Below are 64,013 nucleotides of genomic sequence, written 5' to 3' on the forward strand. Positions count from 1 at the left end.
TGTTAGTATTCCATTACATTCACATACCACAACCTGTTCAGCCATTCCCCAACTAATGGACATCCCCTTAATCTCCAGTTCTTTGCCACCAAAAAAGAGCGACTACAAATATTTTTGCACATGTGGGTTCTATTCCTATTTGTATGATCTCTTTGGGATACAGCCCTAGAAGTGGTATTGCTGGGTCAAAGAATATGCACATTTTTATAGCCCTTTGGGCATAGTTCCAAATTACTCTCCAGAATGGTTAGATCAGTTCACAACTCTACCAACAATGCATTAGTGTTTCTATTTTCCTACATCTTCTCCAGCATTTATAATTTTCCTGTTTGGTCATGTTAGCCAATCTGACAGGTGTGATGTAGTACCTTAGAGTTGTTCTGATTTGCGTTTCTCTAATCAATCGCGATTTAGAGCATTTTTTCATATGACTATAGATAGCTTTAATTTCTTCCTCTGAAAACTGCCTGTTCATATCCTTTGACCATTTATCAATTGTGGAATAACTTGTATTCTTATAAATTTGACTCAGTTCTCTATATATTTTAGAAATGAGACCTTGATCAGAGACACTGGTTGTGGGTTAACTACATCTTGACCCCAATTTAGTAACCCTGTAAAAAAAGGAAATTAATTATATTAGGTGGTTGTGGATTGTTTTTGATGAAATCATGTTGGTTCTTTGTAGTCTTTCCTTTCTTTTCTAGAGTTTCACTAACATCTCTGCTCTTCTGGGAATCAAGGTCAAGACTGATAGCACCACTCTACTTTCTTCCTTTTTTTGTGTGTATAAATTGTGATGTTTTTTATTTTCTACTCTTGTAGCTCTGTTCCTTCTGCTAAATTTCTTAGAGATCTTTGACAATGGCTTAGTAATCATGTCTAATAGGTGTTTTTTTTAGTAATCTGAAATGCAATTCATGACCTCTTCAAGGACAATGAGCTGGTCTCTTCTTATCTCTCTACTTATCTTGAGTTCAACTGTCTATTAGCTATTTTTGTTCTCTTCTTTCCACCAAAGGTCATTTTTCTTGCCAGAAGAGCAAAATTAGATTGAAGAATTCTCTTTTTGTCATCTGCTATCACAGTCTCATCTACCCTGAACAGCAGTTCTATAAATTCTTTGATTTTTTTTTTTCATTTGTTGTTCTTAGCCTTTCTTCCCAGGCTTAGCTCTTACATCATGCTGTTTTTTTTTTCTCTTCTCTTTCTTTGATTCCATCTTTTGGATATTTCTTTTAAAAATACGTGTTGGTCGATGAGTTCCCTGTGTATTCACATTGGTGATAGTTTCCTATTTTCTTCTTAGTAGGAATAATGTTTGTATATGTCTCTAGAATTTCAAATTTAATAGCTTCCCAGTCCTCAAGAGCTGACTTTTCTTTTTTTTTATTAATTTTTATTTTTAGTTTACAACATTTGGTTCTACATAATTTTGAGTTCCAGATTTTCTTCCCTCTCTCCCCCCCTCCCTCCCCAAGACGGCATGGAATCCCATATAGCTTCCATGTATAACTTCGCATTGAATTAATTTACACACTAGTCAAGTTATGGAGAAGAACTGTGATCAATGAAATGAATCATGTGAGAGAAAAAACAGGACCAAAAAACCCCCCCAAAACAAAAAAAAAACCAACCCAAAAACAAAAACAAAGGAGAGAAAAGGAAAAAAAAAGTGGGTGGGGGAAAGGCTAGCATGAAGTGTGCCTCAATCTGCATTCATACTTCATAGCTCTTTCTCTGGATGTAGATAGCATTCTCCATCGTGACTCCTTTGGAGTTGTCTTTGTATCTTGTGTTGCTGAGAAGAGTGAAGTCTGTCAGGGTTGATCTTCACAGAATCCATATATCTGTGGTTGTGTATAATGTTCTCCTGGAAGAGCTGACTTTTCTTAAAGGATTTTAAGCTGTAATATTCTACCAGCATTTCCTCTAAACCATTTGGAATCAGCCTCACAAATCTAGAGTGCAAGTCAGATTGTGCCTGGCTTTCTTCTCTTTGTAAGAAGCAATCCTGAGGTAAAGCCTCAAAAAATATGTTGTTCTGTGCTTCCTGTATCTTGTGTATTTAATGTATACAAGATATATTTTTTTGTGGCTTCTTTAAAAAAATTTTAAAACAGTACCAATTAGTTTGTATGATTATTGCTTTGCAATATAATTTGAAATCTGGTTCTATGAGCCTCTTTTTTGCTGTATCTCTTGCTCTGCTTTAAAAAAAAAATTTCCCTTGAAATTCTTAACCTTTTGTTTCTTATTTTTTTCTAGTTCTATGACTATTAGGTAGTATGATTAATACGTCTATGAATCTGTAAATTAATTTAATAGTATTATTGCTTCTATTATACTATGCATACGTATATGTATACATATATATATGTATATATCAAATGCTATCTTCTCACCTGAGCTCCAGTTTCCCATCACCAATTTTCTCTTGTACATCTGAATGTCCCATAGGCAACTTGTTGTTACACCCAAATTTGAAGCCCACCATTATGCTCCTTTACATTTTGTCCTTGTCTTTGTCCTATACTCTGTAATGGCTTGAAACAGCTTAATGCGTAGTTCTGGGTAGATTGCCCAATGCTTGTTCCCTGACCCCTGTTTTCTCCTTATCAGCATTCTGTATATTCTTCTTTACATCAGCATTATGTACAAGGATCAGTCCCAGGATCAAGGTACAAGTTCATCTTAAGGAGAGACCACCCTGTTACCAAATAGGGTCCCCACACCCTGAGTTATGGTGCAACTGTTCTGCTGACCAAGCTAGGTGCTTCCACCCAGAACATAGCTGACCAAGCAGGGGGGTTATAGAGGTCCCCCACCCTTCACCCAGAACGTGACCTCGGCCTGTTCTGGGGAATTCCATTGCCCTTTGCCTCATGTCCCTCCACCCTGTGCCCTCCACTCTGTTTTAGGAAGCTGATCACAACCTAGGAGGGACCCCCTTGTCACAAGAAGGTTGCACCCCTGTACCCTTGCACCATATTCCCAAATTAGCCCTGAGCTATGGATCAATAAATCCACACCTAAATTTACTTTGAACCCAGGTCTCCTCTCACTGTTATTTTCTGCACAATAATGTCCAAAACAGAAGTCATTATCTTTCCCTCCAAACCCTATCCTCTTTTGAACTTTCTATTACTAATTTTTAATTTAATTAATTTTTAAATTGACAATCTATTTTCTATCCCTTCCATGTCCCTCCCATGTTAGAAAACAAAACAAAAGAAAAAAACCTAAAATTATTTTAACAAATATGCATAGGAGAGAAAAATGTAATTTCTGTATTGCCCACGTCCAAAAAATATATGTCTCAATCTTCACCCTGAGTCCATCTCTTCTGTGTCAGGAAGTGGGTAGTATGCTTTATCAAGCATCTTTTAGAATCCTGACTGGTCACTACAATGCGGGAGAAAGCACAAAAGACATCCAGGATATTGAGTAACATTCCAGTGGAAAACATTGGTGTTGTAAGTGAGAAAACAAAGGTCTGAGCTTCTGAGCATATTGATTTATTAAGCAATACATGCCAATTGCATAACAAATCAGAATCAGACCTCCTCAGCTTTGGCACTGGACTCTGAATATAGGGGGAGATAGGTTTTTACGAATTAAAAACAAAAATCAAATAAGACCAATTAATTAAAAGAAAACAATTAATGAGGAAACAAAATTAAGCAATCTGATTTCTAATTAGAGGAAAGATTGGGGACTTTCCAAGTTGTTAGAGAGAGAGTGGATGGGGCAATTCTCTGAAATCAGAAAAAGAGGTGTTCCCCCCTCAAAATAACTGTATTCAATCAAAAGAAAATGGAAACAATAACTGACTGATCAGAAAGGGGACAGTTTTCAGATAAGACATATGGGTTGCTTGAGATGTATAATTGTGAGAAAACTCCTTGCATCAATACAAGGATATGGCCAGATTTCTGGTGAGCATAACCTAAGTCCTTAGCTAAGGGTCTCTAAGCAACAGGCAGAAGTGGTCCAACTTCCCAGCCATACAGGTCTAGGTTCAAACAATGTAAATAAAATCCTCTCACAATCCCCTCAAATAAAATTTTCTCACAAGACAGAAATTGGACTAGACCCATAATTGAGTAGTAAGGGAACTGAGGTAGCTCCAGAATTAAGTCACAAGATGGAGTCAGTGTGGTTCACTCAATTCCCACTACCATTTGCTGCTCTAATTCCCTCATTGGGGAGAACATGGAAAAGTCACCTAAGATGTCCAGATGAGCTATGCTCTGCATCATTGTTCAGAACTCCCAAATTAATGAAACCAAAAATTCATTTGAGGGTGTATAATAGAAATTTTATTTTGCTGTCCATTGACAAGTATAAGTATTCAAATATACTGATTCAAATATATATCAATATATTCAAATATATTGATTCAAATATAAGGGAAAAAACAGGAAAAAATAAGCATCTAAGTGGAAACTAACTCACTAAGACTTCCTATGGCTTTATAAATGATTGTACACATATCTTTTTTTAAGTCTTTATTTATGTCTTTTATTTTTTATATCATCATAGTTTTACCCAGTATCTTTCTTCCTCTCTTTCCCAGAGAGCTATCCCACATAACAAATTGAATTTTTTAAGATGACAAAAAAAGAGCAAAAAAATCAGTGATTAATACATTGACAGAGTCGAAACGTGTGCTATGTGCAACAGCTTTGGACCTTCTACCTTTATGAAGACATAGGCTGGGGGTGTTCTCTCATAGATCTTTTGAACCATGATTGTTCTTTACGATTTTGCAATATTGACTTCTGATATTTTTGCGTATGGTTGTTCTTTCCATTTATATTATAGAAGTCATTGTGTGTGTTGTTTTCTTGGCTCTGTGTTGGTTCACGTAGATTTGTCTATGCTTCTCTGTATTGCTCACATTCATTATATCTTATAGCACAGTAATATTCCATTACATTCATTTTCTACAATTTGTTTAGTCATTCCCCAATTGATGGGCATCTACTTTGTTTCTATTCTTTGTTATCAGAAAAAGTGCTGCTATAAATGTTTTGGTGTATATGGGGACTTTCTTCTTATCGATAGCTTACTTGTGGTATAAGTCCAGTAATGGAGTCTCTGGTTCAAAGGATATGAACAATTTCGTCACGTAATTTGAATTTTGTCTGTGTGTGTGCGATGATAGGAGCTAAGTGACTTGAGTCACATAGCCAGTACTTATCAGATGTCTGAGACTGGATTTGAACTCAGGTCCTCTAGATTCGAGGGCTAGTACTCTATCCACTATGCCACCTAGTTACCCCACACATAATTTGAATTTGTATAATTCCAACTTGTTTTCCAAAATGGTTGAAGAGATTCACAACTCCACCACAAAGCATTAATGTGCTTATCTTCCCACAATCCCTGCACATTAACTATTGCCATTTTTGGGTTATCTTTGCCAATTTGCAGGGTGTGAAGTGAAATCTCAGGATTGTTTTGATTGGCAATTCTTTTTTTGAGAACTGCTTGTTCATATCTTTTGACTACTTGTCTATTGGGGCATGGTTATTGGATATATGTTATTAGTTGTTTATATATCTTGGATACCAAACCCTTTTCAGAGAAATTTGATAAAAAAGACTTTTCCTCATTTAACCACTGCTTTTCTTGTTATAGGTGCATTAATTTGCCTGTGAAGAAATTTTTCAATTGCTATAATCAAAGTTATTTATTTTATCTTTTTGTAATTGCCTTTATCTCTCACTTGGTTGAGTGCATCTCCTACCCTTAGCTATGAGAGGTATGATGTGTTTCTCTTCTAACTTTTTAGGTAGGATGATCTTTAAGAATAAGGTCACAAATCCATTTTGAATGTATTATAAAGCATGGTGTAAGGTGTTGGTCTAAGCCTAATTTCTGCCAGACTTCTTTCCAGTTTTCCCAGCAGTTTTTATCAAATAGGGAGTTTTTTCCTAGGTAATTTATATTTCTATTGAACACTGGATTATTGGATTCCATTGTGATTTTCCTTTGTCTAATCTGGTCCCCCAATCTACCTCTCTCTCTTTTTTTAACCAGTACCAGATGGCTTTTTTTTGTTTTTGTTTTTATAAATTTATTTATCTTATTTTTAGTTTACAACATTCAGTTCCACAGGTTTTTGGGTTCTAAATTTTCTCTCCCTTCCTCTCCTCCTCCCTCCCCCCAAGACGGTATGTAATCCTGTACAATTAAGGTTCGGATTCGCATGGACAAAACACTCCGCACTCCAAGAAGCCCGAAAGGGTTTTTTTTTCTTTTATTATTAAAATACAGGCGAGAAAGACGGAAATTGAAAGTAGCAGAGAGGGAGGCTTAAGAATAATGATAGCAAGGCAATTACTAGATTAGAGGAATGGCTCAAGAGACAGGGCTCCAACCACCTCATCACCATCCCACAGGCAAGTACTAAAATGAACATATTTAGTCATCACCTATGCCGGGACGCACCAACACCTGACCACGCAAGCTGGGGAATCCCGGGGTACAGCCGTGGGGGTCCCGCTCACGGAAGTCTCAGGCCAGACGTCTCTGCCATGGGTGAGATTCCAATTTGGAGTCTGAATCTTATGGCATAAATAGTACTGGGAACAAAGAAGGCATCAGGCCAGGTTTTTTTTGGCAAATACTGCGTCTTACAGAAGGCCCTGAAGGGAGGCCAATCCCTTCAAGGTCTCCAAGTGCAGCGCGTCCTTGGAGCGGCTAGTTCCCAGGACACTGGTCCGTCTCAAGGTCTTGGCCAGGACCCAGGGAGGAACCTCCTTCTTGTGTTCCCAGGGCTTTCTACTTTAGGAGATAAGACTTGTGCCAGATTTACAATTGAGTCAAATTAAGAGGGGCTAACTTTGCAACTGAATCAAGGCCTCGGTTTGTATAATCTTAGGTAGCTAAGAGGGGTTAAATTTTACCCCTTAATTCGGCTTTAAGATTAGATAAAGCATAGGCTGTTGGTGCCATAGGGGTCATAGAGTGATACATTCTTTGTACCTTGAGATATATATACATTACATATGAGTAATAGGACCAATAATATGCTAAATAATAATATAGGATGTACTAATATAGGAAAATACTTTTGTGCAGAGGAAGATCTGAATAAGAAATCATACCAAGGATGGTTAGTATCAGAAGTAACTGAGGCCTCTGTTAATTTTCCAGCAACTATATGTGTTTGTATCCGATGTTCACTGAGCGCTCCTTGATTTTTGTCAAGTAGTTGTTGCAGCTGCTTAGATTTTAAAATAGCAATTAAAGGTTCCAAAGACAAACAAACATGGGATGGGGGTAGAGGTTTGGGTACCCATTCTAATGTAACTTTATCTACCATGTCAGGGGAAAAATAGAAATCATCACCCTGCCAGTGAAGATAGACAATGTCAGGTAAACATCCAGAAAAAGGGGCACGTTGCCTTATGGAGAACAAATCAGTTTGATTATTAGAGGTTACACACACACACACACACACACACACACATATGCATACAGTCACTTAATACACGAGTAGCATTGCCAAAATCTATATATTGACCATTAATGTGGGGCAAAGCAAAATAGTTATACAACACAAAGGGAATGACACGAAAGCTACACATGACAATAGCTGAAGATACCCTAAAATGAGTTATAGTCCCAGTACATGAAGTGCCTCAACAGTGAGAATTTAGCACGGCCTTTGACACCCAATGATTTTCTGGGATATGGTTTTGGAAAACATATGCCCATAATTGGGAATCTCCTTCTTTGTATTATCATATACATATTCTCTAATGAACATTGGGTCCAATTAAACAACAGTGAAATATTAACAAATGATGTAGAGCAGTGAGAGTGGAAGCCTTAAACACATTTAAAAATTGTTCTCAATCGTCTAGACTAGGTTGGTGAGGCAGAATCATTGTGGGCAACCATTGTGCATTTATAGTTAAAGCCTGAGATACATCCTTCCCAGCACTGCACAGTCTGCTGGAAAGGTTCTCAAGATCTACTGAAGTTACTATACCCAAACCAATTTCTGCTCCACCAAGCAAAGTATCATACCAGGCTCGCCTCTGTCTTTGGCATTGCTTCATTGGAGGGAAAGTTATATTATAATGCAATACATATTTATGGTAATTCTGGGTTATATTAACACAGCTATTAGGGACTCTGACTACTGAAGAGGGGTATCTTAGTGGTTGGGCAGGTGTTATAGAACAGAGAGAATCTGCCCTCCAGACATGATTAATAATGTCAGTGGTGCTAAAACACAATAATGCACCAGGATAGCAAACTAGTACAGTATTATTTTCACTTTCAGCAATAATTTTGGTGGCCCTTGGTCTATCTGCAGGCTTACTTTTTACCCAATTATGCTCATTCTGGAGGAAAGGGACACTTCAGGAATTAAACCTTATAAGCTCAAACACCAATTTCAACTCCTGCTTAGGCCACAAAATGACTATAATTTCAGATCAAAACAGCAAGATATATAAACTCATTACAACAATTTAGAATAGGCCTTTTAAAAATCACAAAAAGACTTTTTTAAACATATCTTCTAAAACATATCTTCCCCTTTTAAAACAATTTTAAAGTTTATCCTGATGTTAAGAAATAATCATTAAACTTTTCTGAGATTCATTATAAAATATCCTTAAGTAACATAAATTCCCAAAGTACTATAACAAACAAAATTCCTAGTTATTACAGAATTCCCAGATATCACTAAGTTTCTTAGTCAAAAGGTCTTGCAGTGACATCTCACATTGGTAACAGTGGGAGACTTATCATAGGAAAAATACTGCTGCTTTTAGAATTTGTTTAAACAAAGGGAACATCTTAAGGTCAGTTTTAATCAATTTGAATAAATTTCTGCACATGCTCTAGTTATAGATAAAATAATATCAGATTGCCCAGTAAGATAACACAAAAGAGTTCATATCTTTTACTGACTACTTGCTCTGATCACAGAAACTTGCTATAGAAGGAAAAAAGCAGGGACAGGTGACATACCAAATATGACAGGATAAAACATCCTTGGCTTTGTATATAAATTCGGATATAGTTAACAGTTCTTCAATATCTGTTCCACCTCATTGCTAAACTCAGGAATAGTCAAGTGGGAACATTCCTTTCCAACAGAACACAGGGGGAAACTGAGGCCAGGAGGATCCCATCCTAGACTGAGACTAAGATTGTCCCCTCAGCATGGATCACATACCCTCTCAGTAGCTTGTGGCATTACTGATTTAATGTAGATAGCTATACCCAAATTCATACTCAAAACAAAATTAGTTATGGTCCCAAGTGCCTTTTAGCCTTAAACAGCAAGTCCCACCAATCACAGCTTAGAGTCAGATACAGAGCTGCAATAAGCAATAAAGATTTACCAGGACTCACATACATAAGGGATTTAATTAAACATCTTTCATTCTCCACTTTAAACTTGTCCTGGTGTAAAAGCCAAATATTAGAATCCTTTCTATCTATTGTACGTAAACTTTCAATTTCTCAGCAAGCTAAGTTCATTGTTTAGGACCTACATAACTCAAACAAGTTCTTTTTCTGGGGCTGATGACCTTGCCCATGCAGATAGTTTCCAGGGGCCTTGGCAATTTTACAAAATAAGGAGAAATAACATGGTCCCCAGGAAGGAGTTAAATAGAAAAACCTTGGATCTGTTTGCTATCTTTTACTGTTTCTCCGAGCACACTTATTCAAGGTCAAGGCTTTCTAAAAATCATGCAAAGGATTTTACAAAACTTTTCTTCATAAAAAAAAATCTCTTTTTCTCAGAAACAGCTTATAATTTATCCTGATATTATTATTAATTCTTAAGTGCTAAACAATTCTTAAATTTGATCACAAAACCTCTTTCACATAGTTGAATTTTAAAAATACAGCAAAACCATAAACAATTACGATCTATTTAAACTTCAGAATCAAAATAAACTATCATTCCGCTGACTTTACCTCAGTTAGATGTGCTCCCAGATTGCCTTTCACTGAGAATTATTCATCTCATCCCCACTGACATAAATCTTATATTGAAGAAAATTCACATAAAGTAAATAAGTATGAAGAAATTATATTTAACTTAAAACAGTTTACATTCAAATAACATTTATTTTATGCCAAGCATTGTACCAAGTATTTTCACAATCATGTGACTCCCATAATATCCCTGAGAATGAATTCCACCAACATCCCCTTACTAAACAATAAACTAAAATACATAAAAATTTCTCCTACTGTTTCTTCTCTCTGGCTATGCATCCTGCCATAGGCTGAGCATAGCAACACCCAGCCTTTACTCTGCACATGTAAGGGTTCCCCTGCTTCAAGCCGGCCACCCCAGTCTTCCCACAGACCGGTCCGCGTACTCCCTGGCCACAGAGCAGCAAGGGAACTCCTCCCATCTCGGAATATAAGAATCCTGACTTTCCATGGTGGGTTTCTTAAAGAACGGCATTCTGTCCCTCGAATCCTGTTCGTGACGCCAAATTGTACAGTTAAGGTTCGGATTCACACGGACAAAACACTCTGCACTCCAAGAAGCCCGAAAGGTTTTTTTTTTCGTTTATTATTAAAATACAGGCAAGAAAGACGGAAATTGAAAGTAGCAGAGAGGGAGGCTTAAGAATAATGATAGCAAGGCAATTACTAGATTAGAGGAATGACTCAAGAGACAGGGTTCCAACCACCTTGTCACCATGCCACAGGCAAATACCAAAATCAACATATTTACAGTCATCACCTCTGCCGGGAAGCACCAACACCCGACCACACAAGCTGGGGAATCCCGGGGTACAGCCGTGGGGGTCCCGCTCACGGAAGTCCCGGGCCAGACGTCTCTGCCATGGGTGAGATTTCAATTTGGGGTCCGAATCTTGTGGCATAAATAGTGCTGGGAACAAAGAAGGCATCAGGCCAGGTGTTTTGGCAAATGCTGCATCTTGCGCAAGGCCCTGAAGGGAGGCCAATCCCTTCAAGGTCTCCAAGTGCAGCGCGTCCTTGGAGTGGCTAGTTCCCAGGACACTAGTCCGTCTCAGGGTCTTGGCCAGGACCCAGGAAGGAACCTCTTTCTTGTGTTCCCAGGGCTTTCTACTTTAGGAAGTAAGACTTGTGCCAGATTTGCAATTGAGTCAAATTAAGAGGGGCTAACTTTGCAACTGAATCAAGGCCTCGGTTTGTATAATCTTATGTACCTAAGAGGGGTTAAATCTTACCCTTTCAAATCCAATGTAGGTTTTACATTTACCTTCACATTGAACTTATTTACATAATAGTCCAATTGTAAAGAAGGATTATAACCGATGAAATGAATCATGAGAAAGGAGAAACAAAATCAAAAAAGAAGGAAAAAAGAAGAGAGCAAAAAGTTTGCCTCAATCTGCATTCAGATTCCATAATTGTCTCTCTGGATGTGCGTAGCTTTTTCCATCATGAGTCTTTTGGAGCTGCCTTTGAACCTTGTATTGATGAGAGGAGTCAAGTCTATCAAAGTTAGTCCTTACAGATATCGAGTGTCTGGAATCATGTATAATGATCTCCTGGTTCTGCTTCCCTCACTCAGCATCAGGTCATAGAAGTCTTTCTAAGTTACCAGATGGTTTTGATGATTGCTACTTTATAATATAGCTCAAAGTCTAGAAGAGTTGTTCTTCTTTGTCCCTACCTCTTTTCATCATTTCCCTTCATATTCTAGATCTTTTATTTTTCCAAAAGAATTTTATTATTTTATTAAGTTTTTAAAAGTATCTCTTGATAATTTGATTGAAAGAGCATTAAAACTAACTTTGTTAGCATTTTCATTTTTATTATATAGGCATGCCTAGCCATAAGCTATGAATATTCTTCCAGCTATTTAGGTTGTTTTTATTTCTTTAAGGACAAGTCTTTTGTGTGTCTTGGTTGATTGATTCCCAGATACTTTATGAATTTTGTAATTATTTGGAATAGGATTTCCCATTCTACTGTTGCCCCTTGGATTTTGATATTATTATATAGAAATATAGTTGATTTTTTAGGGTTTATTTCGAGCCCTGTAACTTTGCTGAAGCTATTGCCTTGATTATCATCTTTGTTTATTCCCTAAGATGTTTCAGATATACTGTCGTATCATCAGCAAGTAGGGCTAGTTTTATCTTCTCTTTACCTATGCTATAACTATTGCTTTTGTTAGCTTTTTCTAGAACTATATCAAACAATAGTGGGGAAGATGGGCATCTCTGCTTTCCTCTCATATTTATTGTATGCATATGTGTCTTTAACTTTTATTTTTTCCAGTGATTAACAGTATCTCAAAAGCTGAGCACATTGATTAAAAAAAGTAATAGTACCCATGTTGTCCTTGTTTTGATGACCTTTTTTAAATTATTACATACTCCGCACAACATAAATTTATTTTCTATAATTGTTGTTTTTAACTTCACTGTTATTTCTTTTGATTTTGCTGTTTTTAAATTGTTGTTCTTGAATTAGCTATCTTTAATCTCTTCAGTAAAGTGCTTCCATGTTTGAGATCTTAATCTTCATTGTTTCTAATGCTACAATAACATTTCATTACATTCATATACCACGATCTGCTTAGCTTCTCCCTAAATGATGAACACCTAATTTGTTAGGTCCCAAGTTTTGGCTATTTATTTGAAACTGGAATTTTTTTTCCATGAATAAGCTCCATGGGCTTTAGTCCAGTAAGAACACCTTTGTCAAACTTTTATTGTTTAATTCTATACAGCTTTTCAAAAAAGCTAGACTAATTGACAACACCACCAACAATGTTAGAGTATATTTGTTTTGCCATAGCTATGCCAACATTGAATTTCATCCTCTTTTTTCTTTCTTTTTTTTAAATTATTTAGAATATTTTTCCCCAGCTACATCTAAAAACAATTTTTAACATTCATTTTTAAAACTTTGAATTCCAAATTCTCTCCCTTCCTCCCTGCCCCCCCCCCCATTTTGAGAAAGCAAGCAATTTGATATAGGTTATACATGTGTAGTCATGCAAAACGTATCCATAATAGTCGATTGAAAACATAGACAAGGAAAAAAACTCAAGAAAAATAAAGTAAAAAAAAATGCTTCAATCTGTATTGGGACACCATCAGTTCTTTCTCTGGGGATGGATAGCATTTTTCATCATAAGTCCTTCATATTTGTCTGGGATCATTGTATTGCTGAGAATAGCTAAATGATTCACAACTGATCATCTTATAATATTGTTATTACTTTGTACATAGTACATTTCATGTTGCATCAGCCCATGCAAATCTTTCCAGCTCTTTCTGAGGGCATCCTGCTCATCGTTTCTTATAGTACAATAGTATTCCATCATAATCACATACCACAACTTGTTCAGTTATTCCCCAATTGATGGGCATCCTCTCAACTTCTAATTCTTTACCCCCAGAAAAGAGCTGCTACAAGTATTTTTGTACATTTCCTTTTTGTTTGTTGTCTCTTTTGGGATATAGACCTAGTAGTGGTATTGCTAGATCAAAGGATATCCATGGTTTTATAGCCCTTTGGACATAGTTCCAAATTGCTCTACAGAAGAGTTGAATCAGTTCACAACTCCACCAACAATGCATTAAAGTCTCATTTTCCCCACATCCCCTCCAACATTTGTTATTTACCTTTTCTGTCCTATTAGCGAATCTAATAGGTATGTGGTAGTATCTTAGAATTGTTTTAATTTGCACTTCTCCAAACAATAGTGAGTTATATGGCTATAAATAGCTTTGATTACTTCATCTGAAAACTGATCATATCTTCTGATCACTTATCAGTTGGGGAATGGCTCTTATTTTTATAAATTTCATTCACTTCTCTATATCTTTGAGAAATGGGGCCTTTATCAAAGAAACTTGCTTCAAATTTTTTTGCACAGTTACTATTAATAATTGTATTTCCCTCCATCCCATTCCCCCATTTATTCTATTCTCTCTTTCCTTTCACTCTGGCCCTCTTCAAAAATGTTTTTCTTCTGATTACCTCCTCTTCCAATCTGCCCTCCCTTCTATCATGCCACTATCCCTTCTCTTATTCTCTTCCCCTCCCACTTTCCTGTAGGGTAAGTAAGATAGATTTCTATACTTGATTGAGTGTATATATTATTCTCTTTTTGAGCCAATTCTGGTGAGAGTAAGGTTCATTCACTCCCCTTCAGCTTTTCCCTCTTCCAATCTATTGTAAAATTTTTTTCTTTCCTCATTTATGTGAAATAATTTATGTCATTCTACCTCTCCCTTTCTTGTAGAGCAAAGAATACTTTGTTCCAAGCTTGAAGGGATGCGCCATTGATTTCAGAGGTATTTCTATATAGCCAGCTCTGCCACCCCAGCACTCCTCCTTCCTCAAGAACCACCAACCCAGACCTGATGCAAATCTTCAGCAGGCTCTGCACTCCTGCTCTGATCTGCCACTTAATTCCTCCAACCACATGGGCCTGGGGCTGGAAGTAACTGCAGCTGTAGTTCTGTAGCTGCATCTCCCCCGCAGTCCCTGGGGCGGTGGCCAAACCGTGAACTCTGTTCCCCATAGCTTTTCCCACTAACCTTCTCTGTTGTCTTTGGTATTTGTGGGTTGAGGAGTCTGGTACCTGCCACAGCTCACTGATTCAGGGTTCTAGGGCCTGTTCTGCCCGGCTCCTGGTCTGGCTGGTCCTGCTGCCTCCCACGCTGAGCTCCGCTCCCCTCCAGTCCGTGGGGGATAGACTTCATCCAGAGACCATCCAGGCTGTCCTGGGCAGGATCCCTGCTTCCCTCTGCTATTTTGTGGGTTCTGCAGTTGTAGAATTTGTTCAGAGCCATTTTTAATAGGTTTTTGGAGGGACGTGGTGGGGAGCTCACGCAAGTCCCTGCTTTCCAGCTGCCATCTACCTCTCCCTTTCTCTTTCTCCCACTACATTCCTCTCTCACCCCTTAATTTTATTTTTTTGATATCATCCCTTCATGTTCAACTCACACCTGTGCCCTCTGTCTATATATGCTCTTTCTAATTATCCTAATAAAGAGAAAGGTCTTATGAGTTACAAATATCATCTTCCCATGTAGGAATGTGATTGGGATGCTGAAATAGTGAAATTCCCCTCTTCCTGGTACTGATTCAGAGGGGGTAGCAAAAACAATTATCGATGTTTTCAAAAATTTTAGCCCATTTAATAATGTATTTTTGACTATTTTCCATACACTACCTTATATTCTTTATTTGGTCATGGTAATTTTTTGTCTACCTGGTGTCCTTAGTATAATGAATACTGTGTGTAAGCCACTTAAAATTACAGAATAAAAAGGGGGGAGATGTGGGGAGCCAGCTATATCCTGTTTAGGCCTCATTAGACCTCTGGGAAGCAGTCTCTTAGATCTTTGCATAGCTCCCCACAGGAATGTAAACAGTTTAACCTTATTAAGTCCCTTATGGTTTCCCTTTTCTGTTGACCTTTTTATGCTTCTCTTGAGTCTTGTTTTTGAAAGTCAAATTTTCTATTCAGCTCTGGTCTTTTCATCAAGAATGCTTGAAAGTCCTCTATCTCATTGAGTTTCCATTTTTTCCCCCTGAAGGATCATACTCAGTTTTGCTGGGTAGGTGATTTTTGGTTGTAAACCTACCTCCTTTGCCCTCCAGAATATCGTATTCCAAGCCCTATGATCCTTTAATGTAGAAGCTGCTAAATCTTGTGTTATACTGAGTGTGGTTCCACCATACTTGAATTATTTCTTTTTGGCTACTTACAAAATTTCCTTTTTGACTTGAGAACTCTGAAATTTGGCTATAATATTCCTGTGAATTTTCATTTTGGGATCTCTTTCAGGAGGTAATTGGTGGATTCTTTCATTTCTATTTTACCCTCCAGTTATAGAATATAAGGGCAGGTTCCCTTGATAATTTCTTGGAAGATGATGTCTAGGCTCTTTTTTCCCCTTTTTTATCATGGCTTTCAGATAGTCCAATAAGTTTTAAAGTATCTTTCCTGGATCTATTTTCCAAGTTGGTTGTTTTTCCAATGAGATATTTCACATTCTCTTCTGTTTTTTTTCCATTCTTTTGTTTTTGTTTTATTATTTCTTGATTTCTTCTAAAGTCATCAGCTTCCATTTACTCCATTCTAATTTTTAAGGAATTATTTTCTTCAGTGAGCTTTTGTACCTCTTTTTGTCCATTTGGCCAGTTCTGCTTTTTAAATCATTCTTCTCCTCATTGGCTTTTTGAACCTCTTTTACCATTTGGCCCAGTCTGTTTTTTAAGATGTTATTTTCTTCAGTATACTTTTGTGTCTCCTTTACTAAGCTCTCTCTCTTTATTAAGCTCTTACTCTCATTTCTTCTCCCAATTTTTTCTCTACCTCTCTTACTCATTTTTCTAAAATCTTTTTTGAGTTCTTCCATGGCTTGAGACCGATTCATGCTTTTCTTGGAGGCTTTGGATGTAGAAACTTTGACTTTGTTGTCTTCTTCTGAGTGTCTGTTTTGATCTTCTTTATCACCACAGTAACTTTCTGTTGTCAGAGGTTTTTTTGCTGTTGTTTGTTAATTTCCCTAGCCTATTAGTTGACATTCAACTCCTTGTTAAAGTAGGGCTCTGCTTCTAGGGTGGGGTGCACACTGCCCCAAGCTTCAGGGGTTTTGTGTAACTGTTTTCAGAGATACTTTTAGGTAACTGCAAGGTTTCAGCTTATTTCCAAGGTAGTATGATCTAAGGAAAGGTGTTTACTCTTCTCCTGGCCTGTGCTTAGGTCTCTGAGTGACCTCAAGCACTCTTTTTTGCCCTGGAACTGTGAGGTGGGTCACCCCTGTACTGCCGCTGCAAGCTGTGCTATGCTAGTGCTCCTCCTTGCCCTGGGACTGCCACCCTGGACTGCCACCTGGCAAAGCCACAGCATTCTCCCTCAGTGCTAGCAAAAAGACCCTTGTAATCTCCTTCTGACCAGTTTTTTGACTCCCTTATCATCTATGGACTGAGAGCTTCGGAAGCAGCTGCTATTGCTGCTGCTGCTGTTGCCTCTGCCACTGGTGTTTCAATGGCTCCCAAGGTTGGCTCCTGGTGTGCTGGGACCTGGGCTGTGCTGGCTCAGCCTGTGCTGGACTGTGCTCCACTCTTACCCAGGTACACCAGACCTTTACTGCTGTCTTTCTAAGTTGTCTTTGGCATCTGGGGCTAAAAGGTTTGGAAACTGGCACTTCTGCCACTTATTCAGTGGCCCGAGGCCTATTCTGGATTTTCTGGGATCTGTTCTACACTGGTGCAGCCTATGCTGGACTGTGCTCCTCTCTCACCCTCACAGACCTTTCCTGCAGAACTTCCAAGTTGTCTTGGCCTGGAAATTTGTTTCACTCTGTCTTTTTGTGGGTTCTACTGATCTAGAATTTGTTTCAAGACATTTTTTAAAAGGTATTCAGAGAGGTTTGGGGAAAAACTTGGGTGAGTCCTTGCCTTTACTCTGCCATCTTGGCTCTGCCTCCTCCCCAAACAAAAAATTCATCCTCTTTTGTTAATTTGATGGAGGGAGGGGACAGGTGGGATCTTAAAGTTGTTGTGATTGGCATTTCATTGATTACTACAGATTTTGAACATTTTTTCATGTGATTGTTCATATCCTTTTACCCTCATATCAAGAATTGCTTAATAATATGTTTTGATCATCTATCAATTCTTATTCTGATAAATTTGTATCAGTTCATTATAAGTTTTGATTGTAACACAAGTGATTAAAATAAGAAAACAGATCTGAAATTAAAAAAAAGATTTGGAATTACTTTCTTTGTCCAAAAGAAAAAAAAAAAAAGAAAAAAATATCTTTAGGAATATCAGGAGCTATATTTGAGGACTACTTAAAATTACTCAATATATTTTTAGAAGGTAGTTGAGTCATCACATATATTGATTATAGTAAAGTTCAAAGCACTTTGCTCATGATAAAATATTGAATATACTGACCAAAGATCAGGTTATACAAAGTCAGTTGTGAAACCATTGATTTTTCTCCCAATGCTCCTTTCATTTGGAAAATAAAGGATGACCAAAATAAATAAGAATTGAAATGAAGAAACTTCTTTCCTATGATATATATATTTATATACATACACACACACACATGCACCCACACACACATATTATGGTTCTATCCACAAGAATGAACAATGAAAGAAATTCCTCAGTAGTTCAAGAGCTATGTGGGGGAATAGCTGGGTGACTCAGTAGATAGAACACTGCCCCTGGAATCAGGAGAACCTGAGTTCAAATCTGGCCTCAGACGCTTGACACTAGCTGTGTGATCCTGGGCAAGTCACTTAACTGGGATTACCTTGCCAAAAACTCCCCCCAAAAAACAGCTAGATAGAGGATTCATAATTCTCCATGGATAGATTTTGGAGAGTCTATGAACATGGATGGGAAAACATTTATGCCTTTATTTTTCTCTACCCTCTGATTGAAATTTAGCATTTATGTCAGTTATGAATGTGGATCAGAGGTGTCAAACACATCACCAGCTGTCACCACTCTTGAGTGTGGCTGAACCAGGTTAAAATGTAATTGGGAAATATTTAATAAAATAAATAGAAATGCAACAGAACATAGATAATGCCAATGTATGACTTTCTAGTTAAATATGTGGTCCACAGGGATCCTTAGGTATAGTGAGGGGGCCCTGTTTATATTTGAGTTTGATACCACTGTTAGATAACCAATTACTCTGACAAGGGGGCCATAGGCTTCAGCAGACTACCAAAGGTGTCCATGACACAAAAAAGGTTAAGAATCCCTGAGCAAGATGATGACATGAAAAACCTTTATAGAATCACAGAATTTTTGAGCTGAGACTTAGAGGTCTATTTTCTCTTCCTTTTTTCTTTCTTTCTTTTTTCTTTCCTTCCTTCCTTCCTTCCTTTCTTCCTTTCTTTCTGATCAATTAAGACATTCTCCACAAGATGTCTTCAATTGGAAGTTGTTTGAAACAATGCTACCATTTTTTTTTCCAGCCAGAGATTCTCACATTCTACAAATTGTTCCACAAATTGCATAAGTTTTAAACTGGCCATTGAATCTGCCTGTGACCTTGTCACCCTCGGCCACATTCATCTGGTTGCATGTGTCATCCTTCGCCCTGATGATTCTGTTGCTCACAGAGCATATCCACAGCACCTACAGATCAACCAACTCACTGGTGTTGTTCTACATGTCTGAAGCTGAGGGAACAAATGCAAATGCCAAAGCAGTGTAAGAGAAAAAAGAGGTGGCACTTCTCCAAGCATGGTTTGAGACCTATTTTCAATCAAGTTCTATGTGACGTGAACAAAATCAATGAATAAGAAAAACTGTTAAAAGGGAGAAAAAAGTTTCATCAAAAATTCTGATAAAAGTTTGATATCTAAGAATTCTCTATCAAGAGGAGAAAAAAGAACACTCTTATTCAGCCACATAGAAGGGATTAATTCATAAATCTTTCCAGTAGGTGAGTAGTCAAAGCATACGATCAAATACTTTTCTGAAGAACTCCAAACTTTTGACAATGAAAAAATGCTCCAAATTACTGTATTGGTAATTAAGGCGGGACTTCTTTTTTTACTGTTCTCTCTTTTAGAAATGCTAAAGAAACCAAATGCCTTTGATTAAGTCTTACTAGGTGCAAAGCCCCAGGCCCACACCCTTTTGCTAACTAGGTGCTAAACCCCAGGCCCACACCCTTTTGCTGATTAGGTATGAATCCTTCGGGCCCTGACATGGGTATATAAGATCCAAGGTTGGCCTTTGACCTTTGGGGCTCTCACTCATGGAGGAGTGTTGATGTGGAGACTCTGGGCAGCTGTGGTTAAAGAGCCCCCTGGCTTGTAAACTCAAATGTTGATGCCTTCCTGGTAACTATGAATGGTGATTTGGTCTGTTTATATTGTGTATGTTTATAACTTGTTTGTATTTGTTCTGAAGTTCAGGTTGCTGGCTTTTCCTCCTGAACTAAGTGAGTTTGTATATGTATGTTTGATTAAAGTAGGATTGTTAACCCCTTAAGGTTACTTTCCTTAGTAAAGCAGATCAAGAACCGGTGTTGGTGGCCTTGTGCGTGCTGGTTGTTGTTGGTTTTACAGAGCCACAGTAGCTGCTAGCCAGATTGTTGCTACAATTACCAATAAGAAAAATACAAATTTTAAAAATGTTGAGTTTTCATCTCATGTCCATGAAATTGGTAAAGATGATAAAAGATGGAAATAAGTGTAAGAGGAGCTGATAGATTAATATGCTATTGGTGGAGCTTTGAGCTGCTCTTTCTGTTCTGAAAAACAATTTGATATCATGCAAGAAAAGTTACTAAACTTGTCTTATTATTTGACCAGTGATCCCACTGCTAAGCACATACCCCAAGAAGGCCAAAGACAGAAAGAAAGGTATATACTGAAATACTAATAGCAGTATTCCTATGATTGTAAAATCAAACAAACAAAAACAAAAACTGGAAGCAAAATGGTAGACCGTTGATTGGGAAAATGATTGAACAAATTGCGGTCTACAAATTAAATGGAATATTATTGCATCATAAGAAAGAATTAATATAGGGAATTCAAAGAAATGTAGGAAGACTTATATGGACTGATGCAGGGTGATGAAAGCAGAACCAGAATAACATATATTATAACTACAATAATGTCAAAGCACAAGTAGCAGTAAAGGATGGTTGGACTTGGATTAATTTCTATGACTGAACTTGGTTTTAGAGAACAGATGATAAAACACCTTTCTTATGATTTGGGAGAGAAGTATGGGTGGAGTTATGGAAGTGGAATGTCAATGTTATACATGGTTGTTTTGTCAATTGGTTCTACTTACTTGTTTTTCTTTGTTACAAGAAGGGGTTTAATGGGGACAAGGCAGTTGGCATATTTGAAAATGACTGTGCTGTAAAATGAAAGGTAATAATGTTTTTCTCTTTTTGTATGTGATTGGGTCTTCCTATTTTGCCTTGACTGGAAGTGCAGCAGCTACTCACCAGCCCAATCCTGCTACTGATCAGTATATAAATTTGATCTGCTCTGTTTTTGACTGGGGTGAATTCTTCTGTCATTGGGTAGCCTGATGGCACCCCATTCTCATGGCTTATATTATTAATGCCAAACTTAGTGTGGACCCCTTATTGATTTAGCTTGCTGTAGCCCAGAATTACCCAACTCAAGAGATCTGCCAGTCTCAAGTTTGTCCCATAGCATATATTACAAGTATGTTCTACCATGCCCAGCAACATTTTTTTAATAAGTAGAATGTAACTAGCACTGTAGTAGGCATTGTAGAGGAAACAGAAGAAGTATATTATGTCATACCGTGACAGTTGAAATCTGAAATAATTGAGGATATTGTTTTATTAAGCAAAGCACACCAATTGCATAACAAATCAGGATTAGGCCTCCTTAGCACTGGACCTCAAATACAGGGGGAGACACATTTTTGCACATTAAAAGAAAAGTGATAGGATATATACCAGGATACAAGATTAGGTAATCTGACTTCTAATTGGAGGAAAGAGTAAGGACTTTCTAAGTTGGGAAGGGGAGAGTGAACAGGTGCAATTCTCTGAAATCAGAAAAAAGAGGTGCCCCACTCCCCACCAAGTGTCTGTATTCTATTAAAGGAACATGGAAACAATAACTCATTAGCCAGTGCAGGGCCAGTTTTCAGATAAGACATATGGGTTGCTTGAGATGTATAATTGTGAGAAAACTCCTTGCATCAGTCTTCAGATCTGATCAGGTTTCTGCCTGGTCTTTACTTAAGGGTCTCTAAGCAGTAAGTAGAGGTGGTCCAGCTTTCCAGCCACTCAGACCTAGGTTCAAACAATGCAATAAAGTTTTCTCCCCATTCTCATAACTGAATAACATTTTTTCACAAGATAGAAATTGGACTAGATCCATAACTGAATAGAAAGAGAGCAGAGCTAGCTCCAGAATTGAGTCACAAGATGAAATCAGAGTGGTTCTCAACAGACCATCATCAATCAATGCTGAAGCCATTGACTGTTTACTTCAGGTTGAAGTTAATCCCTCTCTAGACAAATTTACACTAAAGAAGAGGTTTTGAATGCCATTAGGCTCCTCTTCTGTGACAAAGTATCTGTTTCTGATTCTATTCCAGCTGAGATTTACAAGGTGGGGGAGTCCATTTCTCCTACAAAAGCTGACTGAAATTTTCTGGATTATATGACAAGAGGAGGTTATCTATCCCCAAGAATTCAAGGATGTCTCCATTGTCCGTCTCTATAAAGGTAAAGAAAATAGATTGTCCTATAACAATCACAGGGGTCTCTCTCTTAGTCAATCCTGGCAATATTCTTACCAGAACCCTCCTTAATAGGCTTATCCTTCACCTGGAAGATAGTCATCTACCTGAGGCCTGATGTAGCTTCAGAAAAGGCCGAGGAATGGTCAATGATTTTTTCTGCTTGACAACTCCAGGAGAAATGCCAGGAGTAGAACAGAGGTCAGTACACAATGTAGTCAGTCACGAGGGCTTATGGAAAATTATGTCAAAATTTGATTTCCTGGAGAAGTTCATCAGCATGCCTGCTTGGGCTCTGGATAATGGACAATGCTCTCGTGTTTTCCTAGTCTCCAGTGGAGTGAAACAAGGCTGTGTGCTTGCTCCCATGCTTTTCAGCATTATGTTTTCAGCCATGTTGTCAAGCACCTTCAAAGAGGATGAACACAGCGTCAAAGTTGTCTACTGCATGTATTCAGCTTGAAAAGGCTACAAGCCAAGACAAAAGTGGAGGGAGTGTTGGGGCGTAATTTTTTGTTTGCAGATGATTGTGCACTCAGTGCAGCCTCTGAAGCTGAGATGCAGCAGATTCATTCTCTGCTGCTTGTACTAATTTTGGCCTAACAATTAACACCAAGAAAACACAGGTGCTCTACCAGCCAACGCCACACCATCCACATGTAGAACCATTGGTTACAGCAAATGGAGGAGTTGTGAATGCTATGGTTAAGTTCACTTACTTTGGTAGTATACTTTACAGGGATGTACACACTGATAATGAGATTGACGCATGCATTGCCAGAGTTAGCTCAGTATTTGGAAGGCTCTGAAGGAAACAGTGGGAGAGCAGAGGTACTAGGCTGACTACCAAACTGAAGGTCTACAGAGCTGTTGTGCTCACCTCTTTGTTATATGCCTGTGAATCCTGGACTGTATGCCAGTATCATGTCTGGAAACTGAATCACTTCCATTTGAATTGTCTTAGGAAGATTCTGAAGATAACTTGGCAGGTATCAAACACTGAGGTCCTTTCTTGAAATAAACTGCCAAGCATTCAAACTACTGCAGAGAACGCACCTCTGATGTGTTGGCCACATTGTTTGGATGCCAAATGTATGCTTGCCTAAAAGACTATTTTATGGAGAACTTACACAAGGAAAGTGCTCACATGGTGGTCAGAAGAAGCCATACAAGGACACTTTCAAGGTCTCTCTGAAGAATTTTGGAATTGATTGCGTTACATGAAAGACACTGGTGGAGGACTGCCCTGTATGGAGTGCTCGCATCAAAAAAAGGTGCTGTGCTCTGTGAGCAAAGCAGAATTGCAGTAGCTCAAAAGAAACCTGAGATGCACAAATTTAGAGAATCCACCCCAAATGTTCACATGGACTATTTCTGTCAGACCAGTGGTAGAGCCTTCTGAGATCATATTGGTCTGGTCAGCCACAGTTGGACACATTGTAACTTGGCTCTAACATACTGATGTCATTTTGGTCCGCTTTGAGAACAAAGGACAACGACCAACCAACTATACTACACTGTATTAAATACTCTATACATTAATATACTATACCTCACTATACTATATATATATATATATGTATATGTGTGTACATACACACATGTATACACATACATATGATATATATATGGAGAGAGAGAAATATATATAGAAATGGGGACCACTAAACTGTACACAAGGACTCCTGCAGGCCACATATTGACTTAGTAAGTCACATAGTAAAATCATTGTGTTCTGTTATGTTCTATTGCATTTCTAATTATTTGGTTAAATATTCCTCGTGTGCTGGTACAGTGGGAGAAGGCTTTGTGGAGGTGGAAGCATTGAACTGGACATTCTACTTACAACCTGCCTTTTCTATCCTTTATTCTACCTGCTTTCATGTGCTCTCCAATATATTCTAGTCACACTGGGCTACTTATTGCTGTTGCTGTTCAGTTCTGTCAGACTTTAATGAGCCCATGGACTTTTCTTGGCAAAGATACTGGAGTGGTTTGCCATTTGTTTCTCCAGTGTGTCCCCATTTTACAGATGGGGACCTGAGGCAAATAGGGGTTAAGTGACTTGCCCAGGGCCTCATATAACTAGTAAATGACTGAGGTTGGATTTGAACTCAGATCTTCCTGACTCTAAGCTGAGTGCTTTATTCACTGCGCCACCTAGCTGCCCTGGGCTACTTATTAGCTGTCCCCTAATCTTTTCTTTTTCTCTCCCATCTCTGTGCATTCGCATAGGTCATTCTCCTATGCTAGGAACAAATTCCTTTCTCAATTCCACTTTTTTTTTTTTCAAGATCCAGGTCATTATAGGCACCCCGTCCCTGAAGCTTTCCCTCATCCTACCCAATGGAAGAACTTTCCTTCCTAAAATTTTTTACAGTACTTTGTCTGGATCTCTCCTTTGTCCCTATCACATTTTTCGGGGTATCATACTTATTGGTGATGTATGTCTTGCATCTCATTTGATTATAAGATCCTTGAGGGTAAAATGTTATGATGTTGTTTTCATCTTTGTTTCCACAAAATCTAGTACAGTTCCTAAGTATTGTGTTGTTTCTTGGACTGAATTTATTTAAAGCATATATTGAGAAAAATGATTATTTCTCTCTTATCTTAATAACCATTTTTTGAATTAGGACTAAGGTTTTTCCCCTTTTCTATTTCCTCATTCAGAAATCAGCCCCTGTAGGTTATTCAGGAAGTCTTTGAAGTACAGAGCTGAAAAGGAGGTGATATCTTGGGCAAAACTTACCCAGCTAGAAAACTTAGATTTGATTAAAATGTAAAGAAATTCTAGTCTCGGGGAAATAGATTTCCCCTTTTGTCTAGATTGTGCTAAATGGTGGTAGTCTGATATAGATAAACCTCTTGCTCTAAGACTGAGTGATCAGTCACATTCTTCCAGACCCTTATTAGAATAAGCCCACCTCTCATTACAATATTTATTCTCTTATTACTTGTTAACCAATCAGAGTTTATTTCCACCCTCAGGCACACTCACTCTTCCAAGGGCATATAAGTGTTGAGTGGGTTCTATGAGGGGTCTTTGGTTTATGAGAGATGGCCAAATGACCATTTTTTATTTATTGCTCACTAGCAATAATTAATAAAATGATTAATCAGCCAGAAATTATGTCTCTCAAACTTTTTATACATCACAATATAGCTAGGACTTGGATAAGAAGAGGAGAAGAGTGAGGGTATTTCAGAAAAAGAAATACAGCCTGAGCAAAAGTAATGAGGTGGGAAGGACCAGGATAACTATGAGTTCAGTAGTCTGGATGGGTTGAGTAGGTGTTATGGAGTCATGGGAAATAGGGTTGGGGAGACATGTAGTGTCAGAGTAGAGCTAGGTTTGGATTTCATATAGTAGATGACAAGACTTCTGGGTTCTTGAGCAGTGGAGCGACATGATGAAAGCCATATTAACTTTTTTTTTTAAGTGACTGAACAACAACACACAGCTCTTTAATGTTTTCATTGAGATGCACATACACAGGCATGCATGCACACACAGAGACACACACAAAATCTTATTTGATGCTCAAAAAGACCTTGCATAATAGATGCTGTAATTTCCCTTTACAGATAAAGAAACTGAGGCTGAGAGGTTAAGTGACTTGTCCAAGATCACACAGTTTGTAAGTATTTGAGGCAGGACTAGAAAACTCAGCTCCAGTGTTCTATTTACTATGCCACTTAGATGACTTGAATATCCAGCTGGAATAGGGGCTATTTTGAGAAAGTTGATTCCTTGAGGACCCCGATTCAAGCTCTAATCAGTATTAGTCAGTTTATCATGATTCCATAGGAGCAGTGATTATAAATTCTGTATATTTTGCCCTAGAGCTATGAGCTGCAGATTGTAAGTTCACTTGCTGAATCCTAAGAAGTTAACCAAAGGCTCTCCACCCTTGTTTTTCCTTGTTGTGGTGATCAAGCCCAGTGTAGTGGAGGTGACTCAACTATACGGAAAGTTGCCCAATTTATTTCTGTACCTCCAGACCATTATCTCTTGTCCAACAGGAGCTGCTGTCCATCTTATAACCACCTAGTCAGTGCAGATATTCCTTGCTTTGCCCAACCTGTGACCCTGCTGATATATTGTTTGTTTATTTTAGCCTATGCATCATATGTCAACCAATGGAATTATTCTGTATTTAGTATAGCTGTTCTTGAATGTTTAGATAATCTAACCCTATAAAAATAGGGCCCTGGAAGGAGGGGGGTCATCTCAGATGGTGAGGAAGATCCGAGGTCCACTTCACTAGAGAGGACCAGGGACCCTTTAATAAAGTGCCGTTGGCTCAGAGCTCTTTTTCATTTCTCTTATTGTAGGTTGGATAATTTTTTATTACCACATTATTGGCGCCCTGAGATGGGGTAGCTATGCACCTCAACCTCTTTTGGCCAGCCCCTGCAAGGGACCCAAAAAAAGGGAAGTGCATTACCAGGTCGAATTTTTGATGGTGGCTCGCAGATACCGGCGCTGGGAGGTTAGACTCCCCTCACTGTCTGCACTCAAATTCTCTGAGCCTGAGGTGAATCTCTTCAAGACTGGTGAGTCTGCCTTGATTTAGCCTAAATTTATTTTCTTTAAGAAGGGTACCCTATTGGGCTAAGAGGGACTGTTTGAATTCGAGACTAATCTGTCTAAATTTATAAGCTCCGGGGGCACTCAAATTCTATTTTTTTTTATAAAAAGGCATATGGCCATAATTTAAACGTTTTTTTTATTTTGGTTGTGGTTTGTTTGGTTTTCCTCCGTTTTTCTTACTTTCATTTTGTTAAAATAGGGAGATTCAACAGTGGAAGCACTAGTTCCTCGTTTTCAGCCTGCTAGCTACCTAGCTAATTTAAAAACTTCCTGTCGGCAGGTTTAAAATATATATTTCTTGCCTTAAATTCTTTTAACAAGGTGTAATTAAATCATTCTTGTCATTAGTTGAGAAATCTCTTAAATTGGTTGAGGGGGAACTTTTAGGGCCTTAGGGGAGAGATTCCTGACCTCATCAGTAAGCCCTTAAGGCTGTGACCTTCCAAGGAGCAATCCCCCCCTCTTTTGACCTGAGAATATCTTGTTTTAGTTTTACAGATGTGAGGAAAGGAAAAGGTTATTTTTGCTTATATTTGCTTAGGACGAAGTTATTGACAATCAGAGCTAAATTTTCAAGAAGTTTTAAAGGAAAGTAGGTATAAATTTTGCTGAATGTTCCCTTATAAAGGACCCTTAGACCCTAGTTGACTGGTTTTAGGATCCTAAACCTTAAGCCCAGAAATTAAGAATTGGAAGTATTGGAGAATTTGCCAAAACAAATCCTTAAACATTTGTTGTAGGAAAGACACCCATGTAGGCGAGTCTCAGGCAGGTTGGAATTTATCTCCCTCGCTTTCTTTTGACAGAGTGGGAAAAGAATGGACTCTTTGTTCAGGGAGTGATAACTCGGGGAGGTAATCTGCAGTGCCTTTAGTCGAGGAGCTTCTCAATAAGGAAGAGCTAATAAGCGGGTCTTCGGGAATCTAGTCCTATTCTCTCAAGGGAAGTTTCTCCGAGAAAGTGCCACTCCTGGCTGGGGATGTCCGAAGGAGAGATGGGGTCAGGCATAAGAGGAGAAATGCATTCCCATAGGATCCCCATTGGGTAGGATTTTGTCAGCCTGGGAAAAGAGTGAACTCCCTGTGTGTGTTTGGGTGGTTATACTAAAGAAAGAGCTATTAAGCTGTGTAAAGTTTGGTTTGAAAATACACAGTTTGGGGAATTGTTATGGCCAAAGCACGGAACTTTTGATTACTTAGAAAGTTATGGAATTTTATTGAATAATCTTCCAAATTAGCTTACATTAAATGACCTATTGATATTGCTAAATCCTTCATCAGTCTCAGTTTTTTTCTGTGATTATATTTTGGCAAAAAGTCTAAAGAAATGGAATTCTAACCAGCTCTTCTATATGTTTAGGGACCTGTTCTAAATGTGAAGTGCATTTTAAATGGGTGAACACAATTGGAAAATTAGACTAAAGCAATTTATATTTTTACTAAATTACATGTTTTATTGATACGATTCTAAAAACATTAACATAATTAGGAAACAGAAGATTTACCTTAAGCTGACAGCAGGACTCCAGCTACAAGATGGTCATAAGTTCTTTTTTTTTTAACTGTAAACCAAAAAAGCAGTTATTTATTCCATCTCTGTAATTTCAAATGCTACAGAACATGATGGACAATTAAGGCAAATAAGGCAAAATATTCCCTTCATCCCAATTAACCATGTGCAAGTGTCATGGTATTCAAGAGGCCCTGTAAACAACCCTCTTCCTTCTACCCAGCCTGGATAGTCTATAGCTCAGCTGTGAGAGATGCCTTTTCCACCATAGCATTTTTTTGTTTGCTTTAATTTTTTATTTTTAGTTTACAACACTCAGTTCCACCAGTTTTTATGTTCCAAATTTTCTTCCCCTCCCTCCCCCTCCCCCCAAGACAGCATGGAATCCAATATATTTTCTACATATACCTTCATATCGAACTTATTACACAATAGTCAAGTTGTAAAGAAGAATTATGACCAATGAAATGAATCATGAGAAAGAAGAAACAAAACCAAAAACAGCATTTTTTTTCTAATAGTCACTTAATTACCATTCATGAAACAGCCTGAGAATCAGGAAAATCAGATACCTGCATATTTTAGTACCTTCATAGCTAAATTGACAAGATTTAGAGGAAACAAGGAATCATCTTAATTTGTGTGCTTAGTACCAAACTTACGGTTTCAAAATGGTTTCTTTGAAGCTTTCAAGGACTTCCTGTTTTTTATTCCATCTGAATCCTCTTCTTAAAAGCAGGCAACTGTCTCTTAAAGGCAGATCCCTTTTTGGCTAGCTCCACACCTTTAACCATTATTCAGTCTTTATCCAAACAAAATAGTTGCCATTTCAATACTGGAGTCACTCCCAGAGCATCAGAGGTGTGCTTCCAGAGGAAAGAATAACCAAAAACAAAACTTTATCTAAAATTTAGCAGTGTGGATTCAGCATTCAGGACAACTTAGCCATTCTGACTCCTGTACCAAAATTTGTATGCAAATCTTAGTATAAGTGCAGCAGACCAAGTAACATTCTGATCATCTGAAAATATTTTCTCTTATGACGTATTTGATATTGCAAGATGCCACACCAGCCGGGTGTCATCCATTACCTGAAAGCAAATAATAAAGGTCTATATGACCCTTTTGTAAATAAACGTAAGGGAACCTTCCTCTGAAAAGCTTGTAAATCAGTGGTAAGATAGTCATAAGTTCTATTCTTAACAGAAGAGACAGGTAAGATCTTGACTTCACAATATCTGGAGAAAAACTTGGAAGTTCAGAACTGATTTAATGTTGTGTCTTGTTAGATGTTCTCTGTGTGTCTGTTTGAAATTAAGTTTAGGAACAGTGGGTTCTTTATTTCAGATAGAAAGGGACCTTATACAATTAGAAAAATCTTTTTTTTTTGTTTTGGGCAGGGCAATTGGGGTTAAGTGACTTGCCCAAGGTCACACAGCTAGTACATGTGTCAAGTGTCTGAAGCTGGATTTGAACTCAGGTGCTCCTGACTCCAGGGCTGGTGCTCTACTCACTGCCCCACCTAGCTGCCCCCAATTAAGAAAATCTTTAAGAGAATGGGAAATATGTGTCTATTTTGTCTGTGCTATTAGTGCTTTGTGCTAACCCATAGATAACAGGTGTTTTACCTCTGCCTCTTCCTTTGGCATGATCAACCAAAAGAAATAGGCTATTAAAAATAAATAAACTTTCAAAAAAAGATTAAAAGAGGACAAATCTCCTTTTTTTCTCTGTTTCCAACACTGGCGATGTTGGAGGCTGATGTAATGAAAGACAGATATAGAAATTAATTGAAACCTAAGATACAAAAAATGCTCGGAAACCAAATTTGTAAAAAAAAAAAAAGGAATTAATAAATAAATTTCGTCCACTTCTAAATTATAATTTGGATGTCTTTATAAAGTATTTTGATGAGCTTATGGGGTACTGGCAAACTCTGTAGAGTTTAATGAAAAACAGCAACAGCAAGAACAACTCACTGATAAGTTATTTCTTAAAAGGGACCTTTAAAATGATGGGGTATTGATTTAAAGCTGAAGTTTGCGTTTTAACAACTGTCTTAATAGTCATGAAATATGTTCAGGACAATTCAGTGAAATAGGAATTCGGGTAAGTGTTAAACAAAGAAAAACTTAGAGAATAGTAAAGTAAAAATTAGATTTAAAATCTTGTGAGCTTAAATAATTTCGCAACTCAGAATTTAAAAAGGAAATACATTTGCTATGCTTGAAGAAGTTTCACTTAGTGGCTGGCCAATCTCTAAGTCTGAGATTTTGGGGTATCATTCTATGAAACTGGTTTTAATTTTAGTGTAGAATAAAGGCATACTTTAAAACTGTACTTACAGTTGGGATAAGTTTATTACAGGAAGGAATTTTTATTATTAGAAGACAGAATAAGGAAATTTTAGACCATCTTCAGAAAAGAGTAAAATTGGGTAGAATTGGAGTTCACTTACCTTTCTGTTGTTTACTGCTTTTAAGCAACCAACCTGAGGACACAAGCAAGTCCTGATTAAGAACCCCAGATTGAAAGTGATTCCCTAAGTACTCCCAGATAAAGAAAGTTTGCTATATCAGAAAGCAACTGAAGGTAAGTGAGGTTTAATGATACTACTGCAGTTTAAAGCAATTGTTTAGATAAATTAGAAAAACAGTAAAACTTGTGTTGAAATCAATTGGTTAATAAAAATAAGTTCAAATTGTATAATTAAGGCTATAATAAGTTAGAGAAAGAATCATTGAAGATAAGATTAAACAATAATATGTATTAAAAATAGATACAGGAATAAGTTAACTGCATGCATGCCTGATAGAGGGTGCCACCAACTAGGGCCTCCTTGGGGATCTCTTATTTTTTATGAGCCTGGGCGCCGAGTCTGTGACTAGATATCCAGAATTCTCTCATAAAAAAGCTGAAGGGGATTGAACCACATGACTCTTCAGGACAGGGAACCCCTATTTCCCAAATCCTAAAAATATAAGAAATAGTTTAGTGTGCATGAAAATGGAAAAAGGGAAAAGGCAATGCTGCTGGAAGCAGTGCCTGTGACTGGAGGAGCAGGGCACTGTGATTCCACTTGCAGAGAGAGAACGTGGCCAAGCCCAGTAATCCTTTAATAGGAGAGAGGGTCCTTAGCAGCTTTCATGGTATTAGGGCTAATTATAGCCACACCAAGGCCTTTTTGAGCAGCTCTCAGTGATCTCGGCTTTGCAAGTAACGGTGGCCAGTCTGAAAGCCATGAAAAGCCATAAATGATTGTAGTCATAAATGATCAAGGATGCTCAGATTAGATAAGATCAAATTAAAATGAGCGTATGGTTAATAAAAGTATACAATACTTAAGTTTTGAGAGGGAAAAGTAGAACTTGAGAATTATTTTAAAAAAATTAATGGACTTAATTTTGATGAATGAATGAATGAATGAATTTTTAGTTTTCAGCATTCATTTCCACAAGATTTTGAGTTCCAAATTTTCTCCCCATCTCCCTCCGCCCCCACCACAAATAATGTGCATTCTGATTACCCCTTCCTCAAGTCTGCCCTCTCTTCTATCACCACCGCCATCCGCTTCCCCCTTACTTACTTGTAGAGCAAGATAGATTTCTGTACCCCATTGACTGTATATCTTAAATGGACTTAATTTGGAATGATTTGAGAAGAAATAGAAAAAAAAATTATACCTTGAGCCCTTCAGAAAAGTGCAATCTCCATCAGGTAGTTATCCAGTAGTGCAATTCCTGTTACATTTGTGTGCCATAGTTGGGCTTTGGCCAATCCCCTTGGACATTGCCAAAAGACCAGGATGTATGCCTTTCCAGCATAAAAAAAGTTGACTTTGAGAAGGAGACAGATGATTTCTTCTCTGAAGTCATCTTGCTTGCTAAAATTCGTGACACCTGAAAATGAGGAACTAGTGTTGAGGGAGTTGTTTTTGAGTCTATTTGCTTCTCACTTACAAAAACTATGTGATTGTAACTAATTCTAATTGCCCAAAAGCTCTTAAAAAGATTGGGATTAACTGTGCATTTATAACCACTGAAGAATCAAAAATGGGTTTATTAAAGGAATTAAGCAAGTAGAAGAAAGAAAGAGTAGTATTGCATAAGGAAATTAGAAAAGTTAAGGATGAGTCGAAGGGAAAAGAAAGTTGGAGTCTGTATTGACAGTATAAATTCAGGGTTTGAAAGTAAAGGGTTTTGGAGTTTTGAAAAGGAGATTTCAGAGAGGGTCTTAATCTCACTGAAATAGAAAAGATGTAGGAATTTTTTTTTAAAGCAATGTCCCTTTGATAGTCACTAAATGTCTTTCTTCCCCAATCAATATGTCTATGAAATATGTTTCATAAAATATGTTAATTGATTGATAGAGAAATGATTATCTCTTTGCTCTGATTTAAATAGTCATGCTAAAGGATTAGTAATTTAGAAAATTTAAAGGAATTGATTTAGCTCTTTGAGTAACTCAAAGAAACAAAGAAGTGGTAATGGGAAGTTGGGAGTGTCACCATGAATGGAACTTTGTATAAAATGGAGTTTAGTTATTGCCACTAGTCATAATAAATCAAAATGATTGAGTTGAAAATATTGTAATGGTGGTAAATTAGAGAATCTAATCAGTCCTTATACATACAAAGAGAATAATAAATATTGACACCTATCTCCCAGGGTTGTTGGGAGAAACACATACTTGTAAAGTGCTTAACACAGTGCGTGGCTTGAGTAAAGGATGAACACTGTAGTGTTCAGACCTTGTAGGAATACAGTTGAACAAAAGGCTATCCCATTTATAGGTACTTTTTCTAATTGGCATGGAATATTAACAAAATTGGGAAATATAGACTAAACATTTAAAGTATTACTAAAGACAGGCCTAAGCAACTTTCAAGATATAGAAAAAACCTGGCATGTGTTGAGCACTACATAAATTACTATGATTAGTGTGAAAATGCCAGGGGTAATAGGATAAATTACTTCCTATGTATGAATTGATAAGTTTGAAAGGTATTAAACTAAATTATCACATGATAGATGCCATTTTAAGTACAAGAAGGCTAAGGGAAGCTGTTAAAGCAAGTTTCTTCCTCTTTTCAATCTTAAGACTACTACACTATAAATACATCTATTATATGATTATTAGAGTATATATTAGAGCAAATAATAACAGTTATAATAATAATAATAAATGACTTACTGTTGGGAGAGAAGCATAGTAAAATTCTCTTAGGAGATCTTTGTTCGGGAGGTTCCTTGGGATGAGCCCTCCTGACAAGAGCATTGTGAAACTCTGAAGCACTGTCCATTTGAGGAACTAGGGTCTCTCCCATTCAAACCAGAAAAAGGAAACTTTTTGAACAATAACTGGGTGTCATTTGGGATCATCTGGAAACTCATGTAATTTTATCTTTTAATGCTATTATTTTGAACCAACTATTCACTGTGTATGAACTTGTGAAGTAGAAACAGCAGTACAAAGCTAAACAGTCTTTTAGGCCTGAGTGACTGGGATAGGTAAGCCACTCCTTCTCAGAACTTCTGTCCTCATGTATATTTTTTTAGTTCAAGTCAGCGTGGCACGCAAGGGATAATAGATTTACCTAAGCAACAGTGGGCTACTCCAGATTCCATCCCAGTGGCAATTTGCATGACAGCCACTTGTCCAGCTTGCATGGCTTTTAATCAGCTTGCATTTCAAGTCATATCCACTGGTGGCCATTTGCTAGCTTGCACCCCTCTTTGAGCACTTAAAGAAAAAGATAATTATTGTGCCCAAGTCAGTCTTTGACCAAGGTTGAACTATTCCCTAGTTCTAAAGCCACAGCTCCCTCTGACACCATTAGCTTTCAGCAAGGAAATTGTGCCCAGATATGACCCACTTGTCTACATGGACTCTGCTGAGGGAATCTCATCTCATTCTCATCCCATTCTATTCTAGAAATGACCTGATGGCTTTATCTGTAGACCAAGTTGGTGGGGTGCGGAGAATGATAAGGGGAAATTGATGAAATTTGTGAATAGTAAAAAAAAATCTAGATGAAATTTTGAGGCTAATATATGAGAAAAATAACAATTACCTAGCCCTGAGCTGCAATTTAGTGAAATTTTGTTGTTTGAGGAAGAATATCTTGGGACTTCAATTTGCTGCTATTTTAAGTCTTGAATCCAAGTAGAAGTGTCTTATTGATACTGCATAAAGCTGCTGGTTCATCATTCAAGGGAAATGCCATGTGCCCTTGCAGTCTGAGGACTGCCATAGGTGAACGTCTGTCCCTGAGAAAGTCAACAGAATGACTTTGAGAAGGTGAAGGTAAATTCTCTTGACCTATCCCCATCTTGGTGAATAAGAAATTTTCTCAGCTGGTTAATTCTGAGGTTAACTATGACATCCTGTTGAACAATTGGTTGCCTGTGACTCATATCTGAAATCAAACAGAGCTAATGCTGCTTTTTTCTCACATAGCAGATTCCATTGATAAGGGCAAGTGTAAAAGAAGATGAACCCTATTGCTGATTTCTGATTAAGTAATATATGATAGTATGGGATCATTTTTGAATTAGAGCCAAACTTATAACATTATTTCATCATAATAATGTGATTAGTAGGAGATATGACAATTTTCAAAATTGGATTAAGAATTTTACATGTAAAAATTGTTTGAAACAGCTGTCTAATAATATTAAGAGAGACAAAGACTCATTTTCCAATTTAGGCCCTCATGATGCAACGATTAAAATTCTCTGAGGTTTCATAGATTAATACTGGAGATAAGATTTGAGTTATTTAACCTAAATTTTTTTCCTTTCCTAAAATTAACATGAGGATAATTGGGTATTGATGGAATAATTTATGGGACCAAATTATTGTTAAGCCTAAAACAGAAACATCTTCAGTTTTGACTTGAAGTAAAGAATGTTAGACTATCTTGTGTTATCTAAATGGGAAAAACCAATTTTATTTGGATTTTTATTAACACCTGGATGTTGAACACGTCTTTAAAGCCAAACATGTTTTATTATAAACAGCTTATTTCATCTGCACTGTCTTGAAATTGACCACTCAGTGCATTTGTACATCCTATCCCAGAATTTTTTCTTATGATCACAATTATTTGGAAAATTTTAAATGAATTCAGTTGTGTATCCAGGGGTCATCATCTTATTAAAAAAAGTGTTCTGTTAATAATTCCCTGCCAGAATCTCATCCTTCTAGGAGAGGGATAAGCAGCTAAAAGAAAATAACTAGAAAATAGCTAGAGTGATAATTTTTCATTTGGTTTTAATAAATTGTTGTAACAAGGTTAGGTAATTATATATGCCAAGTATGAAATTTAAGTTCAGAATATTTTTTAATTTTTCAATTCTTATTTGAATTTGCCAACCTAAAAATGTAAATTCTCTGGTCTAGTGATGTTCATATTAGTGCTAATAAGGTTTGAGCTGGCTCTTACTACCTGACCTGGTTATTGTCATAGCAAATTAGAATTGTGTTAAGATCTACATTGTCAGAGGTGTTTAAAAGAGAAGGGGATCTCTGCAACTGACCTGAACTGGAGAAGCAAATCCACTAGAAGCTACTCTTAAGCCCCACTCATTCTAGTATCCCTAAGACGAGAGATCTCCAGAGGACCATAGGATTGCATCAGAGGATGTTTCCAAAACTGGACAACCGTATGAGATGGGATTCTTCTTCTTCTTCTTCTTCTTCTTCTTCTTCTTCTTCTTCTTCTTCTTCTTCTTCTTCTTCTTCTTCTTCTTCTTCTCCCTTCTTCTTCCTCTTCTTCTTCTTCTCTCTTCCCCCCCTCCTCCTCCTCCTCCTCTTCTTCTTCTTCTCCTTCTTCTTCTTCTTCTTCTTCTTCTTCTTCTTCTTCTTCTTCTTCTTCTTCTTCTTCTATCATCATTATCATCATCATCACCTTTTCCACAAATGACTCCTAATCCACCTGTTCCTGAACCTGTAGTGACTGGAACTTCAAATCCTTCTTTTCAGTCTCCTACTTTGGCTTTTGCTCCACTGCTGACAGCAGTGACTGATAACACTGATAATTCCTTTGTTCATGGGACTCATCCTATTCCTTATTTTCCTCGACTCCCTGTGCTATAGCTATCTACATCTGTTTGTGTTGTGTGCAGGGATCTTGCCTCTCATCACCATAATGGGGTGGGTATTTGTCAAAATTGCTTGAATTGTTTTCATAAACTCAAAAGATTTCCAGAACCTGTATGCAGGGCAAACAATGCTTGTGTTGCTGTGCTTGAACAAATGCCCTATGGTCCCCCTTGCTTCTTGGTTAGTGAGAGAGTCACCTCAGGTATTTATTGTTACATTTAGTATAGTAAGAATTATTATTTAATCAAATGGAACATAATCAGTAGAAGTTGTGCCCATTTCCCTCTTCACTAATGTCACCTTTGCACCTCAGTGCAAAGCATTTTATTCACATTATCTCATTTGATCTTCACAGCAACCATCTGAGATAAGTGCCACCATTATACAGACTGAGGCTGAGAGAGGTTAAGTGACTTGCCCAGGGTCACACAGCTAGTAATTCTCTGAGGCAAGATCTGGACACTGGTTTTCTTGATTCCAAATCCAGGTTTCTATCCACTAAAATGCTTCACTGATGCTTCAGTAAGTCAGTAAAAATTTATTAGACACCTACTATGTACCAGGCTGAGCAATAGTGATGCAAAAAAGCCAAAAGACAGTCCCTGCTCTCAAGGAGCTCAGAGTCTAATGGGGGAGACCACATACAAACAATCATGTACAAACAAGCTAACTATAGGACAAAGCTATGTATAGGACCTTCCATAAAGCCTTCCCAGACTAATTAGAGAAGTGATGATTGCTTTTCAATTCCTTTCTCTGTAAACAAGAATATTCACTAAATTAATCAATTGATAAACATTTATTAAGTGCCTACCATGTGTCAGGGACTGTACTAAGCATTGGATGGGTACAAAAAGAGGCAAAAGACAGTCCTTGTCCTCAAGGAACTTACAAAAATTACATATAAAGCAAGTTGTATACAGGGTAATTTGGAAATAATTAAAAGGAGGAAAGCACTGGAATTAAGAGGTGTTAGAGGTTTCCTGTAGAAAATGAGATTTTACACTATTGATTAGAGAAATGCAAATCAAAACAACTTTTAGGTACCACATCTCTCCTGTTAGATTGGCTAATTATGACAGAACAGGAAAATCATAAATGCTGGAGAGGATGTGGGAAAATTGGAACACTGTTACATTGTTGATGGAGTTGTGAACTGATCCAGCCATTCTGGAGAGCAATTTGGAACTGTGCCCAAAGGGCTATAAAAATGTACATACCCTTTGACCCAGCAATACCACTTCTAGAGCTGTATCCCAAAGAGATCACATAAGTGGGAAATGGATCAGTATGTACAAAAATATTTATAGCATCTCTTTTTGTGGTGGCAAAGAATTGGAAATCAAGGGGATGCCCATCAATTGGGGAATGGCTAAACGAACTATGGTATATGAATGTAATGGAATATTATTGTGTTATAAGAAATGAGGAGCAGACGGACTTCATAATAACCTAGAAAGACTTACATGAAGTGGTGCTGAGTGAGGGGAGCAGAACCAGGAGAACATTATATTTGATTACAGACCCATGATATCTGTAAGGACTAACTTTGATAGACTTGGCTCTTCTCATCGATGTTCACAGACAGCTCCAAAAGATTCATGATGGAAAAAGCCATATCCAGAGAAAGAATTATGCAGATTGAAGCAAACTATTTGCTCTCCCTTTTTTCCCCTTCTTTTTTGGTTTTGTTTCTTCTTTCTCGTGATTCATTCCATTGGTTATAATTCTTCTTTACCACTTGACTATTATGTAAATAAGTTTAATGCAAAGGTATATGTAGAACCTATATTGGACTCCATGCCATCTTGGAGGAAGGGGCGAGGAGAGGAAGGGATGGAAAATTTGCAACTCAAAAACTTGGGGAACTCAGTGTTGTAAACTAAAAATAAAAAAAATTCTTGTTCAAAAAAAAAGAAAATGAGATTTTAGTTGGCACTTAAGGGAAGTCAGGGAGGTCAGTAGCTAGAGGGGGAAGGAGTTCTTCTATTTACTGCTCTACTACATGCCCTTACCTTCTTATGTATCTATCTATTTATTTATCCATCCATCCACTCACTCATTTATTTATTTATTTATTCATTTATCTATTCATTCATTCATTTATTTATCCATCCATCCATCTATCTATCTATCTATCTATCTATCTATCTATTCATTTATTTATTTATCTATCTATCTATTTATCTATCTATTTATTTATTTATTCATTTATTTATCCATTTATCCATCCATCATTCCATCCATCCATCCATCCATTTATTCATCCATTTATTCACTTATTCATTCATTCATCTATTTATTCATTTATTCATTCATCTATTTTTGTTGTTGTAGTTGCAGACCTGTGTTCCACCCCTGTAGGTATGGTATGTAAAAAGCCCACCACAAAGGAAGATAGGTAATTTTTCCATCAGAATTGCCTGAGAGCATAAAAAGGTTAAGCTACTAGTCACACAGCCAATTTGTGTCTTGAACTTACATTGCCTGGACTCCAAGGTTACCTCTATCTTTGGTTTAGATCTAAAAGGGATGTTTGCTATTTGTGTATTTGTTTAGTTATCACATCATCAACAATTATTAATAATTTGGTCCAGATCTGTAATTTTTTTTGGTAGGGAGCTTTGTCTTTGTATCCCAAGTACCAAATATAGTGCCTAGCACATAATAGGTGCTTGGTTGGTTTTTGTCCTTCGTTCTCAAAGAGGACCAGAATGACATCACTATGTTAGAGTCAAGTCCAAATGCATCCGACTGTGGCTGATCAGAACAATATGAGCTCAGAATGCTCTACTGCAGGTGGGGCACTAATACTCCATCTGGGATGGACTCTCTAAATTTGTGCATCTCGCATTTCTTTTGAGCTACTTCAGTTCTGCTTTGCAGTACATGCTTAATAAATGCTGGTTGTTAGATTGATTGAGGAAACTCCCTCAACCAAAGCAGATCCTACAATTTATAATCTTAGAGAGTTGCCTGGGGGTATTAAGACATTAAGTATATGAATGGAAAAAAATATTGTGTTTGTGTGCCAAGCACTATGCCAAATGCTGGGCATGCAAATACAAAAGCAAAGATAGTTCCTGTCATTGTGATGATATTTTTTTAATTTTCCATTTCCTTTTATTAATTTTAATTATACCATTCCTCCTGGAAGACTTTGGATTGACTGAGGCCTGTTTTCTGTTAATATTAACCTCACCTAGCTAAAATCTGACTCATGGAATGATAATAGTAAGCGAGGACTTTTTGACATTCCTCCAGTAAGAAACCAAAGGGGAGTTTTGAGCTTCTCAAGGTGATTTAATTATTTCTGAAGGGATTCTACTACAGCTGACTCTGTAGGCTCTAATTCAGCTCATTGTGAACCCTCTAAATGTAGTTTAATCTGTAACCTGATTTAGTTTGTATATAGAGTTTGTTTAACTAGGTTTGTTTCCTTAAGGGATGTATGAGATTATGATTCTGTTTAATTAAGTTTGTTGAACTTTTGCGACATTGTGGGATTATGAATCTTTTAAACTTTTATACCTAAAAGAATATATGAGATTGCAGTATGTAAAAGAATGTGTTTGTCTTTCTAGCATAATTCTCTCTATAAAAACTTGTCAGAAACTCCAGTCTGGGTTCAAAATGATTTTTCTGAATTCTTCAGCATCATAAACCCTAGGGTTTTATTTCTATAATTTCTGTGTTCTGATAGATTACATGGACTCAAAGAGGAGATATTTCTCCCCTAACACCCTCAAGGAGCTAACAGTCTAAGAAGGATAGATAAAATGTACAGAGAAGGGTGTTTTGGTTTAAAAAGTTACCAGAATGGTGAGCAGAGGCATATGGGAGCACACTGGCATGGGAGAAGACTGCTATAGCTTTTCCAGTAACCCAGGCAATATTGATTCAGTCATTTTCAGAAATACAAAACATTCTCTGGACGAGGTGCAGAGGATAAATACTCTAGATACAGTCTCTGGTCCGAGCAGCAAAATGACTGGTGAGTAGATGTGCAGGGAATAAAGTAAAACATGACTGGTACCCCCTAGATCTGGGAAGCTGGGTATTCACCAATCAGGACAGCTGGATCTAGGATGGGAGTTCTCCACACGAAAGGGTTAGTTTGTCTCAGGATCACAAAGCAAGTATGTGTCCGGGAAAGGGCTTGATTTAAGGACTTCCTCATTCCCAGGCAACTCTCTATACTACGCCTGTCTGCATAGTGTTATGATTATTATGTTTTATGGATTAACTTTGTTTTTCATACCAGACCTTCCAATATAAACACCACCTTCATGGCACCCTCCTTTATAACAAACAACAAAAAACACTGAAGCAAAACGATCCGATACAGTAAGCACGACTAACAGAGCATATACATTCTTTGTCCACAGTCTTCTGAGAGGAAGGAAATGAGTATTTGTTAAGCACCTACTATGTACCAATAGGCTCTCCTTGAAGGAATCTTCAGAGGTAAGTGCTATTCATCTCCCCATTTTACAACTGAGGATACTAAAGTAGACAGAAGTAAATGTTTGATGCCATTTCTGAACTCAAGGTCTCCTGTTTCTGGGCCCAGTGTCCATCCACTGGACCATCTAGAAGGATGGCCAACGTCAGTCATCTGGAGTCACTATTGGTCTCTGCATTCGACCTAAGTTCTATTACTTTTAGCATTGTCTTTATTTACATTACGAGTGTTGTTACGCAGGATGTTTTCCTTTCAATGTTTATTATTCTGTGACCTGTTATGTTTTCAAGGGATGTGATAGAAGCTTGCTGAAAGTCTCTAAAACAGCAGTTCTCAAAGTGTTGTTAGGGGATCTCTGAGGATCCTTAAGACCTTTCCAGGAGGTCTGGGAGGTAAGAACAATTTTAATAATAATACAAATGCATTTTCATTTCTAATATGGGAAATACTGATAGATATAACACACATGACAAAAGCTTTTTGGGAGGTCATAGATAATTTTTAAGAGTATAGAGTCCTGAGACCAAAAAGTTTGAGAATTGTTGCTCTAGTCTAAAGCAATAGTTCCCAAGATTTTGAATCTGTCTGTAAAACCAGATCAAATTATTTTAGAAATATTTTTTGAGGGGGTTATGCCTTAATAAATTATGCCTTATCAGCACTTTGGATAATACGTACAAAATTTGAAATTAATTTAAATATCCTAAGTAGCTCACTTACTTAAGACTACATAGAAATACTCCTTCACTAAAGTCCTATACGGCAACAATTTGGCTCAGTGGATACAATGTTGAGCCTGGACTCAGGAAGACTCCTCTTTGTGAGTTGAAATCTGGCTCAGACACCTACTAGCTGTGTGACCCTAAGGCAAGTCACTCAACCTTGTTTGCCTCAGTTCCTCATCTGTAAAATGAGCTGGAGAAGGAAATGGCAAACCACTCCAATGTCCTTGTCAAGAAAATCCCAAATGGGGTCATGAAAAGTTGAACACAGCTTAAAAATGGCTCACCCACCACCACCACCACAAGTCCTACGCCCATGGCATGTCATTGGAATAGACTTAAGTGAGCTACTTAGGATATTTAAATTAATTTCAAATTTTGTACATATTATCCAAAGTGCTGATAAGGCATAATTTATTAATTATTAATTTATTAAGGCATGGACTCTTAATGGACTTAATGGTCTTAATGGACTCTTGAAGGTGATGGCATGAGGTTTCAAAATCTGTCCTAACAAAATGGAAAGACTCTGAGTTTGGGTGTATCATCTGAGAACCAGCTTAGCTACATTTAGACAAACATCCTCCAGGCATTGGGCACAGACTAGAATTTTCTTTTGTTTAGAGCAATTCAAGAAATTGTTTTTTGTGGGGCTTCTGGAATCTGTATTGGTCAAGGGTGTAACCTCACAGATGAAATCATGGATCTATAATCCTTAAAGTATTTAAAAACCAAGTATGTAAAAACCACAATCTCTGTCCTCCATCATTCCATCAGCAAATATTCTGAAGCTAAAGTGGATAAAGGTCAGTACAGTTGGAAGGGCAGATTTAGAAACTCCATTAGAACAAGAAATTCAAGTTAAAAATCTATCCAGCCACATTTGCTTATTTCAGATAATTCCCCAGTCAGTCAATAGCAAGCTTCCTTAGGCATTAAGATAATCATTTTGATCTTTTTCCAAAATTTCCTTGGGGCATTGGCTATTCCATCAACTAGAACTGCTTCAGTATTGTAAAGATGCAAGGAAACAGTTTGATCATTTTAATACCCTTCCAAATCCAATCCCAAATAATAATTTAGCTTAACTAGTTATGTGAGCCTGGGCAAGTCAGTTAACCTCCACTTACCTCAGTTTCCTCACCTGTAAAATGAGGATAATAATAGTACTTACCTCCCAAGGCTGTTGTGAGAATCAAATGGTATGACATTTTTTAAAGGCACTTAGCACAGTACCTGGCACATAGTAGGTGGTATTTAAATGCTATTATTATTCATACGCTGCTTCAGAGTTTGCAAAGTGCTTTGTATACCTTATCTCATTTGATCTTCATAAAATGGTTGTATTGTGAAGTATGTGCTATAGGTATTATCATTTCTCTTTTCTAGAATGAGAAACTCAGCCTGGAGAAGAGAAATGAAGTGACAAATCCAGGATCACACGGCTAGTGAGTGTCAGAGGTGACACTGAACCCAGGTTCTGTGGGCACTATATCTGCTACACCATATCCCCTAAAAGTAGTAGGGGGAAGAAACCTTCAAAAATCTTTTTGTCTGAATTATCTAGATCAGGGATGGGGAACCTGCAGCCTTGAGGCTCCCCACCCCTGATCTAGATAATAACACCAACAATCCCTTTTACTTTAGCATTGTATATATAATTTTAGTCATTCTTAATCCTCATTTCACACACACACACAAATCTATTTGCTGCTAATGTTTCTCTTCTTTGATAATTGTTGACACATGAGAAAACACTAATTACCTGCTTTAAAAAATTTACTTCTCACATTATCTGGAAACTCAATCTTGGCATTGAATGGAAGGGTCCGATGGCAGTGTGGGGTTTGTTTTAAGAATCAGGTTTCTAAAATCATGGCTACCGAGTTACAGTTCTCTCTCTGTATATGCTTGTGTTACCATAAGACTTTATTAAAAATGTAAATAGCATTCTTAGCTCATGGACCTTACAAAAACAAGGAGCAGGCTGGATTTGATTAATGGAGCCCAAAGTAGTAGTAGTAGTAATGGTAGTTTGCCAAAGTCTGGCATAGGGGAAACCACCAGTGAGGAAACTCCTAGCAGTGCAGATCAACAACTGTTCTCTACAGTTTTACGGAGTTCCTTGATTCATATCACAGCATTTAATTAAATATGATGAAATAAAATATTACAGGAATACTCATGGAATTGATGAATCAATATCATTCTTTTTTCTCACTATGATAAGCATTTAGCAGAATTAGATAAAAGGTAATACTATATGAAGTATTACTCAGCATGTAACATAGCCATAGGCTGCCATTCCATTGGATACCTGGACTCAGTTTCTCTGAAAGACAGAAACCTTTTCTGCAGTGGATTAAACATTTTTTTTTCAGTTTCAAATTATCTCTCTTCCCCCTCCCCCTCCCTACCTATTGAGAAAGCAAGAAAAACAAAACTTGCTATGAATATGCATAATCTAGCAAAACAAATTTTCTAATTAGCCATATTGAGAAAAAATATGCTTCAATCTGCACTTTGAGTCCACTGCTTTTCTATCTGTAGGTGGATAGCATTTTTCATTATGAATCTTCTGAAATTGTGGTTGCTCATTGTGTTGATAAGAGTTTCTAAGTCTTTCAAATGTTGTTTGTCTTTACAATATTGTTATTATAGTATAATTTGTTCTCCTCGTTCTGCTCACTTCACTTTGCATCAGTTCATACAGGTCTTCCCAGGTTTCTCTGAAACCGTTCCTTTCATTAATTTTTAAGGCATGAGTATTTTGTCACACTCATATACTATACGTTGTTCAGTCATTCCCCAATTTTTAGGCACTTTCTCAGTACTGTTATTAAAAAATAACTTTTTCCTCTTTCTTTGGTCTTTTTGGTGCGTGGACATAATAGCAGTAATAATGAATCAAAGAGTATTCACGGTGTAATTACTTCCGATTGTTTTTCAGAATGGCCGGCCCAGTTCATAGCTCCACCAACAATGCATTGATATACCTGTTTTTTTTTCCCCACAGAATTTATCATTTTCCTTTCTCAGCAATATTAGTCTTAATCCTTCATAAACCAGACTGTTCCTCCTCCCTACCAGCTGCCTCGCCCACTCTCCTCCACTCCTCTCCTTCTTTTCCAGCTTCCTTGCAAGTTTTGTCTTTCTGTTTTAGAATGTGAGGTACTTAGTAATACAGACTGTTATTATATGTTTATTCTCAGTGTTTGGCACTTACTAAATGCTTAAAAAGGATCTATCTTTTAAAGACACTGTTTAATATTTCAAGCAGTTCATGTTTCACTATTTGCCACAAAGGAACACCACTTTATTTCATTATCTCCTGTTTAATGCAAGTAGTATAATAAAATTATGGGTGCATATCTAACTTGGTAATGAAATGTTCCCCATAAGCAGAAAATAAACTAGGGAGGCCAGGGACCTTGCTTCTGGAGAGGTATGATGAAACATAATGGAAGGCATCCACCCTCCTCTCCCATTCAGAGCATTCACAAATATTCTTTCACCGCGATCTCCTATCTTAGGCTTTCTTCCTCTCTTGCTTTCCTTCCTTTCTCCTGCTCCTTCCAATACCAACATGGAGGCCATCCTTGTAGCCCACTGCATAACAATTCCCTGCTCCACAAGTTGATTTACTTTTCTATTACAAAAAAGTTTCTTCCATAGCTGTCTCCTTAATAACTCCTAATCCTTTCCATTTTGGTCATTGAGGCCACGTCTAAAACCTGTTAGAGACTGGCCAATGCAAGCCCAAGAGCATGTGCAGGGTGCTCTGCCTGTTTCCAGCAGGGTGGTAGAGCCTAGAGAGGTGTGATGATGTATAATGGAGTGACCCTGATCCCTTAATCAGGGCATGGGCAAGTATTTTGACTATTTCTGGTCTGTTTTCCTCAGGGAGATAGGAGCCTTTTGAGTCAGCCACTGAATCAGAACTGAGGCGGACAAAAGACTCCCATGAGGGTGACTGGTCCCCTCTCTTTCCAGTCTGGCTGGTTCAAGTACGGATGACTGAAAAGTCTCTGGGCACAAACAGACCTTGAACCCTCTGTGAATATGGGCCTCTATTCTTTGCCTCTTTGCATTTGTTTTTTCTTGCTCTTGCATAAAGGAGCATTAGAGATAGCTACGAACTTATGAGTTTGAAGAGTCAGAGGAGTACCCTGTAGTTGGAATCCATGGAGGGGGTTTGCTACCAGTCAAACAAGGTGAGGGGCTGATACATTTGTGAGGAGCAGGAACCAGCATGGCAGTCAATAGACCTGGATGAGATGGGAACAAACTGTCCAGCCAATTCCACATTTGGAAATGAACTTGGTAGTTATGATTCTTTCGTAGCAACTGCATTGGAGTTGCTGCAAACGCAAATGAAAAAGTTGAATACTATGGATAAGTCCACTTACTTTAGCAGTATACTTTATCTACCCTATGCTATGTGGCAGAGATGTTAGCAAACCTTTCTTCTATCATACTTGGTCTAACCAATTTCCATAGACTTTCTCACATGATCCAGCATGATGTCTAATACTGTTAAGTGAGTCCAAAAACCATGTCTCTGTTCCAGAATGCTAAGTAGCATATAGACTCTGCCCAAGTTCTAGTAAATTACTGCTTTTCCCAGATAATCGATGAGACAACCAGATACTGTATTTGCAGTTTTCTCAAGCGCACTGGCAGCAAGGCACAAGGAAGTTGTTGGAATTGATTGAATAGGGAGTAGAATTCAGATCTCAAATTACTTTGGCAGCAACGTGTGTATCATCCTGGAGCAATGGGAGACTTGTGAAAGGCCAGTTAGTAGGTTGTTGCAATAATCTAAAGGAGAGATGATGAGGACCAGAACTAAGGGAGGTAGCTGTGTAATTGGAGAGAAGAGGGCCAGATTACAGAGGTGTGGTAAAGTTAGAAACGGAATGATCCGGCAAGTGATGAGATGTATAGGGTGAGGGAAAGTGAAGGATCCAGCAGAGCGCTGAAGTTATGAACATTGGACACTGGAAGGGAGGTGATTATAGCTGGAGTGGAGGTGATGGCATCAAAGAATACTGAGAGATAGAGAAATTAGAGTTTCTGGTGTCGGTTTAGAAGGAGTGAGGCATAGGGAGAGATGGAAAGATAAATATTATAATCAGAGGAAATTCAGAGTTCTTGAACATAGAAGCAAAACAATCATGGGTGATATTAAGGTCAAAGATATGACATGTGTAGTTGAGGTAGAAAGAAGGGTATTTCAGAGAACATCATCATATATGTAGTAATCTGCCAGAATGAAGAAAGAAATGAGGGAAGTGAGGATGAGTGTGGAGGTAGAGCAGAGAGGAAGAGTGTGAGCCTGACACTGAACTCATTGAGAAAGGATGGAGAATATACTAGGGGTAGGAAAGTAACAGCTGATCAATAGGTGAACAACTTATGAATAAACCAGAGATAGAGAGCAGTGTGAGGCATAAAATGGATTATATTGATTATATTAAGTTAGAAGGTCTTGTACAAATTAAACAAATGTACCCCAGATCAGAAGGAAAGCAGAAAATTGAAGAAAAAAGTTTGAATTTTTAGGGTTTTTTTGGGCAGGGCAATTGGGGTTAGGTGACTTGCCCAAGGTTACACAGCTAATAAATGTGCCAAGTGTCTGAGGTCACATTTGAACTCAGGTCCTCCTGACTCCAGGGCCAGAGCTCTACTCTCTGCACCACCTAGCTGCCCCTTAAAAGTTTTAATTTTTAATGGATTAGTAAACTTCACATTGGAAAAAAGCAACAAGATTAGAGCATTTCCACTTGAGAACTAGGATATATGTGATTGACTTTAAAATCTTTCCATTGGGTAAAGGAATATACTCAAAAGATTCATCATAACTGTAATTATATTAGTAGCTTCCTAATACTTGTATCTACCTGTGAAAATGCCTGCCAGAAAACTTATAAGAAGGCATCCAGAGAAGAAAATGATAGTATGTACAAGAATGTGGTCTGATATGTTCATATCTAATCTTCAACCAAAGGGGACACTGCGACAAGAGAAATTTCTGACTCAGGCTTCTTGCCACCGCTATGGTAAGAAAAACTGCCCCAGTCTCTAACTTGAGCTTCCCAATGTTGTTTGCTTGAAGCCAGCAGGTCCTACTTATTGCTGATATCTGTAAAATTAAGCTTGGGGCATAAACTTCAGTTCCACATTTGACCAGCCTATCTTCCCCTTCTGTTTGTTTCCTGACATGTAAACCCTTGTCTTCCCTTTCTCCTTTCCATAAAATTCCATTGTATCCATCCTGCTGATGTTTTCAAATATAAGTTTACTGAAACGGATGCTCTGGGATCACTGAATGGTGATTTTTCAGTATGTCCTGGACTTTGAGCACATGCCATATTGAAGATGGAAAGATAAATATTATAATCAGAGAAAATTCAGAGTTCTTGAACATAGAAGCAAAACAATTGTGGATGATATGAAGGTGGAAAGAAGAATAGACTCTCTCTGCATCATTGATTCAGTAATTGATGGCAGGATCTAACCAATGGACTCTCGAATAATTTTCATTTGACTAAGTTTACTTATTGTGTTAGAGATTCATAGCATACTAGGCCTGGAAGGAATATTAGAGATCATATAGTCCAAAAGGAGCGAGGAAACCAGGTTAAAGCTGTCACAAGAACGGTGGAGCTTAGGCAAGACCCTGGACATGTGTGTAGGTCATGATGCCATTTTGTGAAGGGGCAGGATTACAGGATTTCTCTAAGGACAAGGCAGCTGTTCCTACCCATCAGGGCTCCTCATGCCAATCTTAAAATTCGCCTTAACTATGTGATTCTTAACCTGCCCCTAAATAACAAATTGGTCCTCTTACCTTAGGGCAAGATGTTTACCCCTGCTCGTCAGCAGTACCAAGTCAGGTATCTCACCTCAGAGGAATCCATGTCTCTGACAAATTAGTGCTACTACGGAAAGGAGGAGGGTTCTCTAGTCTAGAATTTCCTTGGATCTAGTCTCCAGGACAACATCCAATAATGATGGACTACTTTTGGACCCTCTCTGGCCCTTCATTAATTCTTTCCCGTGGTAGAATTGCACAGCCTTGAGGTTCTTGCCTACTCTGGAGAAATAGCTTGGGTCCTTTTCAATTGGCAGGATTTTTTCTCTCTAGGATTGCTCAGATAACTCCTTCCCAGAAAGGGGTTAGAAGACCAAGCTATGGTACTGTGGTAAGTGCCTTTCTTTCTAACAGCATGGAGGAAGAGCCAACTTGACAGTGTTTGCCTGCAAATCCAGAATATATTTTTAGGTGTATTTCATTTCATGAATCATTAAAAATGTTTCAAAAATAATTTTCCTTTAAAGGGATATCAGCTATGAAATTATCTAAATGACACTGTTTTTTTTTCTTCTAGTGGTTGTTGAATGATAATATCAATAGACTTCATTTTGATAAACATCACAAGCTCAGAAACCCTGAAAATTCCAGCCTTCACTGACAGTGGGAAAGTGGAATAACTTTTCTTATATTATCTCACCCAAGACTTAGTTTCAATTTTAGGGGATCATTTTGCCCAGGAAAAAGTAAGTCATTGTCATGATTAATTCCATACCTGTGCTGAAGAATGATATTTAAAATGAAGAAGTTTAACTTGCTAAGGAGGATTTTACCCAAATTGAGAAAACTAAGCACAATATACATTTGGCTGATGAATCATATGGGAGATTAAAAAAGAAAAAAAGACAACCCTTACACCCTTCACCACATTTCTGGATTCATATTAGAACAGATTAATTACTTTATCCCTTCCCTTTACAACTGTCAACCAAATGCTCCTGTACTATTTCCTTAGTAAGCAATTTAATTGGAGTAGGTAAAAGGTAATAAAAGAAAAATAATCATATGTAAACATAATTTGTATATTCTATTTTGTCTCCAGTTACAGTCTGTCTTCCCAAAGACCAAAATGCTCATCGTGTTGCAATTTCTGTTTTTATTATAGTCACTGTCCAGCAGGGAGGAAGATAGTTAACTCAAAACATCAATGTATGATTTTTAGACTTCCCATTTCCCAGTGAAAAGGACAATACAAGGAAAGATGCTACAAGGTCGTAGATGTAGAATAACTAGTCATAACTGGTTTAGAATGTGGAAACTTTAGTGATTCTGTTGGTCACAGGTACAAAAAGGACAGCAAGATGAAGCTGTGAAAATAGTTCAGTGAAAACAGCACCAGCTTGGTAGTCAGGGGAATCTGGAGCCCCAAGAATGCTCATCCTCAGGAGTTGAAATTTCACCATGCTTTGGTTTGTCTAGGCTTGATACTCTGGGACTTAAAACAAGGTGATAATAAACAGCTGCAGAAGCTAAGACCCACGATGTACTGTCTGAATATCATAAATCTAACACTGACACTTGCAAAAGGACGGGTTTGACTGGTGTCGTTGTATCCCTCAGAAGTCTCTCTTTACTTAATCCCTAATCTCTCTTAATCTCTTAAGAGCTGAAAGTCTATGCTTGGGCGTTCTCTGCTGCACAGCCTTTGGTTCCTTTAATTCAAGCTTATGCCAAAGGAGGCTGCCTCACCTGTTCAACTTGATCCAATTTGGAAGTGAGGCCATCCTCTCTCTCCCTTCAATTTATACAGCATAGCCTAGTATCAGATCACAGGGTTTAGAGTCTGATAATTGGGGTTTGAACTCTGGATTTGCATTTTACTCGCTGAGTGACTTAAGGCAGGTCGCTTAAACTTCTTTGAGTCTTACCTTTGCCAGATATAAACTGGAAACAATAATAATACTTGCCAATTTGTCTCAAAACATTCTTGCAAGATCCAAATGAGTCACCATCACCATCTCAATCATCTATATTTTCTTTTATCCACCTCTTGCATCCAATACAGTTTAAAACAATCACTTTTCATTGTTTTTTTTTTTCTATTTACATCAGTCTAAGCACATTCTAGGCTTTAGGGTTCCTGATACAATTTTTTTTTCAGACCATGGTCCTTTAAAAAAATTTCTCCTCAGCTTCTTATCCATGCTTCTTTCTTCTATGCATATCTAAACAATCTGAGTGTGTATGTACATTCCTGTAATCCACATTGTTTTTTTTTTCTTTTAGGCAGCTTTTTTTTCCCCTACCCATTCCCATTTAGGTCTTAAGAATCTCATATTTGGGTCATCTTCTCTTGCAAAATATTAGGATATTAGATCCAATCTTTTCTTTCACTGAATCCTTTGAAATGTCTTTCCCCCCCTTTTAGGGTCTATAACAGATTATACTTGGCTCTGCTCCCTTTTTCTATCATGCTTCTAAGTAATACTTGCTCCTGAGGTTTCTACCATTTCTACTTCAATAATCAGGTCCTCCTCATTGCTAAGAATTGCATCTAAAATAGCTACTTCCCTTGTCATTTCCTCTGTCTTTTGAAGGCAAATCACAAATGTATTAGCTTTTCTGCTCTTAGCAAAAAGATTTGTAGATAATTGAAGTTCCCTTTTACTGCAGTATCAGGCTTTGAAGCTAGATTTGTGACCTGCTTCTCACATTCTTTATCTAATCACTTCTTCAGTCTAGTTGTCCTGTAGAATATTCTTATAATAATATTATGTCTATTTGTACCTCCATTGCTTCTCCCTCAAAATGCTCAACAATCCATGTTTCTTCCCTGGATTTCCTTACATTTGGTATATATTCTTAATATATAATGATATTCCATCCCACTCCTTTTAACTTTCTTTGAATAGAGCTACTATTCTCTAACAAAATCTCAGTGATGCCTTTAAGGTCAAATTTCACTGGATTATAATCTTGATTTCCCTTTTTTCTGTACCTGTACATTGTGTAATTGCAGATAGCAGTCTGAAGCTATGGATTATATTGCTAGCTCTCTAAATGTAGTCTTCCATAAATGACTGTTTTCTCATTTCTTATGTTTTTCCCTTTGTTATGAGTGATACTGTTTGTGGTGCCAAACTTAATAGATTTATGTGCTTAGCCTCCCGTTTCAATTTAAAGGCCTTGATTAGATGCTTGAGACTCCAGGCAAATGGGCTTTTACTGGTCTTTGTTAGGGTCACTCCAACCCTGATAAAAAGCCCATAATTCCTAGTAAAATCAGATGTCACCATGGAGCTAGGAGTCTGTGTTCTCCTCCTTTCTCTCCCAATGAGAAATGAGGTAGGGCCAGCATCGTCATAGATCACTACCTCCTCCTACTTGGCTGGCTCTGAGATGGTATGGACCCCTATAGTCTCTCCTCATTCCCCACTCCTTCATGAAGTTTTGGTGAAGGGGAAATGCCTAGATTCAGGAACCTGCTGCCATACTCTCCTAGTGAGTTATACTATATGGTTACCATAATAATAGATATTTAGGACCCTTTAGTCACTAGAGAAGTCATTAGCCAAGTCTATGAGGAATCACCTCTTTAGCTTAGATGGTCTTGGCCACCAACCCAGGATGTGAGGCTGCAGCCTATATAGTTTGTGAAATATAAAGCTCTCAGAGCTGTAATTTCTTACTCTGCAAAGGTGTTCAGGGGCATACTCTGATCATGGCTTAAAATAAATCAGTGTAAAAGTAAGGGTCAATTCTGTGTCTAAAGGAATCAAACATATAAATGTCATTTGATACACTGAGGGAGTAGTTTAAAAGGGAAATGGGACACTTTGGGTTCAAGTCCCTTCCTTTTAGGTGGGTGGGTGAGGAGAGAAGGCAGAGACAGTAAGAGGAGACAGAAGATGGCCCTTAGTCATATGGGTTCAAAGCCCAAGCAGGGTAGTGGTGATCCACCACCATGTTTGTCTCTTATTTGTGGATTTTCATATGATTGTGGTGAACTCTAGGAGGACTCAAGTGCTTTCCACTCCCATGTGCTGCCACCTCTCAGCTCTCCTTCCTCACCATCTTGTCTCTGCTGTTCCTTTTGCTGCTAAACCTAGTATTCCTTTCTTTCCATATCTTCGTATGTCTGTCCCCAACTCTACCTTGTTTACATTTCATAATCATTCTTTAAGATCTCAAATTACATTTCTTAGAATCCTCACGGAAAAAGGAGAATTCATATCTTTACTAAGAAGGATGTTACATTCTTCCACGAGCTTTGCAATTTTTCAGTCCCTTGCAAAATCAGCTATAGTACACCTCATCCATGGAATAATATCAAATACACATCAAAACAGAATAGAATAAAAATGATTAAGCCATTATCCCAACTAAGCATGTTAGGGTGCCATGAATAACATATGTACCAATAATACATGTAACACAGCACAACATAAAACATCAGGTCTTCCTAACTTACAAAACTGGCATTTGTCAATTGAAAATTTCAGACCATTTTCCTCCTACCAATTGAACACTTTCATTAGTGTTTCATAATGTTATTCCTCAAAGGACTCTCTCATTTTTCCAAAGACAATGTGTCATTAAAGTATATCAACACTTGCAGGTGGTTTGTATCTCCAACTAAATTCTCCATCGGTCTTTGGAACATTTTCCAAAGGTATCCCTGAGATATGTCATGAATTTTCTATGACCACCCACTTTGGGTATATGTTTAAACAGGTAAAATCCATAAGGACAGATGGAAGCAGTCTTCTTTTCTCCCTCTTTTTTAGGAATTTGATAATAACCACTATACAAGTCCAGTATAGAAGCCCCTAACTAAGTAATTCAAGGCACATTGAACTCTTCGGGTAATGTGTTGTCTACCACACTGTTGTTTAAGGTTTGGTAATTATATATTCATAACTTTCCATTTTTCTTTAGTGTCAGTATTCTGGGCAATGTATTTGGACTATTGAACTCTGTGCTAGTGCCATTCACCAATAGGTTCTTTGACGCCATCGAACACACAGGAATTTTTTCTGTACCTTACTTGCAATGGCTGAGAGTCAGTGAGCTGGACATTGTGGGGACATTGGGAACATCCTATGTTCCACTCATGTGATGTGAAATGTGAAATGTGAAAACATTCCTGTCCTCTTGCTAAATTTCTGCCTCAGCAGTTTCTTCCATGCCTCTAGTACGGGAGGTTATCAAGGTCAAGTTTCTCTGGTTCTGCTTCTGAAAAGCCAGGTTCTTATATCACTACTTTATTCTATATTCTTTGGTACAAGCTTCATGGAAAGCAAAAAATATCTAGATATTGAATCTTAGATTTGTTGTTGCCAGTATTTCGTTAGTATCTTGAAGAAACTGGAATTTTTTTCCAATTAAAAATGATCCTCCATTGACACGTATTGGGTCTGGACACACCAAAGCTAGAACGCCCATTATTTTGTTTACACTAGCATTATTTTCAGGAAACTTCAGTCAATTCAATGTATCCCAAGCTAGTCCTTCAAAACCAAAGCATTCGAGAGGCTACGTAGACTTTGCCTTCAAATGTTTATTAGATAATGATTGGAACATGATGGTCATTTGTAGTCTACATTCTCAGTTTTCATAGCCACCTCCACACAATGCATTATGGGAGAGACATGTTAGGTATTGTTGGTAAGGTCATAGAGCTTATGAGAACCAGGTTGAATATTTTTCTGGCCCCACTTTTTTATTTTTAAATTGGGCCTGTGTCCAATAGCTTCTGTACTTCCAAAATTATCTTTTCCTCTCAAGTATATGCAATCTATATGTGACTATCTTCACTACAGTTGTAGCACAAGGTGGCTCTAACTTCCTAGTTTTCTCAATATTTTTTTTTGGAGGGGGGAAGGCAGGGCAATTGGGGTTAAGTGACCTGCCCAAGGTCACACAGGTAGTAAGCATGTCAAGTGTCTGAGGCCAGATTATGAACTCAGGTCATCCTGACTCCAGGGCTGGTGCTCCTAGCTGCCCCAGACTTTCTGGTTTTCTGCCAATGACAGGGTTTATGTGCCAGCCTGTCATTGCTTTGTGCCAATGTTTTTAAAGGAAACCGTTGCTCTCCATGATATTATATTTCAGAACTTTTGGGCTTCTTCGTTAGGCTCTACATTCTTAGTGTGATTGTGTTTTTAGTGTTGCCTTGTATTCTTAGGTCATGTTTTGGGGGTGTTTCTGAAGCATTTGTATGTGGAGCTTCACAGTAAGAATCCTTCTGAACGTCATTGAGTCTATTTTCCAACTAGGGTACTGAGTCTATCAATTTTTCCAAACCACATAGATTCTATGTAAGGCATCAGCTTTGCAGTTGTATTCTTGTTAATTCTCTTTATCAGGCTCTTGTACACTATTCAACCTGACCTCACTCCACTCTCCAGGCCTCCCCTCCCCCAATAACTGCCATTGTTTTGCTTTCAAGTGAATTATAAGCTTCGTTGATCTCTCCCCCTCTGTGCTGAAATATAGAATATGTTCCAATATGCTTTTCATGTTTCTTCAAACAAGTTGTCAATGTATTATACCTAGTTTATCATCCATGAAGCCCTTCCCCTTAGAGACTCTCTAAGTATTTTCATTAATGGTCTCCAACAGGTTGTCCCTCTTCTATGTCAGAAATCTTCCAAATCCATAATGCCACTGAAATCTTTGTAATTCAAGTTTTCCCTAGTTGCTTCCCAGAAAAGCATGAGTCCTCTCTTGAGAAATTTCCCAATTTGGGCCAATAGTGATTCTTTGTTATTGTACATGTATGTATATCTAGCTGTATACATACAATTTCCTGTATATGAAATGCGTGTATATCTATCTACATATGCACAATTATGTGTGTATATAGCTAGATTGTCATAAATGTGTATGTGTATGTGTATGTATGTATGTATGTATAAAATTTCCCCATGCCAACCTTCAGGTGATACTTTGCTTTTCTGCTTTATTCAGTGGACCTATCCCTCCTCTCATGTTCAGGTGAAATATCTTTGTCACTCAGGGATTTGTATGATTACATACAGGAGGGGTACTAAGCTTACCCTTATGACTTTTTCTATGAGGTAAGTGATCCATCTTCCATGGATACGGAGTGCTTAAGTTTGGACCATCTCCCTATTGCCGCAATCTACAGGGTGTCCCTAAAGTCTGTACACATAGGAAATCTCATTAACATCTCATTAACCATTTCACCGAAGACTCTGTGTTGTTCAGTGACTTCTTTTTCTGCGGCATGCTAAAGGAGAAGGTGTACTCAATGAAAATCACAGATGCAGCACACTTGGTAGAACACATAATGAGTGTTCTAAATGAGTGTGCCAAAATTGACGGCAATGTGGAGTTACTGCATTGAGTTCACTTGAATCTTGCAAAGCGCATCAACCTTTGCGTCACAAATGATGGAAATCATATTGAAGATGTTATTTGTTAAGATTCCAATTAAATAAAATGTTGTTGAAAATTTCATTCATTTCATTTCTTGAAAATATGCATTTTTGCCTACGTGTCCAAACTTTAGGAACACCCTGTATAGAGAGAGTCAAGATCTTTGGAGAAAGAAGGGGAAAGGAAGGAAATAAGCACCTAGAAAGAGAGAGAAAGAGAAATTCCATGTACAAAATACTTGGGAGTCTATCTGCTAATACACACTCAGGAATCTTATTGAACACAATTACAAAACATTTCATACAAATAAAGACAGATCTAAACAATTAGAGAAATACTAATTGCTCATGAATAAACTGAGTCAACATATTAAAATTTATAATCCTCCTTAAATTAATTTATTCATTCAGTTCCATACCAATCAAATGACCAAATAATTATTTATAGAGTTAGAAAAAATAATAACAAAATTAATCTAGAAGAGGCAAGGGAATCAATGAAAAAAAAAGTGAAGGAAGGGGCCCAAATGGTGCCAAATCTCAAACAAAGCAATAATTATCAAAACAATCTGGTACTGAATAAGAAAAAGAGTGGTTGATAGTGGAATAGATTAGGTGCACAATATACAGAAATATATCACCATGGTAATCTAGTATTTGATAACCCAAGGATCCCAGCTTTGGGGGCAAAGCTTATTATTTGACAAAAAGAACTGGGAATACTGGAAAGCAGTCTGGCAGGAACTAGGGATAAATGAACATCTCATACCAAGATAAGATCAAAATGGGTATATGATTTAGACATAAAGGGTGATATTAGGGGAGCATGAAAAAAATTACCTTTCAGATTTATGGATAAGGGTCTTCCCTATGTTTATGATCAAACAGAGAGAATCACAGAAAGTAAAATGGATAAAAAGTTTTTGCACAAACAAAACCAATGTGGTCAAGATTAGAAGGAAAGAAGGAGAAACTTGCTGTAAAATATTTTTTTTCTCCCAAGTTCAACAAAATACACAACTAGAATGAAAAGAAAATTCAGTATACAGTAATTCTAAAAATTGGTCAAGATTATAATAAATTCATTTCTAGTGTCAAGTTGTAAAAATGAATTAGTAACTTATTAAAATGCAAATAAAGAATAGGAAATTCAAAATCAAAATTGATTTTTTTTATGTTGCAACTGTGTAATCCTCATTGTGGCACCCTGATATTTGAATTGTTTCCTTCTGGCTGCCTGCAATATTTTCTCCTTGACCCGGTCATTCTGGAATTTAGCAATAATATTCTTTGGGGTTTTCATTTTGGGACCTCTTTCAAGAGGTGATTGGTATGTTCTTTCAATGTCCATTTTGCCCTCTGGTTCTAGGATATCAGGGCAATTTTCTTTGATAATTTCTTGAAGTATGATGTCCAGGTCCTTTTTTTTGACTATGGCTTTCAGGTAGTCCAATGATTCTTAAATTATCTCTCTTGGATCTAATTTCCAGGTCAGTTGTTTTCCCAATGAGGTATTTTACATTTTCTTCTATTTTTTCATTCTTTTGATTAATTCTTGATGTCTCATAGAGTCATTAACTTTCACTTGCCCAATTCTAATTTTCAAGGAATTATTTTCCTCAGTTAGCTTTTGTACCTCCTTTTCCATTTGGCCAATTCTACTTTTTAGGGAGTTGTTTTCTCTTTCCAAGATGTTGACTCTTTTTCGTGACTCTCTTGTATCACTGTCATTTTTCCCTCAATTTTTCTTCTATGTCTTTTATTTAACTTTTAAACTCCCTTTTGAACTCTTCCATGAGTTCTTTCTGGACTTGAGACCCATTTCCATTCTTCTTTGGGGCTTTGCCTTAGGTGTTTTGACATTGTTGGCCTCTTCTGAGTTTGTGACTTGATCTTCCCTGTGACCATAACTTTCTACGGTCATATCCTTTTTTGTTTTTGTTTTCTTGTCTCTCATCTTTCCCACTCTTTTCCCTTACTCTTAAATTTGAGCTCTGTTTCCAGAATGGAAGGGGCATTGTCTCAAGCTTCTTGTGCCAAGGGCTACAGGTCTTGACTATCTGCCTGGTGTGGCACTGGTGTTACTCTGAGGCCCACAGGAGACCTCTGTGTCTGGTGCTGCACTGAGGGCGTGAAGTGAGGGGAGGGAGGTAGCACTGCTGGAGGCAGTAGGGGTCTATTAGCTTACCTGGTTCTGTGCTGGCATTTTCCTATGTTCTGAGGCACTATGGTGGGGTCCTAGTGCTGGTGTCTGCCCTTTTGCCTGGCTATGCTGAGGTATGTGGGGGGTTCCTGGCTCAAGAGTCTGCCTCTTGTGCTGCACTGGGGCTTAGGAGGTCCTTCTGGCTTGCTAAGGCAGGGCCTGCTGCTGACTTGCTGGGATGCTTCCTGTCCTGGACTGCACTCTCCTTATACCTGAGTGAGACAGAGCTTTCCTGACAACCTTCCAAGTTTCTTGATTGTTTTTCCCCATCTTTTTTGATGGGTCTGCCTTTCTAGATTTTGTTTTGGGACACTATTTTATAGTTGTTTGGCGTGAATATGTGACAGTTAAGGAAATTTCCTGCTTGCTCCCCCATCTTGGCTCTTGGAAGTCCCAGGAGGTGATTTTCCACTTATAATATTGAGTGTTGCTGTATCCTTCTCCTTCCCAATCAGAAAGAGGGATGGGGTTGCTATCTTTATAGATATTAATGTGTTCACCTACTGCACTGGCTTAGAGGAGGCCCTTTCTCCTCACTCTTGACATTTCTTTCAAAGCTGCCCTCTGATTCTGAACATTCTGATTTTGATTAAAGACATATCTCCACAATACTGGGAACAACTTTTTTATCTAAAGTGATCAGTCGTACAAAATACCATTTACTACATTGAAGAAGGTGTCAGATAAATAGGACACTTTAGGTTTACATCTCATCCCTAAATTCATGCCTGCATTTTGCAAGTCTTGTTAGCAAGATAAAGATCTCCTTTAGTTGTACTCAAGGTTCATTAGTAATATGACAGATCTCCCTGAATTCTGCATGGGCAGTAAGATATGGAGAGATAATTTATTTTTTAAATTAAGGTGATTTATGGGACAATTTAGCTCAGAGAGGAAGGCTGAACTTCTGAACTTGTAATCTTAACTCAGAGATAAAGAAAGGTACTTAGGTAGTAATACAAAATACAGAACAAAATCAACTCCAAATAGAATTAATTATAAAAATGGAACTGACTAAGAAGTGGAATAAATTTGAATATTTTAGCACTATACACAGTAAATGCTAGCTATGATGATGATGATGTCCTTTTTCCATTTTGAAAGCAGACTTCATTCTCTCTGGTAATTGGAGAGTAGAAATGCCTTCTTCAAGCCCTGTCATTTTCTTCTCATACTACTATTAAGTATCAGAGGCAGGATTCAAATTCAGGCTCATCACATCTCCACATCCAATGTTTTTTCCAGTACACCATATTGCATAAATGACAAGGATTATTATTATTGTTGTCCCAAAAGAGGTAGTTTTGGGGTCTAATAATTTGATTTTGTTTCTTTCAGATGGCTTACCTGAAGATTAAGATGATCTATGTTTTCATTATTATTCTTATGGTTTCTTGTTTATGTTTGATCATATCTAAGATGATCTCAGCAGAAATCTGCATCTTTTGCATAAGAAAAGAAGGCACTGTAGTTTTCAAGAAAGATGGTGGGAACTTTCTTCAGCTCCCAGATATAGATTGCAAAAAGAATCCTCCATTTTTGGTTGTGATGGTGACTTCATCCCACAATCAGATTAAAGCACGGATGGCTATCCGTGAGACCTGGGGAAGAGAAAGAAGTATAAAAGGTAAACGTATAAAAACATATTTTCTGCTGGGAATCACAAATTCAAAGGATGATGATACGGTGACACAAGAAAGCCAGAAATACAGAGATATTATCCAGAAAGACTTTTTAGATGAGTATTTCAATTTGACTCTTAAAACAATGATGGGGATAGAGTGGATTCACCATTTTTGTCCTCAATCTGACTTTGTGATGAAGACCGATTCTGACATGTTTATAAATGTCTACTATCTAACTGAGCTCCTTATAAGGAAAAACAGAACAACCAGGTTTTTTACTGGTTTTTTAAAGATGAATGAATTTCCAATTAGAAATATATTTAGTAAGTGGTATGTAAGTAAATATGAGTACCCATGGAAAAAATATCCACCTTTTTGTTCTGGAACAGGTTATGTTTTTTCTAGTGACATTGCAACTGAGGTTTATAATGTTTCAGAAAAAGTCCATTTTATTAAACTGGAGGATGTTTTTATGGGACTCTGCCTTGCAGAACTAAAAATTGATCTAGAAGAACTATACTCAGAACAAACATTTTTCCCAGAGGGGCTTAAATTTTCTACCTGTCGCTTTAAGAAAATTGTAACCTGCCATTTTGTTAAGCCACTAGAACTACTGATGTATTGGGAAGCTTTGGAGAATTCGTTAGATGAAAAGTGTCCAGCTGTTTGAAATGACAATAATGACACACCACGACAAATATTAGACACTCTGCAGTGACATTTTGGAAGGAGAAACACATTTTTGAATGGCATTGTTGAGAATCACAACCTAACAGCATTAGGGAAGCAGAAGAGATCAGAGCCATATTCTTCAGTGTTCTGAACACAAGACCAAAATTTAAAAACCCAAATTGTAGTCCTGATATGATTTATACATTCCAATTTTGAGCTCCCTCAAAATTAAAATAACCAAGTAACAGTTTATTGGCACCTATAATCATTCTCTCTATCTCCAACCTATCCTAACACCCCTTGATGTTTATATTACATCTGATTAAAAAAAAACATCATCAATATAGATGTCCCCAAGTCCCTGGCTTCATTAAGACTTGGCTAGATAAAGAAGGAAGCCTAATGTTTTCTGCTTAGTATTCAGTGCTTCATTGAGATGAATCATTATATCTCAATTCAGCTCTAGACAACATCCAATTCTAAATTGAACTCAGCACTTATTTGGACCTTCTATTTGAAACCCCAAATGATAAAACACTGAGTATGCAGAACATTCTGTTGTACTACTGACTCTTTTTAGAGCTTGAGTTTGTCTCTGAGCTATTCTGTTGCTGAAATTCAATTCTATATGTCATTGATTGTTCATTTAGCATAGAAGAACCACCGTTGGGAATACATAGTCACAAGTACTCATCTCTCCCTGTATCCAGCTATGTGAACCAGTTTTATGGTGGAGTATCTCTCTAAGTAAGAGGGTCAGCCCATTGTCATACTCATTTGCTTTCTAAAAGCCTCCACTGCATTGTCTGTGTGATGATACTAATTTTAATGAGTTTTGACTTGTGAATTTTAGTCAAAGTCTTGATTTGGGTTTGGGTCTTTCCACTCAGGTATGGGGCAGATAGTTTTTTTCTACACAGTAAAAGGGATACTAAGCATAAAAGTAAATTAATGCATGCATTAACAGAATAATTAGACAGAATTTAGTAATTTAACCAAGTATTGGTATATTCATTTGGGAGGCTAATACTATGACACACCAGAGTTTAAAGCAATTGTGCAATTCTGGTAATTTCACCTCAGCACATCCCCAGCTATAAGTTACAGCTTCCATGGGGACGCTGAAGCTCCTTTTGCAAAGCTTCTCAAGAACTTTGGATCTTTTGAAACTTACAAAGTTCCAGTCCTGGACATAGTCATCATGGGATAGTCCTTCATCTAAGATGAGGAAGAAATAAACACAAAAGAATATGTTGTACTCATAGCTGCAAGGAGGTTGGGTGGGAGTCGACTCTCAGGTTGCAGCTCTAGGTACTTTTCACACTTCATAGCTAAAAAGAGGAAATCAAAGGTCCCAGTAGCTTGCTTTTTTATATACCGAGTCATAAGTTCTCTTGGCTCAGCAACCAATTTAGGAGATTATAATCATATAGTGCAAACTCTGCAAGATATGAAATATGCCCCACTTAAGTTTCTGTGTGGTGGGTTGGAACCAGGCAGAGGGCACCTGACGTGCGCGTGTGGCTTCTTTTGGCCAATTTGCTCATGTTATATTTAGGTAGAATGAGATGAGCTACAGTATTTCTAAAATTTTCACATTTAAAGGAACTTAGGGTACAAATATTAGGGTACAAGCATATTCATTGCAGGACTCAATGCATGAATTAAGTTTTTGCTAAGTTAATATTCCTTTATTGAACATGTACTATGTGCCAACCATTTAAAAGTTTCAGAGACTCAACCTTTTGGGCTGGTCTAGCCAGATACATAAGAAACTCTTGAACTTTGAGTTTTTGAGTTTTCTCTGTAATTTGTTTTTTTTCTGAATGGAGGTCTGAATGTACCTTTTTCTCAGAGATGTGGTGAAAATGAGGTAACTTTTTGCAAAGGACTTCAAGCGTTTTGGAAACATGCCTTATATAATGCAAATTAGTATTTTGTTACTATTATTTATTATTATCTCACCAGACTTTAATGTGTGATTATTATAAAGCATCTCAGCAGTGTAGAGTGCTAAATAGCAATGTTCTTATGAATATATTTGAAATGAAATTAAAATCTTTTTCCTGAACCTGAGATCCTCTTACATTTGATACAAGATAGTCATGACAGTTTAGATGAAGATTTCAACAGTTCCATTTTACAAAGCTAATATATTCTTTTGAATAGACTTATAAAATTTTCTCTCTTTGTTTTGAAGCTGCAGTGTGTATTTCATTCAATTAAATAATTATTTACTGTGTCTATTATGTGGAAGGCACTAAATATACAAAGCAGAAAAAGACACAGCCTCTGCCTTTGAGGAGCTTACAATAAAATGGGGAAGGGGTAAAGAAATAAACCATGAACACAAATAACTATAATATAAGGTAGAACACAATGTGAGAAAGGAGAGGTCAACACAACTTTCAAAGAGAAATTTGAGGAGGTAGAGATCACTTTTGACTAGGCAGTGGATAGGGAAGTCTTCATGGAGGAAATGGCCTTGAAATATCAGAAGTATTTCAAAATCATTATTTATTAAATATTTTTAGTTTTCAGCATTAATTTTCACAAGAGTTTGAATTACAAATTTTCTCCCCATTTCTACCCTCCCCACCACTTCAAGATGGCATATATTCTGATTGCCCCATTCCCCAGTCAGCCCTCCCTTCTGTCACCCCACTTCCCCCCATCCCCTTTTCCCTTACTTTCTTGTAGGGCAAGAGAGATTTCCATGCCCCATTGCCTGTGCATCTTATTTCCTAGCTGCATGCAAAAACTTTTTTTTTTGAACATCTGCTTTCAAAATTTTGAATTCCAAATTCTCTCCCCTCTTCCCTCCCCACCCACCCTCCCTAAGAAGGCAAGCAATTCAACATAGGCTACATGTGTATCATTATGCAAAACCCTTCCACAATACTCATGTTGTAAAAGACTAACTATATTTTGCTCCTTCCTAACCTATCCCTCTTTATCCAATTTTCTCCCTTGACCTTGTCCCTTTTCAAAAGTGTTTGCTTTTGATTACCTCCTCCCCCATCTGCCCTCCCTTCTATCATCTCCCCTTTTTTTATCCCCTTCCTCCTTCTTTATTGAGGGATAAGATACCCATTTGAGTGTGTATGTTATTCACTCCTCAAGTCAAATCCGATGACAGCAAGATTCACTCATTCCCCCTCACCTGCCCCCTCTTCCTTCCAACAAACTGCTTTTTCTTGCCACTTTTATGTGAGATAATTTACCCCATTCTGTCTCTCCCTTTCTCCCTCTCTCAATATATTCCTCTCTCATCCCTTAATTTGAATATATATTTTTTAGATATGATCCCTTCATATTCAACTCACCCTGTGCTCTCTGTCTATATATATATATATATATATATATATATATATATATATATATATATATATATGTATGTATATTCCCTTCAGATACCCTAATACTGAGGTCTCATGAATTATACACATCATCTTTCCATGCAGGATGGTAAACAAAACAGTTCAACTTTAGTAAGTCCCTTGTGATTTCTTTTTCTTGTTTACCTTTTCATGCTTCTCTTCATTCTTGTGTTTGAAAGTCAAATTTTCTATTCAGCTCTGGTCTTTTCACTGAGAAAGCTTGAAAGTCCTCTATTTTATTGAAAATCCATATTTTGCCT

At 37.5% G+C, this 64,013-nt stretch overlaps 1 protein-coding gene and 1 long non-coding RNA gene across 2 annotated transcripts; one reads left to right on the plus strand and one right to left on the minus strand.

Annotated features, from left to right (window-relative positions):
• Positions 1–29,030: 29,030 nt before the first annotated feature.
• Positions 29,031–32,224, minus strand: LOC118839661. Its single transcript, XR_005009635.1, has 3 exons — positions 32,044–32,224; positions 30,819–30,851; positions 29,031–29,226 (listed from the first exon to the last, which is right to left on the minus strand). It is a non-coding gene; the product is annotated as an uncharacterized LOC118839661 (long non-coding RNA).
• Positions 32,225–49,185: 16,961 nt separating this feature from the next.
• On the plus strand, positions 49,186–60,552 carry LOC118839541 (beta-1,3-galactosyltransferase 5-like). Its single transcript, XM_036747014.1, has 2 exons — positions 49,186–49,216; positions 59,415–60,552. The coding sequence occupies exon 2, from the start codon at positions 59,415–59,417 to the stop codon at positions 60,369–60,371; it is 957 nt and encodes a 318-aa protein (XP_036602909.1). The 5' UTR covers positions 49,186–49,216; the 3' UTR covers positions 60,372–60,552.
• The last annotated feature ends 3,461 nt before the right edge of the window (positions 60,553–64,013 follow it).

This window comes from Trichosurus vulpecula, chromosome 2 (genome assembly GCF_011100635.1).
Source record: "Trichosurus vulpecula isolate mTriVul1 chromosome 2, mTriVul1.pri, whole genome shotgun sequence".
Classification (NCBI taxonomy): Eukaryota; Metazoa; Chordata; class Mammalia; order Diprotodontia; family Phalangeridae; genus Trichosurus; species Trichosurus vulpecula.

What these genes read in the sequence shown, in the direction of transcription:
- LOC118839541 (XM_036747014.1), top strand. Translation starts at nt 59,415, where the DNA reads ATGGCTTACCTGAAGATTAAGATGATCTATGTTTTCATTATTATTCTT.